The following is a 62,695-nucleotide window of genomic DNA, read 5'->3' as shown; positions in this document are numbered from 1 at the left end:
CTGAAACGATCTAGATTTCCACGAAGGGAAATCCCCAGATTCGAATTGTAAAACGAATTAACGCGCGAAGGAGTCAATTCAAATTACCCGAACTTCAGCTGTTATACAAGTCATACACGAACAAAAGAGAGTACAAGAGGGGTTTACTCATTATTACATCGCCACTTGGCGGAATCACACTCACACACACAGCATACGGAACAGCATCGGGTAGATAGCGAAGGCGCGAACTCCGGATCCTCCAAACTTGAACGTAGGATGAGACACCTACTCCTCCCAATCGTCGCCCGCGTAGTCGTACTCAGGCTCAGAACCTGCTGCCAAAGTATCAGTACGATTTGTACTGGCCACTGGCTCCCACCCTATGCTTTTTGCGAAGCTTTGTGGTAGGTGGAATGCAAGGGATTGAATCAAAAGACCTAACATATGGCTGTAGTTTCCTATGCGAATAAGTCAAATTTTATATTAATAAGTCAACTTTTATTCCAACTACTTTCACACACATTTTCCCATCCCAGCACACACATCTCACCACACTCTCACTCTCTAGGCGGCAAGGACGACTCCCGCTCGTGCCTTGCCTCAGCGGCCATCGCCGAATCCAACACCAACCCAGGGGAAGGTAGAAAAGACTCCTCTCTCTAGTCAAGTGAAGCTGTACTTAGGAAAGGTCCATAGCCGCGAACGGCATATGTATCGATCGATCAACCAGAAACTCTGCAGAGGTTTGCACTACCCACAAGATCACCATCATCGACGCTGTACATCGTCTAGGCTGATACCGGGCTGCCTTCCAACTAAACACGATGCCACCCTACCACTCAGGACTGGGGCCATGCCGGAGTACCACCGGCATGCTGAGACTGTGAGACGTAGTACCGGGCCCCCAAGGTCACTACGCTGTCTTAGGGTGTGGGTCCCATGCCCGTACCTCCCTACACTTTCCGCTAACAACCTAGTAGTAGTGGCACCGCCCTAGCTGGTCGTACATCCGTCCCGTTCCATGGCTAAGGCGAGTGGGGATGCAAGGCTTCCTAAGACCCGGTCCACAGAACATATCAGTCCTTAAGTGACCAAGCAAGACATCTTCACATGGGGTCGACCGATGCCCCGCTCACGGGACATCCGGTCACCCCGTGCTAAACAGCACCTCCCATCCCGGCGCTTCGTCCCACGAAGACACTCCACTCCGGGACCTCACCCTGTCACATGTGCCCGCCACAGGCATCTCTCTTGGGAAACGCCCAGGTAGCATCTCCCGGCATGACTCGCCCCAAGACTCGTCGTACATTCCTGCTCGGTCGACTCAACCCTCGCTACACACCCAAAACACACGCCAAGATCTCCCCAAATTCCGATATCGGCATTCCATGCCTTAACCAACCCAACAACTATCCACCAAGCATCACATCACAGATATAATGCAGAGTAGAGTACCAGTAGTAAGATGCAAGCTTCTATCCTAACTGCGGGTAAGCAAGGGTAGTAGGTTGCGACAAGGTAACGGCTCACAATCATTTCTACCATGCAACCTATCTCAAATTATTGCATAAAAGTAAAGCACTAGCTTCTACATTCATAGCATGACTAATAGGATTCTACGAGGTTGGGTGGGACGTGGCACCTGGCAAGTCGTCCTCGAGCTCCTCAGTGTAGTCAGGGTCGTACTCCTCAGTCGTCGGCTCCTCCGGGTCTGTCAAACGAGACATATGGTCGCAATGAGCGACCCCTATAGATATCACAAAAATCCAATAGAAGAATCGAAAGAACCAAATGCACTCATAAATAAGCCTAAGACGTAGAGCTTGTTTTTAGAAGAATTTAGATATTTGTTTTGTATTTTTCGGAATTCATTTGGGGGTTTACGTTATTTATGCAAGCTATAAACTTGGAAAAAGAAAAGAAAAAGGAAAACAAGGGGGGGTCAATTTGCCACCTGGGCCTCATTCCTGGCCCAACGTGCGGCCAGGGGGGATAGGCGCGGGCTCGCTCCTGGCAAAAGACGACCCAGGACGGCCTGGTGGCGGGGTCTTGCTCGCTGCTGGGCTGGTGCTCCTGGGCTGCTGGTGCTGGACTCGGCCCAGTCGGCCAGGAAGCGGGGCGCGGGTGCTGGTGCACAGCCGTTCGCGGTCCACGGCAGGGCTGGTGGACCGTCGGCTTGGTCCAGGTGGACTCGGGCCACCCTCTCTCTTTTTCTTCCTTCGGTTCACGGTGCACCAAGTGCAGTTAGGGCTCCCTCTCCACCTGCAGACGGTAGCGGACCGGGGTGCCTTGCGTAGCGGCGGAGACCAGCTAAGGCGGCGCTCGGTTGTGCCCTGCCCTCGGCGATTCCGTGTCCCTCTCCTTGCTAGAAGTGCGCGCACGGCGCGTTCTAGGGTGTGGCGAACTCGGTTGTCGGGTTTCGGGGTCTCCTAGCAACGCCTCTAGGTCGGAGCGGGGTGTGCGCCGTGGTGTTCGTGCGCACGGCGCCCACGGCTGCGAGCTCGTCTGCTCGGGCACGCGTGACACGCTAAGCTGCGCGCACGGGCGGTGTCGCGCTTCAGTGAACGCAAGGTGGGTGCGAAAGGTGCTCAAGGTGGCGACTTGGGCGCTCTCCAGGCGGGTTTCGCGCCGTGGCCAGGGTGCGGGCAGGGCGCGCCCATGGCGGTCGCGAGCAGTGCTTCGGCTCTGGGCTCGTGGCGACCCCGCATGGCCGGGACTTGTTTCCCCGGGCCTGGGTGTGCGCTGCGTGCACGCGTGCATGTGCAGGTGTGCGGCGGACGCGAGAGGGGGTAAAAGGCGGCGCCTTGGGTGCGTATGCGCGGCGGTCATGGCGCGAGTGTTCGGTGGCGAGCGCTAACCGATGTTGCGGCTTACCGGCAGTGGCGAGGGCGAAAGAGGGCGGTGCAGCGGTGAGTTGGGGCCGTGCCGAGGTGAGTTCGCAGTGCCGTGGAACTCGACGCGAGGTAGGGGAAGAAGGCGGCGGCATGGCCTCCTCTGCTCCGGCGCCCGAGCGACTCCGGCGCGCGGTGCGCGTCTCCTCCCTGCTCCTCTCCTCTCTCGATGTGTGCCGAGGTGGGTATCTGTACCGCAGCGCGGCGGCGGGGTTGTTGGGATTGTGCTAGGGCTCGGGGAGTCGGCTTATATAGCCACTCTCGCCCATGGCGTCGCGGCGGACGGCGGTAGTGCGATCGGGACACGCGTAGGGCGTAGGTGCTCCCTAGGCTAGGGTTTTTGGGGCCGCGGGGGGGGGGGGGGTGGTTGGCGAGGCCCTGGCGTTCTCCCGTCCGCTCTCGTCCGGTCAAAAGGCGAGCGCAGTGTCGTCACCAAGCTGCAGGGTCGCTGGGGATCGGTGGTGAGGTGGGGGATTACGGGCGGGGCCCGCCTGTCAACCGCGCGGGCGCTGGGCGAGCGCTCGGCCGGCCGCTGGCCACGCGCGCGAGTCCTGGGCCGCGCTAGCGCTTGGGCCGCTGGCTATGCGCGGGCTGGGCCGTGCCGGAGTGGAGCGCAGGCGAGGGTGGGATGCTGGGCCGCGCGGTGCGAAGCTGGGCCGTGGCGCGGGGGTTGGGCCAGAAGCCGATTTCTCAATTTCCAGCCCCAACTTAAGTCTTTCTAATTTCTGCTAATCCTATTATCCATCCCCTTGATTCCCTAATTGCCTAACTTAGTTACCAACTCGTGCACAACTTAAAAAGGAGGGTTCTCTAGGGGTCTAAGGCCTCACGAGCACAAGCCAAGGGTCGACTTTTAGAAGAGGATTCACGAATTAAATAAAGGTTGTTGATTTTATTTCTCATCACATAAAACCAATAAAAGCCAAATCACACGTTGAATTAAATATGCATATGCTCAAAAATTAAATAGGCTCTACTTGTGCATCTACAAGGGATTTTTCCTAGTATGAATTCACCAAACAAGGGTTATTTTTAGAAAAATTTTCAGGTGGTATTTTTGGGTATTTTAGGAAAAAATTTCTGGGTCGTTACAATTAGCGCACACACTTTCTATACACGATCTTATCGTCATTTCACATTGTATCGCATCTTGCAATAAGAACGAATCACCTTTGCAATGTCAGTGTTTTTTTTGTTGCTCTTACAACCATGTCTTCATATATTGACAAAATACCAAGCCCCTGTCTCTGTGATGGTGTCACTGTTCGGTTCCAAAACCAGTGTGTTGCCCTTGCACAGCAACTTCCCTATGACCATGCCTAAGGACGTTTCACTACCCTGGTGAGTGTTCTGATCTCTTTAGTAACCAGCCAGTCACAAAGATGATAATCAGAACAGCAATCGCAAGCAGAGTAACCTCCACCCATGTACGTTTGTTGTGTGAGAACCACACTTTAGCTTCTTCTAAAGGAACTCCGTCATTATCTATGACTGAGTTCCAAAATTCCCAAAAGTATGCCACCGAGGATTCAGTCACTCAAATCTACGTAAGCAAGGCTGAGAGAGAAAATATTCTCTACATCAAATGCATCCTCAAAATCTAAAATCTACATCACACCTTGAGTCTTAGAGTTCAATGATAAACAATCAGAAGTAATCAGATTAAATGGAAGAGAAAGTAAGGAGGACTACCTTAGGGAAGAGAGTCCATGAAAAATCTAGATTCGCTTCATGCGGATTTGTGACGAATATGTACTGCGGATATATTTTTTTCGGTAAGATAGGACTTGACATTTAGGAGGGGGTGGGGTTGTTTAGTTCCTCTTTCGTCCTAAAAAAATCTAAATTTTGGTTCATCATTTCGCAAAATGAAACTAAATACCATATAATTTTTTTTTAAATAGTTACCATTCTTCGTTTTGAATTTTTGCCTCGGGAGGCTAAAAAACCCCAAAAAGGCCTCAAGAGGCTTAATGAAGGCAATAAATTCTGTATTTTTTATGGAACAAAATATAACCTCAAAAACATGGCATTTTGAATTTCATCATTTTAAAGTAATAGACTTTTGCATTTTGTATTGCATGAAAAACTAAACAGACCCTTAATACTATCATTCATGGATAGTCTAGAAAATAAAATTACAATATATTTATAGGTAAATATTTTTTGCTTTGCGGCGACAGAAACATTATCAAGATTATATTTAAATTTAATAAAAATACTTACTTGATAGAACATTGTCAAATTATTGTTGGCTTAAATCATAGATGTCAAAGTCAGATTAAATGAACTATAGATCTTAGATTTCGTAGAAAATAAAAAACATACGTAAATATGTAGTATCCTGCATCATTGTTTTGATGTTTTCCACGTGTCGTTTGATACCTATTTTTTCCCCTTCAATGTAACACACGAACTAGTAATTAATAAAAAGATTCAACTATTAAAAACAATAATAAACACGCTAAATTGGAAAAAGAAAAACCACATATAACGTGCCCCACATGCGCCCTGTACATGTGCGGTGTCTCGATGCGTGCCGCGTGCGCCGGACCGTGGCGAACAAAGGCAGGGGGAACCCCACCCGCCAGCGCCCTCCACCTGCCCCCCCCTGCCCATGGGACGTGACGCCCGACTGGCAGGATAGGGTGGGCATCCGCCGTCAGCATCGGCCTCGCCGTCCTCCCTGCGACGCCCAGGCGCTCCAGGGCCGTTGCGACGAGACGACTGCCGTCACGGCGAATCATCTTCTTCCCTTGCCGCCCCCACTCCACGTTCCCAGTTCCCACCCACGCTGGCTGCAGGGACCGCCACCAACACACCCCGGCCCCCATCCCCATCCACGAGACCACGACCGACCGCGCCCGCCACGGACGGACGGGACGCCGGGGGGTCACACCGGACACGGAGCCGCAGCCGCGGGCCGCGCCCGCCCGCCCGCCCGCGCGGCTGGCTGACTGGCTGGCACGGGTCCAAAACGGCGTAGCGTCACGTCGCACAGCACAGCGCAACGGCACGGCACGGCACGGGGTGGGGGAACCAACGCACTCCACGCCCGTGACCGCTACACGGCGGCCCTGGGCGGGCCGCGGCGAGCGCGACGGGAACGTGCGCGCGCTGGGCGCTGGCCCCGCGGTGGGGGCGCGCTCCCCCTGCAGCGGCGTATGGGGCGCGGGGCCCCGATGGCAGGAAGAGGGCCCTCTCGTCTCGTTGCCTGGTGCGCTGGTGTGCCCGTACGGCCGGCCGGGAGGCGGGTCCCCGTCCCCGTCCTCATCCTGCACGGGAGTTGGGGGGCTCCTAGTCCTACGCTACGTGCACCGCGCTCCTTACACCTGGCTGTTGAACAACGACGAGTTTTTATTTCCCTCTACTGATTAAGCTAAACTTGATTACGAGTAGTTGATGATGTTCTAAGTGATGATTGAGAAGGTAGCAGCAGCGGCAGCTGGGAAGCTCTCAGATCAGATGCATGCTGGTACTGTACTACCCTACGCTAACACGATTTGATTAGCCCAAAGTACAGACACGAAACAGCTTGCCTTAATATCTAAGGCGATGTGCTAACGGAAGTGTTGGACAAACATAAACAATGTCGTTGAGAGCTTATCCCTTCTGTTGCTAAGGCCTTGTTTAGTTCCAAAAATTTTTGCAAAATAGGTACTGTAGCAATTTCGTTTGTTTGTGACAAAAATTGTCCAATCATGGATTAACTAGGCTTAAAAGATTCATCTCATCAATTCCGACCAAACTATGCAATTAGTTTTTATTTTTGTCTATATTTAATACTCCATGCATACGTCTAAAGATTTAATGTGACGGGGAATCTGAAAAATTTTGCAAAATTTTTTGAGAAGTAAACAAGGCCTAAAGAGTGACGCGTCACGAGTGTAGGCCTCTCGGCTTCATTGGTGTAGCAAGGATCATGAGGGTTTCTAATGATTCGTTCCCAGTAATCTAGTCTAATAAAAAGAAAGAGGCAAAAAGAAAACCGGCACTTTGCTCACCTTAAATAGCTTAACGAGGTTGTTGTATAGTGAATATAAAATAGAGAAAAAAAAGGGCCAATGAGATTTCCAAATCCAAATACACTAAAGCTCATTGTTATGGTTGTGTGACTACTGACTACCAAAAATCATGTACATGATTCTTTTTTCGAAAGAAATACCTCAACAACCAGACGAAAGTTACTATATTGGTGCACAAGAACCTCAGACTCCATTAGTCTAGTACGGCTCGATATACTATCTCCAAAAGGCAGATCCCCGGAGGCCGGCCGGCCGCTTGCATTGCATCTCAAAGGCGTGAATCGAGGCAAGGCATGCACACTCACAGCGTGCTTCTGCTCCAGTGCTCCTGTCCTCCGCTGCACCAAAACGTGTAGTAGTAGGCGTAGCCAATTCTGCGTCCTCCCGTACAGTCATGCACAACGGCACGAGGCAACAACAACAGGGCCTCATCTCTGAGGAGGGTTTCATTACCACCCCTGTTGGCGGGGTCGTACGATATCATGGTGGTAAAAACTCTCCCGGGCGAACGCGGTGCACGGTGGACCGATCCGAGCCGGCCCCAGAGGAGGGAGGCCCGCGCGGCAGCAGCTCTGGTCCACAAAGACCAGGGCTTCACAGTGATCGCCCAGGGAGCAGCACATGGCGCTGCCTGGCACGTGGCAGCAGCGGGCTCGCTCGCGTTGAGGATTGGGGGGGGAGGGGGGGCCTCGTGAACCGGTGGCTCGTCGAGGGCGGGGGCCGGCGAAACGGGAGCCGTTGCGCGAATCGCAAAGCGCGTGGGGGGCGCGCCGGCGACCGTCCGTGGCCCACGGCAGCTCAGCGCGCCTGTGATTGGATTAGCACGTAACTGTGCGCAGCAGAAACAATGGATGCCACGGAATATTTTAAACAAAAATAAGTGGGAGGCTGGGTCCAACGATTTGCCCATGACCGGATGCCTTTTGTACCAAGTATCCATGTTTGCCCTCGTGTGGCCTGCTTCAAATATCTACAGCAATCACGTCTTTTTTAAACAAAAAGGAACCAGAGGCGGAGCTAGCCGGGCAAATATGATAACATATGTCTAATCCAAATATGATAAATAAATACCTAAACATATTTCTCAATAATTTTTTAATATTTTTATTCTATATAGTAAGTATTTATAAAGAAAAAAATCACAAGATTATCATTAAAAGTAGCTAAATTGATGTATTGTTATGCTGTAAAATGAATTTTTATAGGTGTATGAAAAGTTTTTGTACTGTGTTGGGAGGGGGCACGGGCTAGTGAAAAGCTGAAAGGCACGTGTTTTAGATATTTATTATATATAATTCAAGGAGGTTGGTCAAAAGTATGGACACAAGTGAAAACAAATAGCATGGATCACGGCAATGTAGCAGAGTGTCATAAGTAGTAGGCCAGACATCAGTAACTCACTAGTGTCCGTGAATCATGATGGTTCCATGGATTAGTTTGGAAATGCTTAGGCCAACTGTTGGTCATATTAATTATGATGAATCCAAAAATGTTATAGAGCAAAACAGGCAACTAGAGATCTTTGACAATGGTACAATATAATTTAAGTTTTATTTCCGAGAGAGACTTACATAATAATTCTATTGGGCTTACCACAAACTAAAGGATATCTAGATCTTCCATCAGTAGAAATTGGGCAGCCACGGGAAAGGAGTTGAATAAAAAGTAAGAGGAGTCTTTAAGCCAATGATTTGGTCGACCATGTATGGTGTTGGTACAAATAGATGTATTTGGGGGACGTCAAGAGAGAACAATTACAATCAAACAAATAATCACCTAGTTGGTTATATATATACAACAATGTTAAAAGAAGCCCTCATGTTTGTTAGGAGAGAGCATAAATTATGAGATTACATAAAAAGAGAAAGATTATACACCATTGAATTTTATTATAACGATCTATATTAAACCAAAGAGCCCGGAACAAACCCAACACCATGTTTCACATCTTAACAAAGTGAAATGTCATAATCCAAGAATAATACTAAAAGAAAGTCCTACTAACAAACAAAAGAAATTACCTAGCCAATCTAAAAAAAAGGAAATTATCATTCAATAAAACTGAAATGAACAACATTATTAGAAAAAAAAGGAATACAATCATGAGCAGATAAGGTTGGAATGGGAAATAGAGAGCATGTTCCGATCATTAGGGTAGCAGCTATGCAAAGTTCGGAATGATGATGAACATAGCAAAAAAGAAAAAAAATATAATCATATCTAGTTATACTTACAACCCAATATATTATAGTTCTAAATCATATTGTTGAGGGTCTATTTCCATTATAATTAGTAAAGAATAAATTTCAAATAATAAATTAAACTAGAAAAATATCTAAATAAAAATTCCATGTAAAACACAATTAGTAAGACAATTTGAATAAAAATATTAAGAGTTAATAGCTTGAACTCAAAATAAATCATATAGAAAATACCAAAAAATATTTGTCATCAATTATAAATATTAAGTAGCCACATTCAAAAATAAATGTTATATAAAAAAGTAATTTGGTTTTACATTTTAAAAATGATTAAATAAAATAGTTATTGTGTGTCATTGTATTACTGATGAAAATTGAAAAAGTGTATTTCTTCCACTCTTTATATCTAGAAACTACAGTATTGATTTTATATATGAAAATTGCAATGGTTTAATCTATCAAAAGAAATAAGAAAAAAAGATAAATAAAGACTCCAATGCATACAGAACATGAATGAAAAGAGATAGTAGTCTACAATTCTATTAATGTCATAACTAAATTTTGCAAAGGTAATAAAAAAATGAAGAAAAACACAGAGGACATGATTAAACAATGCATACAGAACATGCATGATTTTTGCAATCGGATGTGCAAGATAATCTGACATTTATATTTATAAGGGGGCCAAGAAACTAAACCGTTTCTAGGTGACTTGGGTGTGATTTTATTGAGCACTCAAGCTCACAAAAAGTAAAATTGAAAACTGACTTTAGTTTGTCATCAACAGAAATTGGACATCCATGTGATTGGAGTGCGATGAAAAGTAAGATAAGGGAGACAATAATAAGCATAAGCCAAGATATTAGTCGACAATAGTTACATAGAGTTTTTCGGATAGATGCAATGGAACGCGACATCCATGTGCTTGGAATGGGAAGAAAAGTAAGATGAGAGAGAGAGATAATAATAATCATAAGCCAAGTACTGACCGACGATAGCTACATAGAGTTTATGCGCATAGAGGCAATGGAACAAATGTAGAAATAAACAATACAACTAAATAAAAAAACAAAATTGTTAATAAAAAATATTTTAAAGTAAGAAATTTCAAATATTATCGTGAAAAGAACTACCCATAACATTTGCAATGGTCACCTTACTAGTTTTAACGCACTAGCTGCTTGTATGACTTTACGTGTTTCACATTCATCAAAGTCTTTCCATACACTTTTAGTAAAATCAATCTAAGACCAAAGAAAATGCGTTTCAAAATAACAACAATAACATGGAATATTGGCCGCTTTTCATTAGTACTGTCCATAACCATATGTATAACTAGTTGCAACAGATCATTAAAAATGAAGCATAACTTAAATTAAATTTGAATTTATAAGGAACATAATGCTAGTCATCAACTTTGTGTATTAAGATGCATAAACAACCTATCTGTCTTTATATTGAATGATGTTATGTATAGTACAGTTGTCTAAAGTCTTATACATAATACCTTTGAAAATTCCATTGCAGCGAGGAAAAGTCAGAAATAAGGCTCCCAGCCAAAATGTCTTGGCAAGGTCCTTTGCTCTAATTACTAGTTCTTGGACTTATTCTGCTATAATTTTTTTTCCAAGGATTCATGCTATTCTCTTTGAGTTTTGCCCCCCTTTTTTTTGCTCATGGACCTTTCCAAAGGCTCATGCTATGTTTTGTTTGGCATGGCTCTAGCTCCTTGCCACTGTACGTAGAAGAGCCGGAACCCATAAAACCAAAAATATTGATTTTGTATGCTCCTAGTTCAGTTTAAGATGATATATAAAAACGGCTCCTTGCAATAGTGCAGGGATGAGCCAAAGCCAAAGCTAGTCAGAGCTCACCATCACATGCTACACACTACAACTAATTTGTACTGCATGACATGTTATGAACTTATGATCATGTAAAAATGGAGAGCCGTTTATGACACCTTTTAATCCCATCACAAGTATCACTATGAAGGAATAATGCTAGAAATTTTAGTTGTGGCTAGAACCGGCATAAAGTGTTGAGCCAACTAGTCATGTTCAATGGTTCAACGTTGGGCCACCGATTTATAAACATTTTTTTATGTAATATCCCCACTATATATATAAGAGAAAAAAAGTAACCCATTATCATCACAACAGTAACATACCCAATCGACTTCCCTCTTGGTATACGTGGGGTTATTATGTTGATCCTCTCTCTAGCACATTAATTTTATAAGAGCACAAAAAATTTAGGCCTTATTTAGTTCAAAAAAATTTTGCAAAATTTTTCAGATTCTCCGTCACATCGAATCTTTAGACGCATGCATGGAGTATTAAATATAGACGAAAATAAAAACTAATTACATAGTTTGGTCGAAATTGATGAGATGAATCTTTTGAGCCTAGTTAATCCATGATTGGACAATATTTGTCACAAACAAACGAAAGTGCTACAGTACCTATTTTGCAAAAATTTTTGGAACTAAACAAGGCCTTAATGTCTAGAAGTGGCTCTATTGAGCCCACAGTTCAACGTGAAAACCCTCGGTTCAACCTAGCTCTGACCAATTTACAAACTAAATGATCAAACTCTTGATTCAACCGAACCAGGACAAGAATGTTAGATAAAACTTAAGCATTCTTGCTTTGCAAAGAGTCCTATCAATAAGCTTGGATGATCTGCGTCCCCCCCCCCCTCCTCCGAAATTTAGATCCTTTCCACAAAATAATTATTTTTGGTTTCAAAGCTTAATTATTATTTTAAATTTTAGTGGATTCTCGGTCGACACACGACTTGGGCCATGAAGATATATTTATTCTGACTGTGACAATGCATACTCCTACATGAATCTGGCCTTGTTTAGACTATCTCCAACAATCGTCACCCAAAATACAAGACCCATTTGTCCTTTGGGTAGCGCTACAGGTAAAAGGTTCCATACCTATTTTTAGTCTTCTCCAACAACAAGACCTAAAAGACAACACTCTCTGCAAATGGGTCTCGAGGAGAGAGGATACCCAAATTTGGGTTATGCCTCCCCTGATACCCAAAATAGGTTTTGTGTATAAGTACTCTGTTGGAGGCTATAGGTATTGTGTTGGAAACCTATTTTGAGTTTGGGTTCCCAAATGCATATGCTATTGGAGACAGCCTTAGTTGGCAAAAATTTTGGATTTTGGGTACTGTAGCATTTTCGTTTGTTTGTGGTAAATATTGTCCAATCATAGACGAATTAGGGTCTAAAGATTCATCTCGTGATTTACAGGCAAACTGTATAATTAGTTTATGTTTTCGTCTAAATTTAATACTCCATGTATGTGCCGCAAGATTCGATGTGACGGAAAATCTTGAAACTTTTTTACAAACTAAACAAGGTTCTAATTACAGATATTCGCAAGAAAAGAATCTAATTACAGAAGGCAGGGATAGAGTACTGTTTTTTTATTGCTAGACTAAGGCCTTGTTTAGTTCTGAAAAGCGAAAAGTTTTCGGTATTGTAGCACTTTTCGTTTGTTTGTGACAAATATTATCTAATCATGGACTAACTAGGATCAAAAGATTCGTCTCGTGATTTACAGCTAAACTGTATAATTAGTTTTTGTTTTCGTCTATATTTAATGTTTTATGCATGTACCACAAGATTCGATGTGATGGAGAATCTTGAAAAAATTTTGGTTTTCAGGACGAACTAAACAAGGCCTAACAAAGGGTGGGCTGCATCATTTCATTTTAAATAATTGCGTCGACGGTCGATATATGGGGAATTTCGCCTGGTATCCAAGGCGCCTTCCCCACTCGCGGCATTTCTCTGGCCGCAGGCTGAACTACAGAGTTTAGTTCCACAAGCTACAAAGTTCGGCTCGCCATTGGCTTGCAAGATGGAGAAGTTTTTTTTTTTGACAAGGCTTGCAAGATGGAGAAGTGAGCCGTGGACGCAGCTCCCCACTTCTCATCGCCCTCTTTTTATAATTTGTGGCGATCTTTGGGGTGGTGGGCGGAGGATTTTCTAACTGGATGGTGAAGTTTGTCTGGTGAAAAGGACGGGCGCGGCGAATCCGTCCATCGATCCAACGCTGTGCGCGCGTTGGAGGAGGGACCTGCCACGGCCCCCACCTGCAGCGAGAGACTATAGATAGATGCCTTCCTCTCTCATCACCTGATGGCTGATGCCTGCCTTCGTTCGCGGCCGCCTTCGCCTGCCGCTACTACTACTACTACTAGTTCCCCTCTCTCGCTCGCTTCCCCTCTCTCGCCCGCTTCCTCCCTCCCCCTCCCCTTCCCTTCCCTTCCCTTCACCACTCCCACTTCCCAACCCTGGATCCAAATCCCAAGCTATCCCAGAACCGAAACCGAGGCGCGCAAGCAATTATTCGCTGGCTAGCTAGGCCTGTAGCTCCGAGATCATGAAGCGCGAGTACCAAGACGCCGGCGGGAGCGGCGGCGACATGGGCTCCTCCAAGGACAAGATGATGGTGGCGGCGGCGGGGGCAGGGGAGCAGGAGGAGGAGCTGGACGAGATGCTGGCCTCGCTCGGCTACAAGGTGCGTTCGTCGGATATGGCGGACGTCGCACAGAAGCTGGAGCAGCTCGAGATGGCCATGGGGATGGGCGGCGTTGGCGGCGCCGGCGCTACCGCTGATGACGGCTTCATCTCGCACCTCGCCACGGACACCGTGCACTACAATCCCTCCGACCTGTCGTCCTGGCTCGAGAGCATGCTGTCCGAGCTCAACGCGCCCCCACCGCCGCTCCCGCCCGCGACGACGCCGCCGGCCCCGAGGCTCGCGTCCACCTCGTCCACCGTCACAAGTGGCGCCGCCGCCGGTGCTGGCTACTTCGATCTCCCGCCCGCCGTCGACTCGTCCAGCAGCACCTACGCCCTGAAGCCGATCCCCTCGCCGGTGGCGGTGGCGTCGGCCGACCCGTCCTCCACGGACTCCACGCGGGAGCCCAAGCGGATGCGGACTGGCGGCGGCAGCACGTCGTCTTCGTCTTCCTCGTCGTCATCCATGGATGGCGGCCGCACTAGGAGCTCCGTGGTCGAGGCTGCCCCGCCCGCGACGCAGGCGCCCGCGGCGGCCAACGGGCCCGCCGTGCCGGTGGTGGTGATGGACACGCAGGAGGCTGGGATCCGGCTCGTGCACGCGCTGCTGGCGTGCGCGGAGGCCGTGCAGCAGGAGAACTTCTCTGCGGCGGACGCGCTGGTCAAGCAGATCCCCATGCTGGCCTCGTCGCAGGGCGGTGCCATGCGCAAGGTCGCCGCCTACTTCGGCGAGGCGCTTGCCCGCCGCGTGTATCGCTTCCGCCCGACGCCGGACACCTCCCTCCTCGACGCCGCCGTCGCCGACTTCCTGCACGCGCACTTCTACGAGTCCTGCCCCTACCTCAAGTTCGCCCACTTCACCGCGAACCAGGCAATCCTCGAGGCTTTCGCCGGCTGCCGCCGCGTCCACGTCGTCGACTTCGGCATCAAGCAGGGGCTGCAGTGGCCGGCTCTTCTCCAGGCCCTCGCCCTCCGTCCTGGCGGCCCCCCATCGTTCCGACTCACCGGCGTCGGCCCACCGCAGCACGACGAGACCGACGCCTTGCAACAGGTGGGCTGGAAACTTGCTCAGTTCGCGCACACCATCCGCGTCGACTTCCAGTATCGTGGCCTCGTCGCCGCCACGCTCGCTGACCTGGAGCCGTTCATGCTGCAACCGGAGGGGGACGACAAGGATGAGGAGCCCGAGGTGATCGCCGTCAACTCAGTGTTCGAGCTGCATCGGCTGCTCGCTCAGCCCGGCGCCCTGGAGAAGGTCCTGGGCACGGTGCGCGCGGTGCGGCCGAGGATCGTGACCGTGGTCGAGCAGGAGGCCAACCACAACTCCGGCACATTCCTTGACCGCTTCACGGAGTCCCTGCACTACTACTCCACCATGTTCGATTCTCTCGAGGGCGCCGGCTCCGGCCAATCCACCGATGCCTCTCCGGCCGCGGCCGGCGGCACGGACCAGGTCATGTCCGAGGTGTACCTGGGCCGGCAGATCTGCAACGTTGTGGCATGTGAGGGCGCGGAGCGCACGGAGCGCCACGAGACGCTGAGTCAGTGGCGCGGCCGCCTCGTCGGCTCCGGGTTCGAGCCCGTGCACCTGGGCTCCAATGCCTACAAGCAGGCGAGCACGCTGCTGGCACTCTTCAACGGCGGCGACGGGTACAGGGTGGAGGAGAAGGACGGGTGCCTGACCCTGGGGTGGCATACGCGCCCGCTCATCGCCACCTCGGCATGGCGCCTCGCCGCTCCGTGATCATGGGGTGGGGTTTTGGACGCTGATCAAGGCACACGTCCCCCGGCCCCGGGCATGGCGCAGCCTCCCCGAGCTCGCCGGCGCAGTTGAAGCTGTAGACGTCAATGAACGCTGAATGAATTGCAGTTATTAGGCGACCGGGCCACGGTTCTCGCCGGCGTGATGAGATGGACTGGACACTTTGACTCCGACCGGATCGGGCCTGTGTTCGTTCTTGTTTCCGATCCCCCTCTCTTCCCGTTGCTTCAATCCGTCAACTATGGTAGCCCGTAGCCCCTATTGTTATGTTTAAATGTCTATTATTATTATTATGTGTAATTCCTCCCAAGCGCTGATATCCAATAAGGACGAACCGGATTTCGTTAGCTCGAATGAGAATTTTGTATACAGTGCATCCAATCTGAACTTTAGCTATGTTCATCTGTTCGAATGCTTCTTGCATCATCATGTACACGATTCTTGGCCTATTCGTCCTCTGTAATGATGATGATCGTAATGCTGTAGCATTCCGTATTGTGAATTCCCTCATGTACTCCTCGGATTGGAATTTGCGGAATTGCTTTGCTTTTCTAGGAGTATTTAGATTTACCATCTCATCAGAAGGACAGATAAGGTTGCTTTTGTGTTGCCCATCCTTTCTGTGAGAAATCCTCCAGTCTCGTAGAGGTAGCCATGGCCGATGTGTACTGCGGTTGCTAATGAAGGAAACATCTCGTTACTTTGCCTTGCTTGTATCCCTGCGCCTGTATGCCGTCCTCTGCCGGCTGTTCACGATCTAAAAATACTCATGGGCGTTCACATGGGAGCTGCATCGCAAGCCAGACTGACGACTGTTCCTGTGCAATATTGAATGGATGTTTATCTGCTATGCAATCAGTGCGCATTATTATTAATCAATCTCCTCTATCTATCACATAATCAGAGAAAGTCAGGTAGAACCGTAGAAGCAGGACTAGAGCTGTACAGTAAGCCATGACCCTACTGGTATGTGCTTTCTCCTCCAAGCTTTGACAGGAGAAAGAAGAACAATCACCAATGGAAAACCAACAACCTCTGGTTTAGCAAGCCCAGGCAAAAAGGACCGGGAGCAGTAACGTTTTACTGTCAGAAGACGGGGGCTACTCCTGTACAACACGGCGGCGTGCGTGCGTAGTAACGTTTTAATCCCGGCGTAACCACCGCCGTTTAATCGCCAGCTGGGGGTACAAGAACTTTTACTGCCTGCGGTGCTGGGATTGGCGCAGACGTGTGGGGAGGGAGCAGTGGCAACCTGAGAGGGCACTGCTGCTACTGTACGATACATTGCCACTTCTGTTGAGGTCTTGTCCTCCCCAGGGGCGCACACGCCGGCGTCCGCCCAATTCAAATTAACCGCGCGGCGCGGTAACTGTCCGCCGCGAGGGGCAGAGGAACATTTCACGCGTCCCGTGATCCGCCCCCCTCCCACCGATAAAATCTGCGTCTGACAGTATGGAGGACGCGCATGGTCCATGGAATCTCCGCGCTCGCGCCACAAAATCTCCTCGAGAATGCGTGGTTTACAGTGAGGGTTTACTGATAAAACTAGTGATCAGTTGATTTATTTAATCCCGGCCCTTGATCTCTCTGCTTAAGTATACTCCGTACTACAGTAAAGTATAATTTTATTTTAACCCCGCGGTAAGGTGCGGCAGGACGGGCGGCCAATGAGGTGCGCCGTGCGACGCAGTAGGAAGTCGGAGAGCGTGAGGCGGGCGGCAGCAACAGCTGTCCAATCGGGATCAGGTGGCTCATGTCAGGAGATGATGGAGGCAGCGTGGTGGCGGGTCCCACCCGTCGGTCTGTAGTAGTACCTCTCCCTTCCCATCCCAGTCACCCCCAGCTCCAGCTCTGGGGTCTCTGACTCCCCCCGGGGACAGCCCTGGCCCACCGCAGGGTAAAGAAAAACGAAAAGGGGCAGAAAAATATGGAGATGGCCTGGCCGTGGACGGGTCCCCGCACCGGCCGGCCGATCCCGGCTGTGTGTGTGTGTGGGTGTTGCGCGGGCGGGTCAATTCGCGTGTGACTGGCTGACCCACACCGACGCGATCGCGCGCCTGCCTGCCCCCCCCCCCCCCCCCCCCCCCCCTCAACCTCAGCTGTGTCCTCACCCCGTGGCCGTTCCATCCCCCCTTGGCCTCGCCCCCGTTTCCCCCGTCGCGGGCAACCTTCTCTATTGCGGCGGCCCTCACCCACATGCGCCGGGCCGGTACGCCCGCGTGCGCGGGCCAGCACAGCACGGACGGGCACGGACACCCTCGCGCGCGCGCGCCGCGGGGGTGACCTCACCCGCCGTAACCAACCCCAACTCCTAGTCCCTATCCCTATTCCTATCCGATCCATCTATCCCGTGGCTGGATCGCACTCCGTCGTCCGACCCACGCCGGCGGCGGCAGCAGCAGAGGGAGAGGCATGGGTGGCGCGGCGCGGCGCGTGCAGGCGCAGCAGCGCGTGGAAATTTCGTTGCGGCGGCGGTACCAGCGGCGTTACGCGTGGAGCCTCGTGGACGGACGGGTCCGCCGATTCGGCCGGCCGGGACGGGACGGGGCGGGGCGCGAGGGATCGGTCGGAGACGTGGTGCGCGCACACGCGGGGGTTCGGTGCGGGTGGCGGGTCGGGTCAGTCAGGACTGGCTCGAGTTTGCGATCGCACATTCGCAATGTGTGTGAAGAAAAGGAAACGGGGCCTGCGTCAACTCACTCAGCTCAGCTCAGCTCACCACTCGAATCCTACAATGATAGGATAAGGCTGTTGGACAAGATGTGTTCTTTGTATGTGGAAGAGGGGGGAAAAAAAGAAGAGGATGGGGCGAATTTTGAGGGATGAATCACGATGGCAATGGCATGAGGTTCTTTTCGGTAGGGCCTATTTTTATTTTATTCGGTGAATGGATGGGCTAGGTGGGTAATCAGGGATCGATCGGGTTACATGGATGGCGGCAACAGGACAAGCTACCTACTCGAAGTGATCTTGTTGTCGAGTGGGAGTGATTGATTGTGTGGTTTGCGGTTGTGCTGCCTAAGTTTCAAGATGATATATTCTCTCGGTCTCTAAAATACTTGGTGCTTTAGATTTTTTTTCTTTAGAATAGATTAGCTCTAAATGAAAAGCATTTGTGTACCCCTATTGATTGTATGTGATCCAAGCGCAATATGAGATAAGCCACTTATTAAAAAGAAATGCATGGCATACAAGTCGCGATCTCAAGTGTTCATGAGCTAAAATATTATTAAGTCTGCTAAGACAAAGTTTTATTTCTAAAATATCAGGTTTTATGAACGGGGCATTAGTATACTGTCAACAGACCTGTTTGGTCGTTATTGGCTTCAGTGTTCAGTACAGTTGTTGTTTAGGAAACGGCGAACGTATCCCATGCTCCCATTGGCGGATGGCATTATTATGTATCAAATCTGAATATTTTACTCTAATATTTATTGATGGTTTTCATTTTCTTAATTTTTTATTTATTAAAACAAAACAAACAAGAGAGTTACCGATTGTATTAAAAAGAACAAATATAGATTAGGAAAATATCGCTGTGCCCCTAAACGGATTTGATTACTTGTCGTTTAGCCATTATTTAACCAAACAATCACTTAAACAGTCAAAATTGGCCGACTACAAAAACAACGTGCCACTACGTTTATATAGTGTATGTAACCGGAGTGAGTAACCAGGCAAATTGATACGATGATAGCGAAAAAACAACAACAACAACAACAACAACAACAACAAAAATCAACAACATCCGCCTCACCATCAAACTCAACTTCGCTATCTTCAACTCAAACAACAAAACATTTTTATTGCATGTACCTTAGAATAACCTTTATTTTTCCCCTTACAAAAATAAGGGAAAATGTTTCTTTTTTGTGTTTATAGAGCATCTTCAATAGTTTGACAAATAACTTCCGATCCATAATTTTTTTAGCAAAAAAAAAACTCTCTTCAACAATTTGGCATCACAATTTTTTCATCTTTTTCAACTTGGTTTATCTCCCTATCTAGCATACAAATATACGCGTGGGCTCCGTGTTTGGTATCGGTATTTCTCCTCATACTTAGCGGGGCCTTTTAGGCTCTTTCGTTCGCAAGTTTTTATGTTTTTGGAGACGAATTTTGTCAAATTTTTTGTCTTTCTATATTATTTTAGGAGTTGGCAAACAATAAATTTGAGAAATATTTTTTTTTCAAATAGTTGGAGATGCTCGAATGGAACATGTGGTGATGAGTACTCTGTGCGCAGTGTCAGATTCTTTACGAGTGCTATGTGGTGTACCGTGTATGCGAGTCATTTCGACGAGAGGATGCTATGGACACACTGAAGGCTTTATTTCGGCCTCAGCCCTCTGAGGCTCAACGAAACAATGCTTTGTGTGGAGGTCGACGCAAAAAGATGATAGAGAGATTCCTTGCAAACCCCCAAAAGAAGTGAAAGCGCTTGCACAAGAGCTGTTCTACACATCTCAATTGCAACTTTGAAGCTGTGTTGTTCTGTTCCGCTTCGTATCGCGATTCTCTTCTTCAACTAGACGAAATTCCGCTTCTTCTTCCTTTTTTTTCCCCATCCACTCACTGTCGCCGTTACCAAATCCCAAGCAGTAGCATCATTCACGAGAAACGTACTACTCACCGTGGCTCTGAATCTCTGATCATGTTAGGCCTTGTTTAGTTCCCAAAAAATTTTGCAAAATTTTTCAGATTCTTCGTCATATCAAATCTTTAGACGCATCCATGAAGTATTAAATATAGACGAAATAAACCCTAATTGCATAGTTTGGTCGGAATTGACGAGACAATTTTTTTGAGTCTAGTTAGTACATGATTGGATAATATTTGTCAAATACAAACGAAAGTGGTACTATTCCTATTTTGCAAAAAAAAATTTGGAACTAACAAGGCCTTACCGGCTGCCTCGTCACTCTTCACGCCCTGTCTCAATTGTTCCCCAGAAGGCATTGTTTAGGACTTGTTTAGTTCCCACCAAACACTAAAAAATTTTCAAGATTTTCGTCACATCGAATCTTACGGCATATACATGGAGTATTAAATATTGATGAAAATAAAAACTAATTACACAGTTTGCCTTTAAATTGCGAGACGAATCTTTTAAGCCTATTTACTCTATGATTAGACAATGTTTATTAAATAAAAACAAAAATGCTACAATAGCGAAATCCAAAAAAATTTCACAACTCAACAAAGCCTTAGTTCACCGGAAAAACCAAAAAAAAAATTCAAAATTTTTCGCCACATAAAATCTTATGACACATATATAGAGTATTAAATATAAATAAAAACAAAAACTAATTACACAGTTTACGTGTAAATCACGAAATAAATCTTTTAAGCTTAGTTACTCCATGATTGGACAATGTTTATCAAATAAAAATCAAAGTGCTATATTGTTAAAATCCAAAAAAAAGAATCTAAATAAAGCTTAAGTAATTATATTGCTACTACACTACTTACCACGTCCAGTCATTTTCTTTCCCTGAAACAACACGGCCGGACCGGTCCTGCAAGTGCAACGCACTGATCCATCCGGATTAGGATCACATCACATTCTTCTCAGCCATATCTTAAGATAACACACCCGCTGTCTGTCTCGTCCCAATCCCATTATCCATCCTCACATGTTCCATCGCTTAAAAAAAAACAAAAACAAAGAGCACGCACGCAGTGTCAGCACGCAGCTCCAGCCTCCAACTCCCCCGGCGGGGCTAATCATTCATTCCAGCAGCAGCATTTGAACCTACCGGCCGGCCGTGTCAACCGATCGGCAGAGGTTGTACATCTCGAGATCCTCGCAACCAACACGCCCCCTGGGTTAAACAAACCCAAGCTAGCAGTGGTTGGACGAGGTAGCCCAAGTTTACCGTGAATACAATACCGGAATGCTACTACGTGATTAGGGTCCTAGAGTCCTCTTAGACCAGGTTAATTTTTCCCTAGAGTCCTCTTAGACCAGGTTAATTTTAATTTTTCTCTTGCAGAATCTCTAAGACACAGCCACAGGTGGTCCCTCCACGCAATCAGACGGTCAGAGACCCACCGGCCAGCTCGTGTCACCTGCAGAAATTTCATTCCTGCCTGTGCTCGCACGCACAGCGCAGCACAGCGTGGCGTGCAGAATATGTTGGCGCAGGAGGAAATGGAATCCACACGATTTTTTTTTTGTTAAAAGTGGTTCTGCAATTATCAGGGACCGAGTAGAATAATGTGAGAGCCGGATTCCCCTCTCGCTCTCGGGATGATTAACCTAATTGCAAGTGGTTGGGGTTAGAGGGAGGGAGAGCCTGTCTAACTGGTTTTTTAAGTACTCCACTTAATTAGTAATTTACGCGAGCCTACAGCGGCCTTGGAAAGCTGAGTGCTTGTCCGGGCGTCCCCGGCTCCATTGCCACTGCGCCGGCCCGCAGCTTTTGCGCACACGGGGGCCCTTACCCTTGGCCCCTTGCCCGGGGGTGGGGGGTGGACTCTGCATTATGCCTCTGCCGTTTGAATTTACTTTGTTTTACTAATATGATCCAAAGTAAGTTTTTAGCTAGAAACTAGCCTTCTTAGTTAAGCTGGTCACTAGTTGATTGCTACTACGGTCACATTATGTGCACTAGTTTTGGTTAAGCTGTTCAGTACCAAAATGGTTCCTAGCAGTGTTTTGTACGAGTTTCCGTTGCACCAAAATGGTTTCCGACAAATCGAGAAAAAATGTCTAAAATATGTTCCAAAAATAGTATCTTGTCATCTAATTTCGCAAACATAGTGCTCAAGTGGAATCCAAAATTCTTTGACAAAGCGAATGCTCAAAATTATATTTCAGTTTGAAATTAGATTTAAAAGCATTCCAAGCAAACTTGAATTTTAGTTTCTGAAAATTTATAATTTGTTTGGGATGTTCTATTATTATTAAGATATTAGCGTTTTTCTTCCTGGAACATGCAAAAAAAAAAAACTGCGGCTTTACACCAGGGTGCTGGGACCCAATGATGTACCCGTTCACGACGTGTGGCCTGGCGTGTTTCACGCTTCCAGGAGTATGACAGCTCTTTTTGTGTGTTTTTGGGTGAAATATTACTTGAGTTTACTAATTACTTATGCTAATTCTACTAGTAGTTCCAATGGTGATTCTGGGTGAATTTCATTTGACTTGAAAATGGGGAATTTGTAGGTTGCTTAAAAGGGAAGTGTTATAGAGTCTCAATTGTGGGGAAAAAACCTTTTAGCTTTCAAAACACAACTTTTATTCGCAAGACTTACTTTTACAGCCATTGAGTTTGTACTTTTCAGTGGCATTATAACCAAATTGTTTTAATAGTTCATCTGTGTTGATTCTATCAAGACATGAGTATTCAAAGTTCATGGATAAATTTAGTATCTATGACTATTTAGATTTGCTATTTTTATCTTCTACCCCTCGATTCATTTTCCGACACAATACCTATATAATACCTAAAGTATAACTTTGACTTTTTTATAGAAATATTTTTTAAAAAATATTATATGTATATTTCTATGAAAATATTTTTCAAGACAAATCTATTCGTTGGGTTTACATATTTCTAAACTCAACAACTTAAAAGCTATTCATGATTTATATTTCCAATGTTTAATTCATGCCTTTTCCAAAACAACTTCATTTTTTAGTCCCAAGGGAGTAGTTTGTATATTTGACATCCATGTTCACAGTTTTCCTCTTTTATTTGCTTCATACCTCTTTGTGTCACCTGTTCATTGTTTTGGACAGCTCCATCTTATTTTGTCTCATGACGGCTTTAGATGGCACTAGTCATGCTAGAAGCCATGGACAAGTTGAACAAGTAGTGGACCGGATATCGCAATTTTTTCATTGGTTCGTTGGGTAACCATCGGCAATATTTCCATGGCAACTACGAGTGGATGCTTTCGATAGTCACCTCCAGTTGATTGCAGTCCATGTCCAATCTGTTGGTTAATCACACAAACATTGTAAACGCCACTTTCCCAGGACATAAAGAAAGATAAACATTGCAAATTGGAAGGAACAATTAGCCATTTCTTTTCTCACACAAATCACAACCGGCCTTTTGTTTTCTCCATATTCTTCATATATTTTTGTTTGTTTGTTTGGAGAAGAGCAATCAACCAGCCAACTAGTAAAATACCTCGGCAACATTAGAGAACGCGGCAAGCAAAGTAAGATAACACTAGGAAGGTGCGTCCATTGTCCGTCGTGCGTGTTGCATCGCAGAAGATCCGCGGCAGGCGCCACACCTCTCTGCGCTCCCATGGCTGGCAAGTGGCGATCCACTGATGAATCTGATCGTCTGATCCGATCTGATCTCGTTTGGCCGTTGATTTGTGTGCACGGATCGGCGCACGCATTTGGGCGACGCCGATGAATGGTGGTGGCGCGCCCACTATTGGGAGGCGCAACGCAAGCGAACTGTTGTGTATCCCCATCTCGCCTCGCCCCGATATATACCCGTCACGTGAGGCCCTGCTGCTGCTCCCGGCAGCTCGCTCCCCACCCCACCTCTCTGCTCAGCTGCAGTGGCGAGCAGGATTTGAAGGAGATCGCAGCCGCCCCAGACATTCATCTCTTGTTCCAAACCCACCCGTTTGCATGTGTGTGCGTGTGCGTGTGCGTGTGTGGCAGCGCGCAATGCGTTGGCTGGACCATTTCCCGTCAGAGCCAGCAGCAAAACCTTTTTGAGGGGTTCAAAAAATTTGCGCACAGGGTCTGTCAATCTTCAGAAGTTTTGAGTTTTTCAAACGTCTGAATGTCTGAAAACCGCAGCTAGCTGTAGTGGTTTAATTAAGCGGCCTGAAGTACCTGCGGGCACGCACAATGGATCCAACATACAGGAGTTACTAGAGTATCTATGGTACAGTAGTTGTAATAACGGGAAAAAAACTGTGAGATGTGTAATCTTTTACCTATACAAGGATGAAAATCTTCCTGATGTAAACAACTCGTCGTGGGCATCAAAACTTTCAGACGCCCCGTGTTGATTTTTGTCCAGCAGAGCGAGCGCCGTCGTCGCAACTGTGGACGTATCCAATTCCGTGCCGATTCAGCTACCGAAAACCGAAGCATCCGCTGTGACGTGGGCGTGCCTTGGCGGGTCCATTTGGACGGGACGCTCCTCCTCCACGCACGCTCTATATCGCACGTATGTAGGTCGTAGGAGTAGCTAGTGTATGTACGTACGTACTCGGTACTCCAGGAGACGAGACCACAGCAGTGCTAGTGTACGTATATACATTTCTTTTTATCAGCAGTATTTGACGTACGCGCCAAGCGCGTACGTACAGCTGATACATTATTACAGGCTCTATACTCTCCGTCGAGTCCAACCAAGGGCGGACGTACGCGAGAGAGAGAAATATACCGTACCAGACGACGACACGGGCTGCAGCACTTTCGTGCGGTCGTTTTCGAGGATGGCCTAGCCGGGGGGACGGACGACGACGACGATCATCGGAGAGCAACGGCTCGCGAATTTTTACTCGAAGCTAGCGGCGATGACCACGACGCCACCGCCCCGGCCCGACGGCGACAGGGTTTGGTCTCGGACCGGCCGCGGCCGGTTTCCGATCGGTTCGCCGATCCGCGTCTCGCGCGCAAAAGCCCGGTGGTCGTCGATCTGCCACCGTGCCGGACCCGATCGAACGAACCTATGCGGATGAAAGATACTATTATTAGCTCCATCATCGTCTGGATGATCCATCTGATCAGATCAGCAGAATCGGCCGACCGATTACTACGTTTAATCTGCCGACGGATGGACGCTCTTGACTGCTTGATCGAGCCGGCCCGCGCGTCACATCGCTAGGGTCTTAATTACACTACACCATGAGCCCGGCCGCTCTACTAGTACTTATCTGCCATGTTCCTCTACACACGATCGAGCAGTAGCTAGTAGCTAGGTAGGTAGGCCTAGGGATGATTACTAGCATCAGCTAGCTAGTAGCTAGCTAGGATTATGTTAAGGAACGGCAGGGCCATCACCTGTCCCTGTCGCTGCCGTGTGGTTGTTCCAGCTTAGCTTAGGTCTTGTTTAGATAAAAAACTTTTTAGATTTTGATACTGTATAACTTTTATTTTTATTTAATAAACATTGTCTAATTATAGAGTAACAAGACTTAAAAGATTCGTCTCATGATTTACAGGTAAACTGTACAATTATTTATATTTTTTATTTATATTTAATGTTCCATGCATGTGCCACAAGATTTAATGTGATAAAGAATCTTATAAATTTTTAGATTTTTGGGTACATCCAAACAAGGCCTTAGGTTAACAATACGCAACTGGTGGCCGGAACGACGGAGGAACACTTGCAACGGGATGTTTATTTGCACGTCAAGATCCGATACACCGGCGCGAAGATCGCAGGCCAGATACGGGGGTCGCGTCACGCTGTCACTTGTGTGTTGCTGTGTGATGAGTGTGTGGTGGTGCATGCCGCTGGTTGTGGTGGTTGCCGATCCAGCGAGCAGCAGACGAGCACTGGAGAGCCCCATGCCATGCTCAGTCCAGTCAGAACGAAACGATCGAAGCGTTGCGCCGCGCTAAGCTTTTGATGCCTTTCTTGTCGTCGCCACAGCGCACACAGTGCTGTGCGCCTGTGCCTGCCTGCCTGCCGGCCGGCCGGCCTGTGGTGCATGCTGCACGCACGTACACGCACGTACTCGTACGTACTACGCGCCTGTGCCCTTTGCTCGCTCGCCTCTCTCTCTTGTTGCCTTCTATTCCCTTGGCCCTTGGGAGGCCGGGCAGGGCAGCTTTGCTCTACTACCCCTGGCTTTTCCTTTGCACCCATCATGCATGCATCTCCGTTGTAGCGGTAGCAGTGTACTGCTAGCCACCGTACGTCGTCTTTGATGAAAGGTGAAAGACGTTACAAAGGTATGCACCCGCGCGCGTACGAGTAGCTTAGCGGTGTGTTTTTCGACGTATGCGTACGTATCCCTTTCGCTGCAAGGACGGCGTGCATGTGAGCCTCTCTGCCATGCGCGCGCGTACTACCCCTCCGTGCGATTGTACCAACACATTCAGTGCCATTTTTATCTTAGGCCTTGTTTAGTTCCCAAAGCTTTTGCAAAATTTTTCAAATTCCCCGTCACATCGGATCTTTAGACGTATACATGGAGTATTAAATATAAATGAAAATAAAAACTAATTACACAGTTTGATCGGAATTGACGAGACGAATCTTTTGAGCCTAGTTAGTCTATAATTAGACAATATTTATTAAATACAAACGAAAGGGATACTATTCATATTTTGCAAAAAATTTTGGAAGTAAACAAGGCTTTAGATTTATCTGTGCATTATTCAGAGCCATATACGTATATATATATATACAGACTTGTCACGTCGTCGGAACACGTCGGAAAGGAAACGCACTATACAAGGTACAGGGGCTTGGCCGCTTGGGCTAATAATAATTCGTCCGAGGGCTTAATCGGGGCAGGCAGATAAAAGACTGCCACCCAACGCGATTTTTTTTGGTTCGCTGGTGGTAGGTTTTCTTGCGCTACGGGCTTGTTTAGTTCCAAAATTTTTTTTAGAAAAATCGACACTGTAGAATTTTTATTTGTATTTGATAAATATTGTCTAATTATAGACTAACTAGGATTAAAAGATTTGTCTCGTCAATTCCGACTAAATTATACAATTAATTTTTATTTTCGTTTATGATGCGAGTGAAAATCTGAAAAATTTTACAAAATTTTTTGAAACTAAACAACTCCTACATAGCGCGCGCAGGAGCCATGAGCCAGCAAACCTTTTCTCTCTCTCTCTGAGAGTCTCTCGGCTGAGGGCGGCCGGGGCTGGCAAGTGACGTCTTGTCCGGTCGGAGTGAGTGAGCAAGGGAGTGCAAGCGGTCGCACAAAACACCTCGTCCGTGAGGTCGCGTCAGCTTTATGGGGTCTCACTCTCTCATGAGATCGATGAGGCCGCCGAAGCACTCAGCGCACCGAGATGACCCAGCGGCCGGCTTCACTTCACCGATCCATCCATCGATCTCGGTTGCATTGCATGCGTGGTGAAAACGTGACGGAGCTCAGTCACGGCTGGCAGCCTTGCCCTTGCTGTTTGTATGGAATTGGGCATCCGGCCAAGCGAGACGAGAGGGGTACGGTGATAATGCAGCGGTGTCTTTGCTGGTTGGTGGGGGCAAGCATGCATTATGATGTGCTGTGCTGGGGGGTGGCCCGGTGGTGGTGGGGGCATGCATGGCCATGGCAATGCCCAGTCACCGATCACATTGCTGTCTCCGATCGGGGGCCTCTGATTGGAGACCCGATCGAGCTCGATCGTCTACACAGGAATAGGTCAGGTTTCTTTTCTACCGCCCGCATCTGCGCAGCGCACTGTGGCGATGCCGGAGCCTGAGCCTGAGCCTGGCTGCCCCATCGCCAGCGGTGGGCCGGCCCGACCGTACGTGGCAACTAGCGACTAGCGAGTGGTCGCAACGGTGTGTGCGTGGACGCGTGGAGGCATCTCATTTCGACCTAAAGCTACCCACACATCGATCAGCAAACAGTTTAGCCAGTGCAAGTTATTAACTACTCTCTAAAGAAGTTAAACAGGATCGTCTCAGCCATCTGGGACTGATGATGTCTCTGTTGAGGCCTTGTTGAGTTCGCGATTTTTTTTATTTTCGCTATTGTAGCATTTTTGTTTGTATGTGACAAATATTATCTAATTACAAAATAATTAGACTCAAAAGATTCATCTCGTAAATAACAAATAAACTGTGTAATTAGTTTTTACAGATAAACTGTGCAATTAGTTTTTATTTTTATTTATATTTAATGCTCCATACATGTGTATAAAGATTCGATGTGATGAAGAATTTTGAAAAAAAAAAATTTAAACTAAAAAAGGCCTGACGCAGTGGAAGGGAGCACAACTTGGGCTAGCTCCTATTTGCACGGCCTAACTCCTGGGTGCCTCCGTGCCAACCCAGACCTCGGCACGGGCACGCGGACCATCCCGCGCGGCGCCGATCACCCCGTGCCCAACAAGCCGCACGGCGCGTACGTGCGGCCGTACCGTAGGCACCGGGCACCGCGCCTGCGCCCAGCTATCCAGCCCGCCCGTGCACCCTGTTTAGTTCGCAAAAATTTTCAAGATTCCCAATCACATCGAATATTTGGTCGCATGCATAGAGCATTAAATAAAGATAAAAATAAAAACTAATTACACAGTTTACCTGAAATTTGTGAGATGAATCTTTTGAGTCTAGTTACTCCGTGATTGGACAATGTTTGTCAAATAAAAACGAAAGTGCTACAGTAGCCAAAAAGCCAAAATTTTGCCAACTAAACAAGGCCTTAAACATTTCCCGTGCCCGACCATGTGAGCCTGGTCGCGGCGTAGGCGCGTAGCCGTAGGTAGCGGTCGGCGCGCGCGGCACATGAGTAGCCGAATCTGACGCCGGCCCGGCCCGTTCCTGTCGCTGTCGCCATCGCCATCGCCTGGCTACTCGCTTAGCTTTGCTTTGCCGAGCTGTACGCGACCGTGCTGAGCTGTGTTGCGGTTGACGGGTTGCTGTGGGTGCGCGCGCGAGCGACCCCCTGTGGTTGTCATCTGATTCATCTCGGGCTCTCGCGGCGGCCGGGCGGGTCGATGGCGATTGGGACCTTGGCGCGGTCGGCGGTTCCATGTGCCCGCCTGCCGGCCGGCCAGGCTCAGGGCTCAGGCACAGGCGGCTGGATCGATCTCATCGGCCGATGCGTGGGGACGGGCGCCCACCCACGCGCCCGCCGGGCCCCCTCCACACAAAAAGATAGCCATCCACGGCAGGAGTCGATCGAGTTCGGCATCGGTATACCTGGAGTAGGATGAACAGCTCGAGATCTAGGCCGTCCAGACATTTTTGTGGTTGCAGTGGCTTGTGACTGAAAAAGCAACAAGCTCTTGCATGCATGCATCGTCAGCAAGGATGATGATGGTCCGGGAAGATAGCAATATGTATAGCATCTCTCCATCCCAAAGCTAGCGCGAGGGTGAAACGAGCGAGACGCACGCAACGCGCGGGAGCAGGTCGGATCATCGGACGACGGAGCAGACGATGGCAGTCAACAAAAGGCCCAGCCCAGACCCCAGAGAGGCACATCGAAAGCAAAAGTGTGCATGCATGTGTATAGATAGGATTAAATTAATCCGAGCTGGTTTTGTCGGCCGGCCGGACGCGTGTCGCTCGGGCCGCACGTCTCTGCAGCGAAAACACCACCAGCAGGAGCTGACTGAGATCAATCAACGAAGGAAAACATGTCATGGGGGATGAGAGCATCAGTTGGGTTGGGGACCTGCTGTGGTTTCGTGAGTGTGAGCGTGCAGCTGCAAAGCAAGGGGAAGCAAAGTCGAATTGGAGATTGGACTGAAAGAAGGAAAGCAGCCATTGCCATCCATGGGCTAGGCAGGTACTGTACGTACTACTGTACCTATCTAGTAGCAACAGCGCCTCTGCCTACCTCTACCTCTACCTTAGGTGCAGGAGTAGAGGGAATCGAAACTGTGGAGGACGTGAGAGGCCGTTTCTTTTGACAGAAGAAAAGAATGAAGCGGCCTCTCTTTCTCTCCCCGTCTCAAAAGGTACACCTGATTCAAGTCGAGCTATTTTACTTTTGATAAAGAAGTTATAAAGAACAATATAGACAATTATGATTTTCTAAATAGATGTACTTTAGGAATGTATTTCATAGTGAATTTAGTAATACTTATTTAATACCAACAATATTTAAACAGAAGATTGTTTAACTTAGCACTGTAGGTGGAAGTGTACCCTTTCCTTTTTCTTTTGAAACAGATGGAGTATACTGTACATGAATGCCACCACGAATTAGTAATTGGTTTGAAAACCATGGCAAGAAAATGCTATAGAAATATGAATTTTTGACTATTAGTAGTAATTTTCTTTGCGAGTAGGCGACCAGCCTAGTGTATAGGAGAGGACTTCAGGGTCGCGAGGGGACGCCCTACTTACCGATCGTGTCAAGGTAACCGGTCCTGTCGTGGATCGGTAAGCTTCACATTATCAGAAAAACACTGCGAAGCGAGACGCGCAGCTAGCTACAAGAAAATCAGTTATCCGTCTAGTCACTTACAGTACAGTACTGGTCACCGCCTACTACTCTCCTTTGCAACACGTACTACTGGAGAACGACCCACGACTCCACGAGTAACTGTCAGCTGAGACAGAGATCTCGAAATGGCTCAGTTCACCAACCGCCACTGGTCGGAGAAAACTGCCCCGGCCGTGTGGAGGAGCGGAAGTTTCAACGCCGCCACAGAGACGCCGCGAATACTCCTGCGCGATCACAGTGAGAGTTCCATGAATTCCACGCAGGAGATCGTGGTGACGTGAACGCCGGCCGGCCGAGTAGCGCAAATAGGCCCACCGGCGTCCGGCGGTACAACACAAGTCGATCGACGGCTCCTACGAATCCGTGCAGCGGCCGCGATCGAGCGCATTGCATGTCGAGATGCATGCATGCATGGGCCCCCCCACCCTTCAAGGAATGCGAGCGCCACCACCACTGCAGCGGCCACATGCTTGGGGCCGGGGTTGCTGCTGGGTGCTGGCGCCCAAAAGAAAAGAAAAAGAAAAATGCTCGGAGCATCCGGCAGTGGTCGGAAAGGCGGCAGAAGCATGGCTGCATCCTGCATGGAACCAGAAGCGCGCCTGACGCCAAGATGGTCCTGGCGATCGGTCGGTCTGCGCCTCCCTGCTGCGATCTCGCTCGAGACCACGAGGAGAGGAAAGGGGGAGGGGAGGGACACGCAGCAACGACGCACGCGCGCTTAGAGACATGGCTTCGTCCAAGTAGTTGCGTTCTCGGCAGGCGGTAGACCCATATATGATCGATCTAGATGCATGGACGGAGGAGGTGAATGATCAATAACAATAATGCAACGATCCCCAGTCCAGTCCAGTCCAGTCCAGAGCGTCACATGGGGGCACCGCACCGCCCGACCATATACTGCTTGGGTCACTTGTTGGAGAGAGAACTGGTTTTGTGCAGCTGGGTACGTTGTGGAGTTAAAGACATTGCCGCCTTGCCGGTGTCGAGGCCGAGTGACGTCGAGGGACAAGATGTCTCAGAGCGACGGTGCACCACCAGGCACAGTAAACTCTAATCAGAGGACCAAGGGCTACTTCGATCGGAGCCGGCGGAGACTCGTCAACCGATCGATCGAGCCCTCGAATACTCTCCTCTTTACGACGACGGTCCGGAGAGTGGTGGTCACGCCCTCTTCATTCTCGGCGTATGTTCAGTACAGCCCCCGCCCGTCTCGTCTCTCACTCAAGCCCGGCCTGAGGCTGAACTGTGGTCACGGCCCAGTTCTGTTGATGTGCGTTGCGTTGCATGCACGGTCCCGGATCAGAGCGCGGAGCCACCGAGCAGGAGCAGGAAGGTACACGTACGGCGTACCTACCCGCCACATGGAGCCTCCTGCGCCTCACGGGGCGGGGATGGCCGGCTGGGGCCCCCCCTTGCCGGTGCAGGCTCGTGCTCATGCTGCTCCTGTTGAGGCTAGGCTGTAGGCCCGGTCTCGGCTCTCCCCCGTCCGTCAGTCCGGCTCGGTGCGTTCCGCATGATGTTGTCTGTCTGTTCACCTCACGGCTTTCAGTTTCGGTGGTGGTGTACCGTGTACCTCTGGTGCTCTTATCCTTTCTGGACTCGGGTATGATTGTGATCGCACAGAGAAATTCCATGGTACTCGTCGCCCCCAAATAATAGTTCCACGGTAGTGATAAGGCTAAGGCCCTATATATGACCCATGGCAACCCGCTGAAGGAAAAAAAAAAGGCCTTCGACGTAAGTACTGTACATCTTGTGCAGAATTCACAAAATATATTTATTAGTACCTTTTTAAAAGAAAAAAAATATATATTTGTTTTTTAGGTAACATAATAACAAAGGAAAACCGGTTTGCCAAATACACTCCCACTATATGAAAAGTGCTCGCATCTTTCCCAACTGCCAGTGTGTGTTCAGTTGATGCCGAACCTTTCTATCCTGACCCGCTCGTGCAAGGGGGGATGTTTTCTTTGCTCCAGCTTCGCGAAAAAAGGGGGCTCGGCTTGGGGTCCCGATCACGATTAGTTTACGACCACACGCACGTACGGCGCCCCCCCTCCGTTGTGCAGGGGCGTACCGCTAGTGGAAGCCAAGTCAAAGGAGCGCTCCTCCACCGTGCGGGTGCGGGTGCGGGTGCGGCTGAGGAGGATCGCTTTTTCACTTCCGAGTTCCAATGATAGAGAGAACGCATTCGGCGCCGGTTGGCCGGTCCCGTTCGTTCACGTCGTCGTCAAGGAGCAGCACTGGGCGGGGGGAGGACGCCGGCACTGCCGTGTTCGCCTCGCCCGTGTCGCCCCGCCACGCCCCGTACCGGTCAAACCAGCAGCTGCTCTCGTTGCTGCTAATGATTCCTCCTCCTCCTAGGCCCCCTGGCTGACTGGCTAATAGGCGTAACAACTGGAGCAAACTGGAGAAATAAGTGTTTCTCACGGCTGCTGCTCTGCTCACCGTGGTGAAACCGTAGCTTTCTTCTCGCAGGGCGCCGTTGCTAGGCCTCACGCGATATGACAACACGGCGTCGGCGTCGCGCTTAGAACCAGCACGGGGAATAGAATCTTTGCACGCTGCACATCCCAGTACTGGGTCCACACAACATGCAGCGTCTTCGTAGCTCCCTAGCAGTAGCTGAGTGCTATACAATCAGGGTAACGAGCTTAGGCTGGAGGCCGGCTGGAGCACGGTAGCGCTCCTGTACATAGCCCAAAACCAACCCAACAGCCTACGCCTAACAAAAGCAATCACCGAGCCATCCGCTGGAACAGGAATTAGCCTCAGCCCTCGGGTCCACTTGCACGTCCACGCACTGGACGGGGTATCTCTTGTTAAGCAATCCATCCGCGTACGATTAGGCACGCATCATTTGACGCAGACAGCCGCTACTATAATACAGGGAAATTTCTGTGACACTGACAGCAACAAGCAAACAACCGAAGCGGAAAGGGCTGAAAGGTTCGGCCCGCGAAGCAATTGCGCGTCAGCACATGGCGGCCTAACAGCCTCCACGAGTGATCTCACCGGTGGCAGCCCAAAAAAAAAGCTGCAGCTCAGAACGGCAAAGAGAGATGGGTACAGGTAAGCATGGCAAAAAGAGTTCTATTGGCAAAGCATTTCAACAAATAATTGGCGAACCCATATTATACATGGTGGGGATCGCGGACACCCGTAAACCACTTTTGAAGACATTGTTTACTATGATGAGTCTATGATCAACTCCCAAAACTTGAGTTTTATTTTGCTTTTCCAAAACTTTGGGGGGGAAGAAACAGCTAAATTGACCCTTAATCTGATCTCTGTGTACTCACACTAGCTCAAGCTGTGATCATTTGGTACCTTGTGAGAGCATAGAGCATCTGTAGCAGCATGAGTCGGTTGAACTCAGGTACTTCAATCCCAGCCCCCCGGACACGCACAACTTGTGTGTGCACAAAATCTGAGGTCATCACACCTTCATGCAGAAACAATTCAACTTCATATTTACGGAAACAGCTTCTTTAACCTGTTAATGGCAACACCAGCCGTCTTGTTCATTGGTTCTAGAACAAGGGCATGGTTGAAATCTGCAGACAAGACATGGCCACAATCAAATCCAGTTCAATGGATATCAAACAAACAGACAATTCCTTGCGTATGGTATTAATGGAAGGGGAAAAGGCAAGACTAACCATCAACGGCATCCTTATAATAACCTAGCATCTCCCTTGCAGTGCCTCTCCGTAAATAAGCTTTCACGCTCTATCAATGACAAATGGATTGAAGTTAGAATATATAGCAAATAGCAAACCGATTATTTCAGGAAAGATGGCATTACCTAACGAAACATCAACCAAAATCAAATGTGTCCAACGCTTAAAATTTTGAACAAAGAAGCCTACTAATGATAAATACAGTAAAGAATCTTTGAGATGTTTCCCTAGAGCACATCCATAAAGAAGTTTTAATATAAATTGCAATATTGTAGGTTCCATTCTAGTTTTGCATGTATTGAATACATTAGAATAATATCCATTGCACATTGCTCTGTAATAAAATATCAAAAGCCCAAAATACAAAAAAGCAGGACCTAACCTTTGGATCAAGGTCGATGGCACTTGTGCAATCTGCCTCAGCCTGACGGTAGCTGAAAGGAACCATCGAGTAAAAAAAGAAATGTTGAAAAAACACTCATGTCAAATCATTAAAACTTTTGAAGAAATGAAGATGTTAGATAGGGGAAAACCATACCTAGTTAGTTCTAGAAAGGCAGCAGCTCTGTTGCTGTAGTATGTAGCCACTTTTCCATTTAACTTTATTGCTTCAGTATAGAAATTTACTGCCTTTTGCCATTGCTTTTCCTTAAATGCAGCATTACCCTGTCGAAGCAAACGGTAAAAAGAATAGTAAGAAGAATGTTAATATACTAATCCTCCAAGAAAGATTTTGTTCGTATTGCAACATAGTGTTACTAAGTGGCAATACTTGATTGAGCATAGTTACAGGACATATGAGAAAAGTACTCCCTCCGTCCTTAAATAACTGTCGCCGTTGGTGTGTGTGCCACAAGTTTCCCTCCATCCAATGATATTAATTATGTACCATAAATATTAATATTTTTTAATATATATTTAGTCAAAGTTGTTTCTCAGGAAGCGCAAACAACAGATATTTAGGGACAGAGGGAGTATGTCCAATGTTGTTGGCACAGTAGGACTATCTTAAATGAACTACCATCAGGTTGTTCTTTGATACATTGAATGAGCAATAAGAAAAAAAATAACTTTCTTTGATGCCATAAGGTTCTTCTAAGTGAACATTTTTTTATTGCTGTTAAGCCAAAGTGCTACTAGAGGGATTTGCAAAGGAGTTAAAAAATTTTACATCCTACAAGAATGTGCAATAAGAAAAACTAACTTTCTCTTTAGCAGCTTCAGCTGCTTCTTCATTCATCGCCTGTTTACTTGAAACACTAGATTTTGCTAGTATTTCCACTTGCTCTTGGATGGTTGTATACATGGTTTGAGTGGTGTCCAACAAAAACCGATCACCACCATGCCTAGCAATCAACGAAACTGAAATCGGACACTTATCATGTGTACCCAAAGGAATAGAAACCTGAAATGGTCATCAAACAGCTGAGCATTAGTACAGATCTAAAGAGTGCTTACTGGAAAAGTAAGCACAGACGCTATGCACCTAAAGCTAGGAATGGCTGTGAAACTCATCATCTTTATACAGATCCATACACTCCCCAAACATTCACCCAAATTCTATTAGCATATTTATTCCTTAACAAGTATTAGTGTGTATGACATGGCGCTATCAACTAAATTAAGGCATGTTTGGGGCATTATCTTCTATTCCAATGGCTACATATTTTCACACCCAGGTTCAAACCTAAATCCTAAAAGTAGTGGCTTCATTTACACAGGTTACAGTAGTATTTGCATCTCCAATTCTCCACACTCAAAGAATTTGAAAAAAAAACTTTCAGGTCTGGCATTCTGCTACTGATTGAGCCCATGTAATAATCCTCTGTCCCTTTCCCTTGTTTCCAAACATTGTTTAATTCTGTTGCGAGTCTGAGTAATCTGCTACACTTTGGAACAACTTTTGCAAAGATTCTATTTCACTCAGAATAAAGTTTCGAAGTCGAATTATTTCGTCTTTATTTTTCTCATTATATAGAGTTATGTGAAGAAAGAATATTAATTCAGGAAGTTCATCCCCATGTTCATTGGCAAGGCGGTACGCGTTCCCGGGGTTGACCGCTATGACAATAAAAAAAAGATCTTTCCTTAAGGAAGCACTACCCTGCTACAGTGATTCTTTTCTCTAGAAGATCTCAATAAACATAATTATTCTGGTACCTTAACTCACGCTGTGTAAAGATAGGACATGCGTTTTGTGAGTTTATGTCCATGATAGTAGTTGTTATATTTATTACTTGTTAGAATTTAGGACTAATGTTCATGTCTTGTTCAAAATGCCAATTGGAGACAAATGATTGCAAGCTTGCAACCTCATAAAGAAAAAGAAGGTTCAGCAGATCCTTGGAAGAGAAGAAAAAACAGGTTCATATAGTTTATGTGCTAGTAAACCCAAATTATCAGTGAAAGATGTCTAAAGAAATACTGTACCTGGCAACACCCTGACATGCTAGCTAAAGACAAAAGGCCCAGTGTCTGAGAATTGTAGCTTTCAGATGAGAGTTCCTTAGCGTTAAGCTTTGGGGGGCACCCCAAAGCAGTTGGAATCACCAGAATCCCATCATCCTGTGGATTAGCACATCATCAGAAAATAAGGTATTAGTACTACACGATTAAATACTAACTAAGATGACAACAGCACATTCAGTGGTACCACTTTTCTATATACACAGAAAAAACGATGGATCATAGAACACAAACAGTATTGGCAAAAGTGCATGAGAAAGGGAAAAAACAATCCATTATACAAAGATCAAGCAGGAAAAAGATTATAAATGATTCTTTTTCCACAAAAAGTAAACTCAGTTGCTGCACACACTGAGAGACATTACAGCATTACACTTAGCTGGAACATCACACCTAGAAAAATTCACCAAAAGTACTTTCTACAATGTTCCTTCAAGTGGTTAATTGTACATTCTTATTAGCAAGAGAAAAAACATGGACTGTATTATGTATAGATTCTGTGAATAGACAACAAAGAACAGAATTGTTCTCCAACAAAAAAAGAGTAGAATTTGGTTACACAGTGTTTCTGATAAACCAATGAAGTTTAGTCTTTTTTTTTTTGTGTGTGTGTGTGGGGGGGGGGGGGGGGGGGAGGGGGGCAATAATAATAAACATATGATACAAACTCTCCAATGACATATACAAAAACCTATGAAACAGGATTAGCTTCCCTATGGTAGTCCAGAAATATCAGCCATGCCAAGGTTTTCAAATGATACTTGTCCAGTAAAACTACCAGTAACGACCATAAAACTGTGCTAACTGCTAAGCAATAAAAAGCATTTAGTAATATTGTTAGCAAAAGCTATCATGAGCTCACGACTAAACAAATAAGCAATAGTTCATTCTGAAATCAATGTCCCAGTACCTTAAGAAGTTCACTTAGAGCAGAGCGTGCTTCTTTCCTCGCATCTTGGCAGCCATCAATATCTGAATCACCATCCTCAGACAAATCACTGACTATGCGAGCATCCACAGCAGGCTTAACTGAGTTTATCCACTCCATATGCTGATCTTTGAATTCCCGCCTGGATCCAATTTGTGAACTAACATTATTACACCAAATGATGCAAAATTGCTAAAGGATGACAAATACAAAGAGCTAACCATTACAACACACAACTGACAAGTTGAATTACAATCAAGTAATAATAGATAGGGCATAACAAATTAACAATAGATGTGCTGGGTGCATGGACAAAATTTGCAGTCATTTTGGAGAACTAAAGCATTTGCAATCATACACAACAGAATTTGCAACTACACACTGCAGGTAAAACGTCCCAACTTATGGCCCCTTCGGAATAAGGGGAATGTTCTACAACTATTTGAACTAACACCTAATTATTTGGATCCTAAAACAATCTGTCCGAACAGGCCCTGAGAGCTATGTGTCAAAAACCTATGAACAGGCGAACAGTTCAACTAAAGTTACTAATGTACTGGAAGCCATAGATTGAATAGTACAAATAATACTCCTTATTTCTTTAGCAGCAACAGTATGACTGTTAGGAAGACACATACTTGTGAAGTGATCTCATGGCGTTACAAAGTGCTAGCAACAGAGGGAACTTTGAATCACCATTCTTATGCCCATTTGAATAGTTACTCAGGCCAGATATTCTGGAACTCAAATAATTTTCGAGATTCACATGACGGACTTGTCCTAATAAAATAAACAAGAGATCATTCCCATTAGGAAGTTAACTGCCAGAAAAGAATCAGAAAGTTTTGAAATAATGAAGGAAATCACAAAGAGTAAACACATACTTCCAAAGAGCTTCTCCACAGATTTTGTCACCACCTGAGTAAGTCTCCTAACAGGTATCTTCGAAAGTCCAAAGCAATCATCTGCTATGTAAAAATTTCTTGGTTGGCGAATACCAGCATAAGGAAGTCTAAGAAGAAGATGCCCAACACGATGCAACACACTTGGATCCCTTGCAAACCAACCTGTAATAGAAATAAAATATTGGGCCATGCCAAGTTCAAAAAGTTTGGATTCAGAGCACGGTTCTGAAAGAGGTTACACCAGGAGAAAAATACTTCGAGCAAATACCTATAGTGTCGAGGCTAGGCGCAACAGGAATGACGCCACTGCTGGAAACCACAGCATGTGAAGGCCTGAATGCCAAGACACCACAATAAGCACCTGGTACCCTTACACCTCCAATCGAGTCAATACCTGCCGAACCACATTTTCTGTACCATTAATCAAATGAAAATAACACTGTATTATTCTCGGTCTCCTGTAACAATTTTTTTTTTCTGCTAACACACTGTTCTGTGCGTTTTTCATAAACATTAGAACTATATTATCTAAAAAAAATTCAAAACTAGTATGCAAACACATCTTACCAACCAGTATAGCATTTATCAGCCAGTTAACACCAGTTTTTGGTTCCCTGTTAGGATCTTCATAATTTTTATTTTACTTCTATACATCACACATTGCACAATCTAACTGAATAATTACCAATATAAAAGACACACAGTTTTTGGTTCCCTGTTAGGATCTTCATAATTTTTATTTTACTTCTATACATCACACATTGCACAATCTGACTGGATAATTACCAATATCAAAGACACACATAAACAACGAAGTGACAACATCCTAGTGCATATTATACAGCAAATCAAATATTCAAAATGCGAATAGCATAACACCAGGTGATGAAGGGACAAAAAGGAAATGGCTGTGACACATGCACGCATGGATAGTGACGGTTCTTTTTTCTTTTCTCAGACATGCAGAACAGCTGTGTATCATTATAGTGATGGTTCATGACCAGAAAATTCTTAGACAATTTATCCCATCCTTTCAAAATTTCGTCAAGTTACAAGATTTTAAAGAGACTGACAGACTGTGGAACAATTAGAAGCACATAAATACTACTTATGAGTCATCCCTGAAAGAAAGTTAGCAGAGAAGATACTGGAGACCTTTTTGAGAATAAGTTTGTAAAGGCCATCTTTCAAGAACAAACTTAAATTCTGAAAGGATGGAATAAGTTTGTAAAGACCATCTTTGGAGAACAAACTTAAGTTTGTAAAGACCATATTTGGAGAACAAACTTAAATCTTTGGAGCACATGACTCTTGAATGCCAAAATCTTTGCATGTGTGCCGACTGAAGGTGGTATGCAATGTGAGAGTGAGATCTATCATGCTCTTTCTTAGATGGGAGCGGAAAGAAGTCAGACAAGGCTTTCAAAATTGAAAGTACTGCACACCTTTACACGAAAGTGTAAGGTTTTGGGTGAACTGGTTGGTGCACCAAACTCAATATTGGCCAAGAGCCAAAAGTCAACTTTGAAACTTGTCTTCGACAATATTTAGAAAATGTTGTCCATGCCATAGGTCTCTGGAGTCTAGATATGTGAGGGGCATCAAAGTACATTTGTTTGGGCCTATAGATGAAGGAACAAAATATACTGTTAGGATCAGGATCAGTGTGTTACTGTGTTATTCTGTCATGGGCATAAAGAGGGGCGCCGTAGGGCGCAAGTGTCCTAGTTGGGCCTTAAGCCCATTAGTGTTAATTAGTGTCTCTCTTAGTTATTTGTCTATAGGAATAGTACCATATTGTCTAGGCACAAGAGGTGTTAGTCCTATGTACCTTTTATATTCAGCCCATGGGGCACAATGGAAAGCAAGCAATGAATTAGGAAGAAACAATTCTAGTCTCCCTCAATCTCTCAAGCTCTTGGCAAAGCATAAGGCCTAGTTATCCCAAATACACCTCGTTCATAACATCTGGTATCTAGAGTCCAGCGATCCTCTTCATCCAAAAAAAAAACATCGATTCAGATCCCGATCCCCACCACCATCCGCCGCCGCCGCCGCCGCCACAACTCCAACACCGGCAGCCGCCACCACAACCACCAGGCCGCCGTCCGCCTCCCCCTGCACCAACGACCTCGAAGCTTCCCTGGCGATCATCACAGCCGCCATGAGGGCCAACGCCGCCGCCATCAAGGCCCTGTCCGCTGAGTGCTCGGCGTCCAGCAACAGCTCGGCTGCCGGGAAACACCACAACAATCGTCCGCCGCGGTTCCAGAAGCTGGGTTTTCCGCGTTACGACGGTAATTCCGACCCCCTCATCTTCATCAACAGTTGCGACACATACTTTCGTCGAGAGCGCAGCATGGTGGAAGAAAAGGTATGGATGGCTTCCCGTCATCTGGACGATGGCGCTCGTACGTGGTTCCTCCAAGTCCAGGAGGAGGGCACCCCGACATGGCGTCGCTTCACCGAGCTCCTGCAGCGGCGCTTCAAACCAACTCCGCGCCCCAATCCGCTCCACCGGTTGTCCCTTGGTGTCGACAACTGCCTACGCAGCCTTGCGGAGATGACCGCACAGCTGGATCGCCTCCGGGTGCGTCTCGAGAAGGAGGACCGTGAACGCCGGGCAGCTGTACGCCTCCAGGCAGCAGCACGGGGACTCCTGGCACGTCGCCGAGCGCAGGCTCTTCGTGCCACAAAAGCATCGAAGGAGGAAGCAACGGTGCGCCTCCAGGCAGCAGTGCGAGGAATGCTTGTCCGTCGTATGGTGCGGCAGATACGCATGCTCCTCAGCTCGACGTTGTCGTACGTGTTCATCCACTCGGACTCGCCGATACGGCCTGCGGCTCCAATTGCAGTGGGGGTCCAAGTATGGGCATTTCCAGTGCAGCGACCTCGCATCAACATCCAGCATCAGGCATCAAAGGCTATCTCATTCATCCTTGTGCCTGCCGTGGTGCTAGACACTTTCAGCATAAGATCCAGCTGCTTCACACTCCACCCTTCAGCCTACATGAAGCCAGCAGAGGCGCTCTTTCCATGGGATCCAGGTGGATATCCTTATATTTTAGTCTTCAATAAAAGGGGAAGCCAAGATGTAAAAGGCTTAACCCTATTTCGCTTCAGCTCTCCAGCTCGAGGACGAGCTGGGTCTCCAAGGGTGGGGGAGATGTCATGGGCATAAAGAGGGGCGCCGTAGGGCGCAAGTGTCCTAGTTGGGCCTTAAGCCCATTAGTGTTAATTAGTGTCTCTCTTAGTTATTTGTCTATAGGAATAGTACCATATTGTCTAGGCACAAGAGGTGTTAGTCCTATGTACCTTTTATATTCAGCCCATGGGGCACAATGGAAAGCAAGCAATGAATTATGAAGAAACAATTCTAGTCTCCCTCAATCTCTCAAGCTCTTGGCAAAGCATAAGGCCTAGTTATCCCAAAGCTCTTGGCAAAGCATAAGGCCTAGTTATCTCCCAAATACCCATCATCATAACATATTCAGAAGCAGTTCTATGGTAATAAGAGAAAGACACCCTAAGGCCTACTTTGGAAGGAAGGGGGAAGCAAATCCAGGGATGAAAAGTCCCCCATAGAGAACTAAATGGCTTATTCAAATTACATCCCCATGCATTGCTCACCCTGGGAAAAGGCAGAGATCCCAAGGGGATTTGAGTTTCCAAACTAGCCCTAAGTAGACCAAATAAGAGAGCTGCAGATAAACACACATGCACCACAATAGTTGAAAGCTACCAGCTCTATATAAAAGCCATTTTTTACAAGAACTGGATCATAAGAAAATAATATTTGCACATATCAAGAGAGATATATAATGGTTCCAACTCTAACCTAAACATTTGAAAATAAACCTCACTGTTATTATCAAAAGTTCAAAACTTAATGATCCTGTCTTATATTGCACTTTACAAATGATTAGTAGGAATGTAGGATTAAGCCCTCTTTTGCAACATATTGTGTGAACAGTGTACCAAAAGCACAAATTCTCATTAAAGGAAAACATTAAATGGGAAAATATCAAAAACATATGCAAGCATTCATCAAGATCCAAATTACTTTTTTTTTTTACTATGAGTTGCATGCAAACTGATACCATTTTTCTTACTTTCTTGGAGCTTAGAGATTGTTCAGTTGGGTACCCACTGCTCTAAAGTCATACACATATGATATTAAGATAACTAAGAAAGCTTCAGTCCAATAATAACCAATGTCTCTTGAATAAAGAAAGCTCGTAACATGCACAATCTGTCCAGAAATTCTACAAATATTTATTAAAAAATAATTAGCTCACCCAGGGCAAAATCTACCATGCCACCAGCAACTGCAACAGCTGATCCGCTTGAACATCCTCCTGGTACTCGATCCGGAGTGGCAGGATTTGTTGGTGTATCAAAATATTTATTCTCACCATGGATACTGAAAGAATAATGTGCCGCAAGTCAAACACACAGAATACAGCTAAAAAAGATACCCTAGTAAATGCAACAAGCTTTTGTTGTCATTATGATATGCATAAAAAATTAGAGTCAGCAAAAAGATAAGGAGAAATCAGCTCTACGAAACAAATGTCAAGGAAAAAATATTTTACCTGTATGCCATCTCATCGATAACAGTTTTCCCAACACAAATAGCACCACTATCGACAAGAGCTGAAACCACTGGAGATGTTTGCACTTCTGCATCGTGTGTCTTTGCCCATTCAAGACTGCCGAAACTTGTAATATAACCACTGACATGCAATCTGCAAATCATCAAAGGAGATATTTGTTCTCAAGGGTAAATAATGCAAGATGACAGAAAGCACCATTGCAGATATACTACTGATCTACCAGTTGTCAGTTCAAGAAATAATGACATGTAACTATTTCATGCAACACTGGAAAGAATAAATTTGACCCCAAGATAGGGCAAGCATTTATATTAAATCTTCTTTCTCAGGATTTGCATGCAGCAATTATCAAATATTTTATCAACAATCTAGTGTGTATCACAAAACAACACCAACTTTAATGCCCCCCCACACACCCCCCACCACCACCACCCAAAAAAAAATGCATGAATGTTTTCAGATAGTGAGGACAAATCTATTTTCTATATCTATAGGTTGGCATAGTTACTAAATATTAGCTTTTGGAAGGCTAATAAAGTTCAAGAAATTTATAGCTCACCGGGTGGTTGTCACTACATAACCAAGAGGCCAAAAGTAGTATGAGGAATGACTAATTATATTATACTTTAAAACCAGTTTAGATTTTACAATACCTTATTTCAAGCAATGGCTTTACGACCAGTAGCATTTACACAATATACTGCTGCAGATACAATGAGATGGTTGCCATGCAAAGTATCATGCTGAAACTGGTAGAAGACTATCTTATGTCTCAAAGTTCTCAATGCAAACCACTTCAACAATTCTTTAAAAGAAGGTAAAGCCCTGTGTAATTTTGTGGCAGGTAACTGCAAAACCCATCATTAGGTAAAACTCTGTTCCATCGCTGTTGCTAGCGCCTGGATGCCGTGTCCAGATCTGGAACTGGACGCAGCATCCGCCATCCATCTGCCCTATCCGGCTATCCCTTTGATTCACAGTTCATTTAATTTAATCCACGAGCGATAACATATTTACTTCTAATTAATCCAAGCACAATGGACTATCATCGTTCATCCCTTTGCCTCCACATCTGTCTACCTGTTGTACCATCGCTGTTGCTCCCGTGCGGTATTCCAGGGCTGGGTTAAAAAAAACACCCCTCGCCCCTGCTGTTACATTGACGCAGCTGCAGAGATATAAGTGACCTGCAGCCGCATCATGGTTGCTCCTGGAAGGATGCCCTGTGTGGACAGGGCCTTCACGGTTTTTTTCTTGGTCCTGCAGCAAGAAAATCTCTTCTTCGCTTGATACCTGGGGTGGTCTTTCCTCCAAGGGCTTAGTTTTTAACATCCAAGAACACCCATTGCAACAAATCATTTAAGTCATTGAAACACTACGCAAAAAGTAATGAGACATTGCCGCAGCAAGTGCTCCATGGAGGTTCTGTTGGACAGGGTGCTGCTGCCGTGCACGGCACCAAGGCTTGTGTCGGCGTTGTTCTTGACGATGACAGTCTCCTCCAGGGATGCTCAGTTACGCCACCGGCTCCTCTACCTTCCCCTTCCCCTTAACCTCCTCCTTGACCCGCGAGGGAGCAGGAGCAGCCGAGCAGTATGCGGCCAGCAACCATGGCAGCCAACTCCTCCATGTTAGAGTGGTGCCGTGGCGGTGTCATTGATAGGGGGGACATGGATGCTGCCGTTTGGTTCCTGCCAAATCTGGTCTCTGGTATCTTGGATTTGGCACGAACAGCACTAGGTTGTTGCTTGGAGAGATGAGGTGTGAGGAGAGAGGAGAGCACGGGAGTGGATAGAAGCAAATGGGGAATTGGAGAGGGATGAAGCATGACAAGCAGGGGGTCAATGAAAAACTTGTGGTGGAGGTTTGATGGTGGAAACCATCGTTTTGGTATCAGGCAAGCCGTGCATAAAGCTGTCTGGTGTGAGGCAATTTATCGGTTCCATAGCATATCCACGTTTGCAAGGCAAAACAAGCTCTGTCATTCATGCTCCTTTGTTGATCCTTTTTGGCTCAAGCAAGTCATGCACAAATTTGTCTAGCGTGCGGAAATTTACTGTCAATTGACAGAACGTATCCACTTTTACAACGTAACTAAAGAAAACACAATCATGTTATGCTGCAATAGGTAAGAGCAAAAGCATGCTATACTTTGGCATGATGGGCATCAAATGCACCATGTCAAACGAATTTGTATCGCCCTAGCTTAGTGATACCAGTCAAAAAATTCCACCACTCACAACATCATACGAGATATCGATACCAAGCTAGCATTATCCAATCGATCGAATTACTAATCATGCAGCTCTAAAAAGCCTTCCACAGATCCAAATCCGACGCTAAAGCAAATAATCAACCAAACACGAGGGTCAGGGGTCGCTGGAACTTACGCGTCAGCGATGGCGAAGCAGAGTCCGGTGAGCGGGTGGGGCGCCTGCGGTGGCGGAGGCTGGGGCGGCGGGAGGAGCTCGAGGCGGGCGATGAAGGCGCCGTGGTCGGGGCGCGCAGGGCGCCTCAGTCGCCGCGCCGCCAGGAAGACGCCCGCGATGCCGAGGCCAAGCAGTACCCAGAGGTTAGCGGCGGCCCCTGACGACGCCATGGACGAGGAGAGCGGGCTCGGGCTCGGGCTCGTCTACTCCGCGCGGGCAAGGGGGAATTCGAGGGCTAGGGTTTTAGCACGGCGCCCGGGGGGTTTTGAGGCGAGCGTACGGGCGCAGAGGAGGACGATGGACGGCGAGGGCTGGAAGAGGAAGGCGAGGCGGCGTGAGAAGAAGAGGCCGCGTGGTGGATGGATAATACCGCGGGCGATTGGCTTCTTGCAGACCTAATAAAACACTGATGAGAAGATACTGCGCGCCTGCGCGGAAGAAAACAATTTAAGGGGAAAGACAGCTTGTTGATCTTGTTTGATGAGTTATTTTAAAGTTGTTCTATAATTATTCTTATTTCCTCCGTTCCAGTTATAAGCCAAAATTTTAACTTTCTCGAAGTGTCCAAATATTTCAAATTTAACTAAATTTAAATAATAAGACAAAACAATAACATTTATAATACCAAATAAAAAATATTAGATTCTTCACATTATCTAGATTTTTATATAGTATACATCTTTAATATCATAAATCTTTACTTTGAAATGCTGAAGTCAACTTTTAGTTTGGAACAGTTAGAGTACATTTGTTTTTCTTTTTTTAAAACAATATTAGTTGATTTTAAATAATTTGTAACTTTAACTCTGTTTGTTAAGCTTGGTTTTGACATTGTGCCTCAAACAACGCACGAAAATATGATAAAGTACACGTTTGGTGTATTTTGTGAGTGTAAATCTTTACTCGTGATGACAGCTTATGCTAAAACTTCGTGGGTCAGCCCCTAAGGCCAGTTTCACTGGGAATTTCATTTGAGTTTCATTTGCATTAAATAGGCTGTCACATAAGCATTTTGGATGACATGACAATGTATTTAAGAAGAGAGAGAAGAAATGAGTTTCATCTAAATTAAACTCTCTTGGCACGATTACCAACTCTCTATGAGTTTTGAAATTAAATGTCTATAAAACTATGGAATGAAACTCTCTATTGAGAGTGGGTGTTTCATCCAGGTTTCATTTTACTCCCTCCGTCCACGAAAGAGTCAATTTCTAGAGTTGTCCTAAGTCAAACACTTTTTAACTTTGACCAAATTTCTAGAAAAAAATACTAAGATTTATAGTATCAAATTAGTATTATTAGATTCATCGTAGAATATATTTTCATATAATGTGTATTTTATATTATAGATGTTGTTACTCTTTTCTATAAAGTTAGTCAAACTTTAAAAAGTTTGACCGGCACGGATCCTAGGAATTGATTTTTTCAGGGATGAAGGGAGTATTTCACATGACATGCCAACCTTGGAAACAACGCTATGAAACTCTCCACTGAGACTGGCCTTAGACCAGTCTCAATGTATGTTTCGTGAGAGTGTCATGCATATTAAATAGTGTGTCACATAAGCAAAATTGCTGACTTGGCAGAGTCATTAAATGAAGGAGTTTCATCAAATGAGAGAGGAGTTTCATCCCCATAAAACTCATGTGGCTTGGTTACCTAGTTTATAGTCTTGGTAACTGTGTCATGAAACTATGCATTGAGACTGGCCTAAGCACACATATGCACAACATACTTTTAGAGAGATTTACATGTATGACCTAAAAAAATGGTTATTCCTTATATGACATATTTTTTTGAACTTATCTCTATGGCTTTGAAACGAACTTTCATTACTTTTACGGCCTTAGCAGGTAACGGTGTTAAGTGGAGGATAGAAAGACTATTTTGCCCTTGGCGTAAAACAGTTGCAGAGTTTTGTTTGTTTGTTATTGTCTGAATTTATTTGCTAAATATTACTCTAAATATACAACAAATAAACAAATACTCTACAATTTTTTTATACCATGGGCAAAAACAGTCTTTTACCTATTGTTAATTGTTGAAAACAAATGAAAGACCATAGAACTAATAAAAGTTTATTTCAGGGTCATAGAGGTAAGTTTAAAAATAAAAATATCATATAAGAAAGAGTCATTTTTTTCAAGGCCATACTGGTAAATTTCTCGTACTTTTATAGCACTCCGAGAAATTGAACATGTTGATCATGAGATTGACTAACTCACCACACGTGCTTTGTCAGCTTGTCCTTATAGGCATTTATTGAAAGAATAGTTCAATTAAACACTAAATGATACTGGAGTTAGTTTTGCTTCGACATTGATTACCTCAACTAACTTCTTTTACTTGCACCAATGGTTCACAAGCGTGCTAATCAAGTTTTCATATTCATCATTACAGTACGGCGAGGCCAAATGAAGTGAACCCTATCCGTCATTTGCATTTGCCGCGGGGACCAATGCCCTCCATTAGAGAGACTGTTCCTTCAAATTTGCACAAAATTCTACTAGTACTTGATAGCTAAATCCAAGGACCACTGGCACGATGGACTAGAGCTCTGGAGACTGGAGTCTAGAGCTGCTGAAAAATACGCAGCATCCTCATCAAAACACAGTACTAATAAATCTGTAGTCGTTTAATCGAATGCTCTTCAGTACTACCTCCTTTAAGCGTACTACTACTTTCATATATACTCGATGGTACTGTTATTCGTTTTCTATTTGTAGCTTTGAAAGAGTAAATCATTGCACTGCGTTTATTTGTTCGCTTTCTATTTATAGGTTTCGTTCCGGCTCACAAGTGTGAGAGATTCAGGTCTTGTTTAGTTCCATTTTTTTTTGAAAAAGTGACACTGTAGCACTTTCGTTTGTATTTGACAAATTTACCCAATCATCTAGGCTTAAAAAAATTGTCTCGTCAATTTCGACCAAACTGTGTAATTAGTTTTTATTTTTGTCTATATTTAATATTCCATACATACGTCTAAAGATTTATATTCCATACATACGTCTAAAGATTTAATGTGATTGGGAATCTAAGAAATTTTACAAAATTTTTTGAGAACTAAACAAGGCCTCAGTGATGTATGGTCCCAACTCCCAACAATGGTTTGCCGGTTGTCTATCATTTTTGTGTTGGAGCATGTCTATCCGAGCCGGAGTCTGTGTCTCAGTATGACAGCTCATGTCTTTTCCTTGATAAAAAAAAGAGAGAAAGGAAACTTTATTTCAAGATATATAGAGTCTGTTTGGTTGAATTTGAAAAAAATACCCAGCCAAAATCATGACAAACCAAAACTTAAACTTGCCAAAATCAAAGCTTATCAAAGTTAGGACAAAAAAAAATATACGCATGCACTCAATTGAGTGTCATGGCATAGTAGCGAGCATTTTTCCTCTTGTGAGATTAAAGAAATTTCTAGTGAGATTTTTGTCATGATTATGGATAGCCAATTTTTTATGAATGTCTTAGTTTTGATTGGATATAAGTTTTGAAACCTAACTAAGTAGCCCATAGTTTTAGTCTTTGCATATAAGTTGTGCACTCGGCCAGGTACATATATGCCCAAATAATAATAATAAATATACAAAAAAAGGAAGAAGAATGAGACTCAATGTACTCTGGGCAACTTAGAATATCATGCTCAACATATAGGTGAAACCGCCTATCAATCTATGATCCAATTATAGAGGAAGCTTCGTGTTTGCATCTATTATTATTTACCCTTATGATGTCATGCACAACAATTTTTTGCATTATGGGTTGAATGGGATCATGTGATGTAATGTAACGTCATGCCCAATAAAGAACGCTTTTAAGATCTATGTTGATCCATTCTTAATGATCTTAGTTGGTTTTGCCATAACCGTGGTGGTTAGCTTAGTTCTATGGATACATCAATATTGTGTGTTCATGTTGCATTTGTTATGTAGGTGTTTACCCAAGGTGTCGTGATAGGGCACGCAGAGGGAATATGCCAAGCTATAGAGTATAGCCACTAGGATACCATGGTTAGGAGTTAGGGCATAGAGTTTGTGTAGCAGAAGCACTGGTGGGTGAGATTATAGGGGAAGGCGTGCTATCTATCTTTCTCTCAACTTAGTGGTATAACAAGTGCAGGAAGGGATTGAAACACAGGAATTCCATAAATATACTTATACTATAGAAGTATAGTAAATTGGGGTAGGGGGGCAATGAGACAAAAAAGATTCTTGAACAACTTGGCTATCAAGAGCTAAACACAAGATATCAAGATCAGACTAAGATACCTGAACATGACGTAAACCAAATGACCCAAAAGAAGCTACTAAAAGCTCATACAAGCACACTTGAAAGCCATGGAAACTAAAGGACGTACAAGATTATCTCACTTGTTGCCTCTCACAATGTTTTGTGGGAAGTATTATCTCTCGAGATTTTGCGAGACACTAAGCACCAGTGCACCACATTTACTATCAAGCATAGAAATCTTCCCCTAGCTTATGGAAAGAAGAGATCCCCATAAGCAAAGATAACAAGATAAGATAAAAAATAAGTTTATCTTATCCAAAGTAAGTGTAGCAAGCGAAAAATAAAATAAGCCTAAGACAAAGGAAGGAAAGTACCCGAAGTCTAACAAGAGAAAAGTAAAGTTATAGAAGAATTTTACAGAACTCCAAAACCTTGACATATAGCTTGACTCGAATCTAACTCCCAATACATGCTAACATATCTCTAAGATACAAATGAAGTGGAATTTCAGAGCTCCAAGTTGTGTGTCTCTTTTCCATGTACGCCACACACCTATTTAGTGTAGGCATATACGAGAAGTGGTGCATCGTAGGTTGGGGTGAGACCTAATGGGCCTTCGATGTGCCAAGCTTTTACTCAAAGTTTCATAGTAACTTTCTTTGTGGTATTTGCATGCTTGGTGAGGAGTAGCATGATGATTGGCATGCAAGTTGAGATCGCTTGGCTCAAGCCTATGTGGCACATCATTTTCCTTCCAATTCACTACCATTGTGACTTGGATGCTTGAGATGCCACACCTAAGGAACTTGTAAGTTAGGTAATCTTAGCTCAAAAGAAGGGTCATTCAATCCATGGTTACACCCTCCGTTCCATTTGAAACTGACTTAAATCCATCGCTTATCTTGTTCTAGCATGAGTTTCGATGTCTCATGTCACCAAGTAAATTTAGCATCGCACACATTTTCCATTTAACACCTCCTTCATAAAACTAGCTTCCAAAAACTTAGCGTTTTCCTTCCCCATTTCCCTACACTTCTCTCCGTGTAGAAGTGGCATGGCGCTGTTTGAACGGCTTCATGATGACAAGATGTTTATGTAGTGCTCTAGAACTTCCACTGTGATGATGTGTATAGAGTTAAGGATGGTCACACTACTATAGTATTTTTAACCGTGGCGGACAAAAACAGTTAACCACGGCGGGCAGAGCAACTGCCTCGGATAAAAGGTCACGATTAATCGTGGCTTTAACCGAGGTGGTTGGCCTAGAAGATTAATCATGGCACTTGTGTTATAGTGATCGCCTCAGTTAACCTATTAACCGAGGCGGTTCATAGGCCAATAGCCCGACCTGGATTAACCGAGGGGGGCCACCATCCCGCCCGCCACCGATGGCCAAAAGAAAAGACCACAGTAAAGATTTTGTGTACTAGTGTCATGAGCTTCGTGTTACATGAGCCCTTTGCGTGTACTAAATACTAATAACAATCTGGACATGGGAAATCGATAAAAAAACAAAGGATATGAGCTCGCTTGAGTAGGAAACAAAATATGTTTTAGTTCTATCATTAGCTATGGATTCGAATCTAAGAGAAATTTTCGATAATGTTTTCTACCTTGAATTTTTCTTGTCTTCTCCGAATGCTAAGGAGAATAAGAGGATCGGGTTAGAAGAAAATTCTATTTTAGAGAAGAGAAAGTGCTTTCTTTAGTTTCTCACTCGTTTGCTTGGTTTTTCGGTAATCATGTGTTTAAGGGATTGTTTGGTTGCTAGTCATGCTTTGTCACACTTCACCTCAGACAAGTGTTTCGTTAGCAACTAACTTTAGGCACGATTCTTTTGGACTTCCACATGACATTAAAATATAATGTGCTAAGATTCCTTTAACCATGATAAAGTGTGGCGACCAATTTGGTAACCATACTTTTTGTGGTTTGTCATGTTTGTCTAAGGTTAGTTGTGATAGACTATGGTTAGAAACGAAACATGTTTGTGTCTCTTCTTTTATCAATGGCTGATATCATGACTTAGACATATTTAAATTGGTCAAATGGAGATGCATTGTTTGATAAGAGCATTTCATTACTTGCAGGTGGTCGGACTCATCACTCACCGTCAATCAAGTCCGTGAGAAAACCAAGTCGGTGCAAGGAGAAGCTCATGAAAGGGGTCACTCGTCCAGCTCGACTAGACATTCTGTTCGTTTGAAATTATCAGCCGAATCTATTAGCTATTTAACAATATTTTTCTCTCATAACAAATTAGGTAATAGTACTTCTGCCATAACTTATTATCTAAATGAACAATTGTTTTAAACTTTTCGATGTTGTGGTGTGCGGTAGCTAAGCTCACCATCTTAGGATTGATCACGTTTGGACTACCGTGATCAGGCAGACATAATTTTCTCCTGTTATTACAACGTCCGGATAATTTTGCTAGCCTAATCTAATGAAGAAAAAAAGAAGAAGGAAGAACATTAACGTGGCACTCGCACGTGCCACGCCGCGTGACAGCAATGGCAGATCGACAGAGAAACCAAAATAAGCTCGGAGCTCGTGAACACAACAAAACGTTTATTCTCCGCCGAAAGGAACAACCATCCCCAAAAGAGGGGCGATCGGCCCGGCCCATCGTCGCACTGGTTCTGTGCATGCTGCGCTGGCTCAGCTGTTGGTGCATGCACAGGCACCGCATGAGGGGCTGGAGCGCGGCGTCCCTTGTCCCCCTGCGGGCTGCGGCCGTGTGCTGTCAACTTGCACTGGCACGCCCGTGAACAAGGCCCCCGCCCGCTCACGGGACGAATACGACCAAACGCGCGCGCCACGCCCCCATCTTCACTCACCTCCCCGCTTCTGTCCACATCCCCTCCTGTAAATCAGCGCCAGCCAGAGCCAGAGCCGCAAGCCCCTCACAGTTGAGACCAGTTCGCCGCCAGGAACCTTAGATAATCTCGTCTTGGCAGGGCCGGCGGCAGGCCGTGCCGCCACGAGACTCCTCGCCGAAACCGCCGGGTCGGGTCGCGCGCGTCAAGGAGAGACCGAGAGATCGCGTTCGCGCGCGGTGGGATCGGAGAGATTTCGTTCTAGAAAATCGAGCTCCCCTGAGGATGGAGCGCGGCAGTTCCTGGCGGCGGCTCACCGTGGTCGTCGGCATCCTTGTCTGCGCGGCCGTCTTCTCGCCGCCCGCCGCCGCGCTCAACATCGGCATCCAGTCCGCCGGCGACGGCGCGGTACGTACACAGGCTAAATTATGTATATATGCTTGGAGTAGCTTTCAGCCTTTTCGCCCTTCCATCATGCTCATGTACACACATGTAATTAAGCAGCACATCGTTGCCCACTAATCTAGCTCCACACTCCCCTTGTTAACTATGCTCTTTGCTTGATTCGCGCGCAGAGCAAGCAGCAGGCGTGCAGCCGCACATGCGAGTCGGACCACTGCACGAGTACGTATTACCATTAACCCGTCGTCTCTCTTCCATGATCTGCACGGTTTATTTCCTCGTAATTGCATCGGTAGCTCACTTAATAAGCGCCCCCCGACATGATCTTCTGCCGCTCACCGGCATTCATACGACGACAGCGGCGCCGTTCCTGCGGTACGGCAAGTACTGCGGCATCCTGTACAGCGGCTGCCCCGGCGAGCAGCCGTGCGACGCGCTGGACGCCTGCTGCATGCACCACGACAACTGCGTCCAGGCAAAGAGTACGTTACCTATCGATCGTCTTCAATTGCTAGCACGAACGTGGGCTGGTCTGACGGCTGCATGCGCGCGTGTTGTATGTATACCATGTATGTGCAGAGGACTACCTGAGCACGTCTTGCAACGAGGCGCTGCTGGAATGCCTGGCGAGGCTGCGGGAGGGCACGTCCACGTTCGACGGGAACAAGTGCATGATCGACGAGGTCATCGACGTGATCTCCGTCGTCATAGAGGCCGCCGTCGTCGCCGGCAGGGTGCTGCACAAGCCGTAGCCGCGCCGCCGCACGAGGCGGGCGTGCGCAGGGAGCACTGCAGCAGGGACATGTAAACAGCAGCCTGAGGATGGTGGGTGGTACATCTTTTTCGTGCTTGGTTTAGGGTGGTGGCGTCCTGGACGGCTGGCCGGGGCCCGGGCTGCGTCGGCTCACATGGCGGCTTGTGTGCGTGCTACTAGCTGGCCAAAGCTCCCAACCTGGCCTAAACTGACGACAAGATATATGGAGATTATTAAAGAAAGCTTGTTTGGTTTTTGAGCATCTCGTGTCCCTATCACTGTATTACCGTATAATATAAAGTATAAAGAAAGTTTTCCTCATGCTGGTTTTGATTTCTTGGACAATCTACACTCTACACACGTGTATAGCTTGCGTTGTTGCAAATGACGAATAATACAGAGTGTGTCCTCTGCAGGATCATGTGATGGGAGAACCTTGATTTAGGATCTTGTACGTGCTGTCCTGCCTGAACGATTTCGTGATCGCGCGATTTGTTTGTTCGTTGCTGAGACTGAGAGGGCATCTGCGCCCACTGAAACGTTTGGCCTCGAGACCCTAGTGATACTATCTCGTAATCGTTGTCCATAGTCCACACATTGCTGTCAAGTCCGTCCTTCGGATCGGATGCATACAAATATTGGAACAAGTAGCGCGTAGCGTCCGTCATATGGTCAAACCCTCATACAGTTCAGCAGACAGCAGTCAGGAATGCCCAAAACTACAAATGTGATGCAGAGCAGAAAACGAAAAGCAGAGCAGCTGCACGCCTGCACCAAAAAGAGCAGGCAGCATCGCATGATCGAATGGAAAGTAAGCTTGTGTGCCTCTCTTAATTTAGTACAATAACTGGACATTTATTGGACGCATTAAAAAAATATGATATGTCAATGACGGCACCACAGTAGCAAGAGTATTTTACAATTTACATGTTTACAGGTGAGACGGAAACAGCATGGCCCAGCTTGATTCCCCCATTTTATTTTGTTGTGCAAAGAAGCGGTCCACAAATCACTTGCTGGGAATCTTTGTTGTTTTACTGCACTACTGGTAACTGGTTTTGCTAAGACACATAAAGCGGCTCAGGGGCCGTTTTCCTCTGTATCCTGATAAAACAAAAGAAATTGTTAGAAAAACGAAGGGAATATAAAAACCAAAGTCAACACTCAATATGCATCAGTGGTGAAGCTCGAGCAGATTGGACGGAGGTGCACTTGCCTTATGGGTTAATAGAGTTGTCTATTAAGGATGGGTCCATATACTTATGGGCCCATTTACAATGCACATGTATAAAGAATACTGGAATTTTAATCGCAATCACTGTTCATATAATCTTGAGCCCCCTTATGTGCATCATTACTGTGGGCATGAGGCGTACATGTTCAGCAATGCATACAAACTAGTAGTTGCCTCGTTTCATAATAATCAGGTGTATCTATATTACTGAAACATTAACCTAATTCTCCCATGTTCTACTGTTACCACTATTATCAATTCACTGAAGAGCAACATTGTCAACTGAAACATCATACTATCATAAGTATGACTAGATCAGCACCTTAATAAGTTGCACAGCAAACCTAATAAGCAAACGGCAACTTTATGCACAAAGTGTGTTATTTTGTTTGTTAATGTGAGTTACCAAGCACTAATATGTTTTGGTTTAGTGAGAAGTGCAAACTATCATATGAACCTACCAATGAGAAAATTATGCAGTTGTCACAAGTTTGATTTCAGAAGAGAAACAGTGCTAGCCACATCCCATTCAAGATTGAAGACAGAATTTATAAGCATTTCTAGTCAATTATGCCAAGACCTTCTAGACGTAAAGGAAAATCAAAACAGTATTGTAAAAGAAGAATACTTCAATAGTGCCATTATGAACTAACCAGTTGTCTTTGGACCATTCACATCCTTCAGTATCAACTACATGTAAGCTCAATGCATGTCTTGACGCTGGAGAAAGGTTCTCAAAACTGCACACAAAAAGCCATAACACTATTAACTTGAAACAGTACAACGCAAGTAGGAAGCATTAGTAATATAAAGGAGGATTCCACCTCTGATGTATAAGATCTCCATGTATAACTACCAAATCACCAGATTTTACTTCCAGGGGCACAAATTCTTTCTGATCATAGGCTGGGGAGGGCCGATCAAAATGTGTACCATTTTCATCTCTGATCATACGCCTCACCAAACCCTCTAATACAAAAAAACACAGAAGTTAAAAGAAAACTTAGACATTCCTTCCTTTCAAGATGTTCTTTGGCATAAAGTAATTGTGTGAAAGAAATACTTTTATGTGATCCTGGAATTGCCCACAGGCAACCATTGTTCATTGTTGCATCTTCAAGTGCAAGCCACAACCCTGTGCATGTTCGAGGTTCCGTGTAAAGGAATGTATTATCCTGGTGCGGCACCACCTCACCACCAATACCTGGTTGCTATAAAAAAACAGTAAGAAATTAAGAAATAATATACAATGTCAGCAAAAAGTAAAGTCTAAAAAATCTACCTTAAAGATGTACATAGATTGAATGACTGCAGGCCTCTTGTAGCCTAAAGAAGAGAACAAGCTTGCAACACTCTCCGAGAAAGAAAACTTTTTGAACACGGGATCAAGTTCATGTAATGCTGCATATCGGGAAAGATGGTGAAGGTAAGATATCTCAAGCCCTCTTGTTCAGGACTGCAGGCCATGCTGGATGCCACTTTTTTTTTGAATGGCTTACATAATACATTCACAACATGGAAGATAATATATATTGTGTAAGGCAGAATCAACCAAACAGGGTAGGTTTAGCAAAAATTGATGGGGATTATAATATAACAACACTTTACAAAACAAATTGAAGCCCATAAATATTTAAGATAGCTAGATTACACAAACTACAAACATCTATAACCATAATAACAAAGATAAGTCTACAGTGGTGCATTTAGAATACACATAACATAATTGGATTAACTGCAGCAAATTTTCTTATTTTTAAGATTATTACCACCAGAAACTCTGAAAGTCATTTAAAAGTGGAATCTCTTTAAAAGTTATAGTTTATCATCTTTGGGTAAAGCCACCGAGGTATAATAACATACTATTAGTACAATACTACAATAACAGAATGTGACGATAAGTTTCTTGTATTTAGTGAAACAGGGTGTTTCCACCACTATTTCCTATTTACTGGCCAAATTAAGTAAGCACATAAGAGGGGAGGGGCCAAGGGGGGCACGATATAGAAAAAATGATTGAGCCCATCATATGAAAGAAAACAAGGTATAAACGCTTTCTAGCTGAATGTGACAGCACCATGCCCATACTTACCATGCCCAACTTTATTAATTGAAAGTTCTTTTGGCTGTTTCAAGCATCCATCATCTCCAAACGCCTTTTCTGTAAGTGAAATAGTGTCAAAGGAAAAAAAAAAGATATGAGGCCCTCAAGCTGTCAAAATATTGTCAACCAGTTGAGCAAAAAAAAAAAGATAAGAAATCTCAGTATCAAGTAAAATTTTTTGCACAGGTACAAAAACACTAAACTAAGTCGGTAGAGTGAAGTAGAGCTATTTTCACATAGTCCAAGGCTCCTAGTTTGTAAAATAGATTGAATAGAGTCGTGACATTGATATTCCTACTAGTCTGAGGGGAACAAATCACGTACCCTCAAAGAAGAAAGAGATATTCTCTGCACTTTTAAAGAAGTAATCATCCTTCAACTGGCGCTGCAACAGAAAACAATATAACAATTATGTTAAATCTGAGTATGCATGATATGCTATTTATAAACCACAAGAGGCTACAAACACAACAAATTTGAAACAAAAAATAGCGCAATGTAAACCAAACATATGTGTAATTCGAACCAAGCAATCGATTTTTCAAATAGATAGATATGTAGGTGCTTCAGCAACAGGGTGTGTATGTGAAGAAGGAAAGGAGCGTAACAAAGGCAGGGATCGAGACTGGCCCAATCGAAGCGGATAGCGTACATGATCCTTGGTGGAGAAGACGGCGGAGTTGGCGCCATCGAACCCAGCTACAAGCTCGGCCATGCGGTCCCGCATCTCCCGCACCTCCTCCGCGCTCGAGAACGAGTCCATCACGAGGTAACCTGGAACCAACCAACGCGATTACGAGTTAGGGTTTCAGCTCGAGACGAGCAGCGACATTCGCCGCCGGTTGCCGCGATACCAGGAGCGCGAGGGCGAAGGAATAGGCCTGAGGGTGGACAAGCGGTCGGCGCTCTCACCATTGGCCTCGAAGAAGCTGAGCTGGTCGGCGCTGAGGCTACTGGCTGGCGGCATAGCGGCGTGAGGAGGCGGAGGCGGAGCCGCGGAGGCGGAGAAGGGTTGACCGGAATAGTGGAGTGAAGGGTACGGAACTTCTTCTCCCGACGCTGCTTGGAGGCGATTCGGTCCTCGGGGCCGTTGGACCCGTTTGTGTGGTAAACGATTAATCCAGATTTTCTTGTAAGGTGCAGTATCAATGACCTACGATTTAGATAATCGAAGTGCTTGAAATTCTAAATTATTATGACAATCGTGAGAGTGAATCACTTTTATGCACCTAGGGTTAAAGCATTTTCAATACATATCCTTCAATCGCCAACCATTTGTGAGCCTTACAACTTTTAGGCCTTGTTTGGAACAAAGGAATCGAAAAAAGAGAAATAGAAAAAAACACAGAAATAAGATAGGTGTAGTGCTAAAACAGAGAAAAGAAAATAACTAGAAAAAGATGTTTGAAACACAGGAATTCATAATGGAGTCATAAAACATGTAAAGGATAAAAACTCATTATCAGTGTTTAATATCATGTTAGTTACATACTTTGCAGGAAATTCTCTTGCATGTGGGGCCAATTGGCCCACAGGCTGGACCCATCCATGGTCGCACACGTATCTTTCAGCGGGACCAAACAACTTTTTCTAGAGCATGTGGGGTCATTTATCTCCTCTCGCTGCCGCTGTTGCTCGCGCAGCCCGCCCAGCATTGCCGCCGGCCAGCCGTCCCTCGTGCAGCCACCCACGACCCCTCTCTCTCACACAACAGCGTTATGCCAGGTCGGCCATAGACCGACGACCATGAGCTCAACGAAGAAGATGGCTAGCTAGTTGAACACTTTGGAAAGGTAAGAAGAGGCATGAAACAGTTTGCTTCTACCAGCTTCTTAAGCTCCACCCACGCGTCCGTCTTGGGCATCCGCGAAAACTTTGGATCAGAGTAGATTTTTTCATTCCTCCGTTTTGTGAAAGGAAGCATTCCTTTCCAGAGGAACGGTAAGGTTGTTTCCTTCGTTCCAAACGGCACATGATGTCACCAAAATGGAGGAACTGCATTCCTTTAAAATTCCTCCAATCCAAACAGGCCCTTACGATAGTCATCTCTCCTTAATGTTCATCTGTGTGTGGCCTCTTACTCTCTTAAGTGCAGGCTGATTGAGCGAGCTTAGAGCATCTCTATTTGATTATCTTTTTTTTTCTTGAAATCTTACAAGGAGGATTTAGAAAATTAAATTAGAAGTAATAGAAGACAGATTGAGAATACCTTATCCCTTTTTTGTATGTCACACACTCTTTTCTCTCTCCTCTCCCTCACTCCTCCCCTCTCTCGGTCTCGATGCTTCTAGGCCACCGAAGGCTCGCCCGTGCGCTGCCTCAATGTGGCGCCCTGGTGGCGTGCTCCCACCCATGCTCTTGCCCACTGTAGCGCCTCAACGACACACTCCCGCTGTCCCGCTCGAAGTTGTCCTCGACGACAGGATGCTCATGTCTGAACCTATGACAATGAGCTCGGATGTCATGAAGAAGAGAAAAGAGGATTGAGGAAAAGGCGTGGCAAGTCCCCTCCATTTAATGGGTAAGGTAATATTTTGAGCGATTTGGCTTCAATCCCCTTTATTGCATGATATAGGGAAAGAGAATGGCTTTAAATCAATGTGTTGAAGTTGCTCTTAGAGAGAAGGGAGGTGTAAGCAAGCATGGAGAGGGGGGATAACAAAAGGAATAATCATCACAGTGGAAGGAACGCAAACTTTGGCTTATGGCACACAAAACACAAGGAGCTAGTAAATATCTTTCATCATTGTGGCCCAAATAATGGACGAAGAATCTAGATGTTTGGTAGGGATCTCTTTTTTTGTCATCAAAATATGATTTTAATTAGAAACAAACAAGCTCAAGGAGGAGAGCACCAGAACTTGAATTAGGGTTTTTATTGTTCATTGAGACTATCGTCCAAGCACACGCTGTTGTGATGTGATTGTCCAAGTATAACAACAAGAAGAATGAGGAGAGGCGCGTGACATGGTGTGTAAGCAATGATGGTAGAGAGGGGAGAGAACACGATAGTGTTTACGTAAGTTTGACCAAATTTATATAGTAGGATAATAATATTTATAATATTAACTAAGTATTGTTAAGTTCTTCATTAATTATATTTTTATAGTATATCTATTTGATGCGATAAAACTTTATATTTTTTTTATAATTTAGATCAAATTTAAGATGCTTTGACTCTTCAAAACTCTTGGAATGCCTTAGAGTACAAATTATAAATCCACCTTCAACCGTCCGGACCTACCACAGCCTTTGTGGCACGCCCACGTAACTGGGCCTTTGTGGCACGCCCATTAGGATCGGATCTGGGCTGGCGTATCCCAAAATGGCTTGTGGTGGCCCAATCAGCGCGTAATTTTCTCGGCCCAAGCGAACAGCTTAGAGTAGTACGCTAAAAACAACCAAATCACCCCCCAAATCGACGCGCGTGAGAAGTAAGCAACCCCCCTGATCCCAAAATCGGCAACCGCCCCGCGAGGGCCGCGGCCACCTCTCCACCGCCTCCGGCCTCCCGCCGCGATCCGCCGAACCCCGCATATAATCCCACCTCATCCGCACTCGCCCCACGACGTCTCGTGCGATCGCCATGGCCGACTGGGCGGGGCTCCACGAGGACCTGCTCGACCTCGTCGTCGTGCGCCTCTCGTCGCTCGACCTCCTCCGCTTCCGCGCCGTCTGCGGCTCCTGGCGCACCGCCACAGCTGCCTTCACCGCCCGCCGCGGCTTCCCGCGCCCCGACCGCCCCTGGCTGCTCCTCCCCACGGATGTCAGCGCCGACCTCGCCCTCGACCGCGGCCGCCTAATCGTGTGCTCCGACCGTGAGGTCTCCGTGGGCACCCTCCCAGCGCGCCTGGGCCGCGTGAACCCGCGCCAGTTCGTTCCCCTCGGCTCCGCGCGCGGGGCGATAGTCGCCGCGGACGACCGTGGCGAGATGCATCTGCTCGACCTCGTTTCCGGCGCGCGCAAGCCGCTCCCAGCCGTTGCCACGCTCCCCCTCGTCGCCCGCGTCGTGGGCCTCCAGGTCCAGCACCTCGGCGGTGGCGTCCTCCCAATCGACGCCGTCATCCAGAAGGCCGTCCCGGTGCCCACCCCCGGCGGCGGCGTCATGGTCCTGGCCATCTACCGGCAGCTGAACCATCGCAACCAGTGGGCTACGGCGCGGCCGGGCGACCACGCGTGGAAGTCCGTGGCGCCGACCAGCATCCCCTCCGTGGTCGACGTGGTCGTCCACCGGGGCCAGCTCTACGCCAACACGAGGTACGGGATGATGTACGTCTTCCCAGAGCTGTACGACCTCAACTCCGCCTTCCCCGAGATCATCCCCTCCGTGACGCGCCGCCCGAACGCGTACGTGGAGCGCAGCTTCCTGGTGGAGTCCCCCCGCGGCGAGCTGATGCAGGTGGAGCTGCTTCGCCCCGTGACGGCCGCTGGAGGGGAAGGCTTCGTGGTGCGCGTGCTGGACGAGTGCGGGGAGACGTGGGAGGACACGGAAGACATCGGCGACGCCGCCGTGCTCGTGGACGCGGCGGGCGCCGTGGCCGCGTCCACCAGGGTGTGCCCCGCGCTGAGGCCCAACACCGTGTACTATGCCGTGGACCTGGAGGGGGAGACGCGGGTGTGGGCGTACAGCCTCGCGGGCAAGCACAAGCGCATCGAGGTCGTGGAGGTGCTGCCGACCGCCGACGGGTACAGGGCGCCGTGCTTCTGGTTCGCGCCGGTGTACTCGCAGCGGCAGCCGTGACTCGTGTGATGCAACCAAATCCGTTTGCTTGCTGCATTGGCATTGTGTCGGTACTGGACCACGTAATGTGGTGATTCGTTTATGAGTTCGTTGCAGCTTGCATCTGTCTGTTAGCGAGAATGGCGTTGAATTGATCACGATCGAGCACGCTACTCTTGCTTTTGTGTTATCATCAGGTTTCCTCGCCATTGATTTCCATGTGACAGTATATTGCAGACTGCATCTGTATATGCAATATTGCATACTTGTTTTGTATATACGTGTGTTTTTACGTTATTATTATGATTTGTCAGCATGAATTCAGTTTCCTCCTAACGTTCCATCAATTTGGTGCCCTCCTAATATGTTAGTCACATTGTGTACAATTTAATTTCAGCATGACTAAAGATAATTTTGTACCATGCTGGACGGGGCCTTTGAAGTACTTCTGAAACTTAATGTTGTTCATCAGTTTGCTGAATAAGCCCTGTTGGGTATGATCTGACTTCAGTTGCTGAAGATATGCTCTAGCTACCGGGGATCAGAATTAGAGTAAGGAGTGGTTAACGATGACGAGGTGGGCCGTGAGCCCCCATGGAGGATGGAGCTTCATCTCGTCAGCGAGCAAAGGTGGGGGAAGGCGGCAAGCTCATGATCTTGCAGCCCTGATCTCAGTTTGGGAGGAATTGCTGCTGTGGCTGTGTAAGCAGAGGGAACTAGCCTGGGTGGTTGTGGCCTGATTGCTAGCCATTTTGATGTTGCAGCTAGGCGCCTTTGCCATTAGGACTGGGCTGTTCAGATCAGCGGCTACTATGTTCACATTGTTCTTGTTCGAAGTAGCTGTGCGGTACAGGTTTATGTGCGACCCTGGGATAAGATTGACAGATTTGTCACACCTGTACGTGAGC

General features: G+C 46.1%; 5 protein-coding genes across 5 annotated transcripts; 3 read left to right on the top strand and 2 right to left on the bottom strand.

Moving 5' to 3' along the window:
* LOC8062929 (DELLA protein DWARF8) lies at positions 13,252 to 15,912 on the top strand. Its single transcript, XM_002466549.2, has one exon. It carries the CDS (start codon positions 13,509 to 13,511, stop codon positions 15,390 to 15,392), a length of 1,884 nt encoding a protein of 627 aa, XP_002466594.1. The 5' UTR covers positions 13,252 to 13,508; the 3' UTR covers positions 15,393 to 15,912.
* LOC8063401 (outer envelope protein 64, chloroplastic) lies at positions 33,569 to 45,918 on the bottom strand. Its single transcript, XM_002463974.2, has 13 exons — positions 45,486 to 45,918; positions 43,075 to 43,227; positions 42,778 to 42,902; positions 38,748 to 38,873; positions 38,459 to 38,641; positions 38,213 to 38,354; positions 37,557 to 37,716; positions 36,611 to 36,745; positions 35,385 to 35,585; positions 34,719 to 34,846; positions 34,563 to 34,614; positions 34,160 to 34,229; positions 33,569 to 34,054 (listed from the first exon to the last, which is right to left on the bottom strand). Exons 1-13 carry the CDS (start codon positions 45,692 to 45,694, stop codon positions 33,972 to 33,974), a joined length of 1,767 nt encoding a protein of 588 aa, XP_002464019.1. The 5' UTR covers positions 45,695 to 45,918; the 3' UTR covers positions 33,569 to 33,971.
* On the top strand, positions 52,500 to 54,074 carry LOC8062928 (phospholipase A2 homolog 3). Its single transcript, XM_002466548.2, has 4 exons — positions 52,500 to 52,981; positions 53,149 to 53,197; positions 53,335 to 53,457; positions 53,555 to 54,074. Exons 1-4 carry the CDS (start codon positions 52,859 to 52,861, stop codon positions 53,725 to 53,727), a joined length of 468 nt encoding a protein of 155 aa, XP_002466593.1. The 5' UTR covers positions 52,500 to 52,858; the 3' UTR covers positions 53,728 to 54,074.
* On the bottom strand, positions 54,535 to 58,169 carry LOC8063400 (phytanoyl-CoA dioxygenase 1). Its single transcript, XM_002463973.2, has 9 exons — positions 57,980 to 58,169; positions 57,720 to 57,841; positions 57,392 to 57,452; positions 57,056 to 57,124; positions 56,246 to 56,364; positions 56,027 to 56,174; positions 55,788 to 55,932; positions 55,617 to 55,703; positions 54,535 to 54,833 (listed from the first exon to the last, which is right to left on the bottom strand). Exons 1-9 carry the CDS (start codon positions 58,032 to 58,034, stop codon positions 54,791 to 54,793), a joined length of 849 nt encoding a protein of 282 aa, XP_002464018.1. The 5' UTR covers positions 58,035 to 58,169; the 3' UTR covers positions 54,535 to 54,790.
* On the top strand, positions 60,233 to 62,111 carry LOC8062927. The gene has a single exon (XM_002466547.2). It carries the CDS (start codon positions 60,654 to 60,656, stop codon positions 61,806 to 61,808), a length of 1,155 nt encoding a protein of 384 aa, XP_002466592.1. The 5' UTR covers positions 60,233 to 60,653; the 3' UTR covers positions 61,809 to 62,111.

The sequence above is a fragment of the Sorghum bicolor genome, chromosome 1 (genome assembly GCF_000003195.3).
Source record: "Sorghum bicolor cultivar BTx623 chromosome 1, Sorghum_bicolor_NCBIv3, whole genome shotgun sequence".
In the NCBI taxonomy this organism is placed as follows: Eukaryota; Viridiplantae; Streptophyta; class Magnoliopsida; order Poales; family Poaceae; genus Sorghum; species Sorghum bicolor.
This window is presented reverse-complemented; position numbering and strand designations above follow the sequence as displayed.

Coding starts and splice junctions, on each gene's coding strand:
- LOC8062929 (XM_002466549.2), top strand. CDS start 13,509: ATGAAGCGCGAGTACCAAGACGCCGGCGGGAGCGGCGGCGACATGGGC.
- LOC8063401 (XM_002463974.2), bottom strand. CDS start 45,694: ATGGCGTCGTCAGGGGCCGCCGCTAACCTCTGGGTACTGCTTGGCCTC. Junction 38,874..42,777: donor CATGGTAGATTTTGCCCTGG/GTGAGCTAATTA, acceptor GTGGTTCGGCAG/GTATTGACTCGATTGGAGGT. Junction 35,586..36,610: donor GCATGTCAGGGTGTTGCCAG/GTACAGTATTTC, acceptor TGACCATTTCAG/GTTTCTATTCCTTTGGGTAC.
- LOC8062928 (XM_002466548.2), top strand. CDS start 52,859: ATGGAGCGCGGCAGTTCCTGGCGGCGGCTCACCGTGGTCGTCGGCATC. Junction 52,982..53,148: donor AGTCCGCCGGCGACGGCGCG/GTACGTACACAG, acceptor ATTCGCGCGCAG/AGCAAGCAGCAGGCGTGCAG. Junction 53,458..53,554: donor CAACTGCGTCCAGGCAAAGA/GTACGTTACCTA, acceptor ATGTATGTGCAG/AGGACTACCTGAGCACGTCT.
- LOC8063400 (XM_002463973.2), bottom strand. CDS start 58,034: ATGCCGCCAGCCAGTAGCCTCAGCGCCGACCAGCTCAGCTTCTTCGAG. Junction 57,453..57,719: donor TCTTCTCCACCAAGGATCAT/GTACGCTATCCG, acceptor TTTCTGTTGCAG/CGCCAGTTGAAGGATGATTA. Junction 54,834..55,616: donor GAATGGTCCAAAGACAACTG/GTTAGTTCATAA, acceptor TTGTTTTATCAG/GATACAGAGGAAAACGGCCC.
- LOC8062927 (XM_002466547.2), top strand. CDS start 60,654: ATGGCCGACTGGGCGGGGCTCCACGAGGACCTGCTCGACCTCGTCGTC.